This window comes from Dermacentor albipictus, unplaced genomic scaffold (genome assembly GCF_038994185.2).
Source record: "Dermacentor albipictus isolate Rhodes 1998 colony unplaced genomic scaffold, USDA_Dalb.pri_finalv2 scaffold_45, whole genome shotgun sequence".
Taxonomy (NCBI): domain Eukaryota; kingdom Metazoa; phylum Arthropoda; class Arachnida; order Ixodida; family Ixodidae; genus Dermacentor; species Dermacentor albipictus.
In genome coordinates this window covers 16,478-88,566 of record NW_027225599.1, presented here as the reverse complement: position 1 = coordinate 88,566, position 72,089 = coordinate 16,478, and positions in this window count along the sequence as shown.

Sequence of the window (72,089 nt, the reverse complement as noted above, 5' to 3'; positions counted from 1 at the left end):
TCGGGTTCAGCCCGCGCAAACTCTTAGACAGGAAGAAATCGCCGGTCACTTCCAAAAGAGAATTGAACGCATTAAGAAGCATTGACAATATGCAGACGTTGGACTCTTTTTTTTTGCAGTGCCTTCTTTCGGTGCGTATTATGCATAATACTGTGTATAAGTAATTAGGATATCTCATCGGCAATGCCTCCATCGGCTGATAGACGACGGCGTTTAGGAGCTTCTTCTCTTGCACAACGCCTACGCCATTGTTGTTGTTGTTGTTGTTGTTGTTGTTGTTGTTGTTGTTGTTGTTGTTGTTGTTGTTGTTGTTGTTGTTGTTGTTGTTGTTGTTGTTGTTGTTGTTGTTGTTGCTGTTGTTGTTGTTGTTGTTGTTGTTGTTGTTGTTGTTGTTGTTGTTGTTGTTGTTGTTGTTGTTGTTGTTGTAACATACTGCAGGCCCCAGTAAGGGCCCGAGCAGGAGGTGCGTACATAGCACACAAAAACATGGATAGATAATTACAAAGGCAAATGTAAAATAATAGTGAACAATAATGCAATTCATCAAGATGTAAAGAACAGCTTGAAGAAAGCAAACAAAACTTCAGAGAAAGAGTAACAATACATATACTCAGCAATATTAAAGCAATAATATTATTATTATTTGACATACCTCACAGTTGATTCCATGGGTTTTGTAAATGTATAGATAACCATGATGTAGGATGAACTTCCTTTTTCGCACGCCTTTTCATTTCTGCTCCCACATCTGTTTTACTGCATCTCATTCTGTTGCCCCTTTCGCTTCCCCCACTGTAGGGTAGCAGACTGGAGGCTCGTCTGGTTGACTTCCCTGCCTTTCCTCTCTTTGCTCTCTCTGTCTCCCATTGTTTCGTCTACTGCATTTGTCTTCTCTGTGCATTTTCTTGCTTTTTAAGTGCACCAGGGCGAAGCCTCCGTAGTGGTTCCTGCACAGGATAAACATTTGATTGATTGATTGATTGATTGATTGATTGATTGATTGATTGATTGATTGATTGATTGATTGATTGATTGATTGATTGATTGTTTGTTTGTTTGTTTGTTTGTTTGTTTGTTTGATTGATTGATTGATTGATTGATTGATTGATTGATTGATTGATTGATTGATTGATTGATTGATTGATTGATTGATTGATTGATTGATTGATTGATTGATTGATTGATTGATTGATTGATTGATTGCGATAACGCCTTTTCCTGTTTGCCGAGACTCGGCTCGGAGGGAGAAATAATAACGGTTTTGTTTATTCCAGAAGTATTACAGAACAGTACGACATACCCGCCGAGGTGGTTTAGTGCATGTGTCGTCGAGTGACTATACCTGAGGTAGCGAGTTCGATTCCCGACCACATGTCAATGGTTGCAGTATGCAAAACCCACGGATACCATGCTTTCTGTGCACGTTAAGTCAACCTGTGTGGTTTCTTAACATGCACCGAAAGTCAGAGAACTTAACGACAGAGAACGTACCGTCACATATAGCTGTGCATAGTCCGAGATAGCGGTGTATACATAGCATAGTCCACTGTGTCCCGTCGGGACTTTATGCCGCCAAATATGTCAATCCTTTACTGCATCGTAACTTAAGAGGAGGCTTTAGTGCGGGGCTCCTATTCGAATGCATGGCACAGGAGAAATCGCTTTTCTCAGCAACCACTGCACCGAATTTGATTAGGTTTGCTGCATTTAAAAAATGTTAGAATCTAGTGACTGGAATAAACATAAAGCCATCATAGCCCCAAAGAGCCATTTCATAATATAAAATACTTATTCAGTAATTTTGCCCATCAATTTATTTTACAAGAAGTGTTGAAAATTGCAAAAATTAAAAAAATCTAATAGATACTTCACCACCAAGTTTGCAACTCTAGCTCAGCAGTAACAAATGAAATCGTAATTTTGTAAACTCCAGCTAATAGTAAACTTAAGTGGGGGAGGGGAGGCGCAAAACTATTTTATAACTTACTGCCCTGAAGTGCGCCTTTGGAGCCGCCATATTGTCGCAGTGGATTTGGCGACGTGCTGCTAAGTCCTAGGTCGCGGGTTCGCATCCCCGCAGCAGTAGCGGTCGCATTTCGACGAGCATGAAATGAAAACAAAAAACAAAAAAAACGCCCGCGTTTCGTGAATTAGATGCACGTTAAACAACCCCGGGTGGTCACTATTCATCCAGAGTCCCCCGCTACGGCGCGCCTCGTAATCATATCTTGTTTCTGACGCGTAAAACACCGGAAATTAATTTTGAGGCATACTCCTAAATTGTAAAAAAAAGCTTCTAGAATGCTCTTGTAAAAAAATGGCTGTGGCTTAGCTAAGGTTAAGCCCAGGATGCGAAGCATACTAGCCTTTATTTTCTTTGTTGAACCACTGTTTAGCCTGGTGAACTGCCGTTGCTTGGCTATATTTGGTTCGGCTAGACGAAGAAACAACTCATGCAGGCGAGCGCACGAGCTGAGACCCGGCTATGTAGCTACGCGGCCGCAAGCGAGCGCACGAGTTGAGCCTCCGCTTTTGCAGCTGTTATGACGTCATATGGTAGCTACGCGGCCGCGCGCGGCGCAGCAAGGAAGAGCGTGGTTGTGCGGCTAGTATGCTTCGCATAAAAACTACATTCTAACGATTTCACTTACGCACTGAATTGATATATCAGATTTGTCCGCTTTAGGCAATCTAACAGACGCCGCTCACAGAACGGCGAAGTGTGTTTTTGTGACAAAATTGCGGATGTGTAAACTTCGTTCTTTTTTTTCACCGAAACTTACCAATTTTCGGTAATTTTATTTCTAAAATAAAAGTTACTTGCCGTCCCGGGCCGGCGAAAGTGGATGTCCAACGAAGCTGTTCAAAACCACCACTGCCACGTGTATTTCAATTTTAATTTCTAATTTGGAGTTTCACGCCAGCTAAAGCTTCGTTCCAAACATTCGCCCTTGGAGCCTCCTTAACAATCGTTTCCGATCCCCAGCCCGCACACGAAGGCGACGCTCCGTGCATCATTCGCCCAGCACAGCCCCTCGAACGTTTTTTTTTTTTTTCTTCTCTGTAAAAAAGGCGACATGCCGTAGCAGCCCGTAAGACGAACAACGCAGCAAAGCCGACGGGCTTAAGCCGGTATCGCACAGGCTCGAACGGCCGAACGACACCCTTTCATTGTGACGGAGCATCTTGACCGACTGCGATAAAAAAAACAAGACGAAAAAAGACAACTACGCTTTTATACGGCGCCCTATGGTTTGGCCGACAGTGTAGGACGACCACGAGTAGTTAGGGCATCACGAACGGCGTTCTCGGCCGCTCGCGTTCGGGTATACAGTAGCTGTCGCGAGATCTCGCGTGACTATAGCGTCGGCCGAGTCGGCATCAGCGGGAGACAGCCTGCCCCCTGGCGCACTGAAAGGCTCGCAATTTACGCACAGTACAGGTCAAAATGGTTATCGCCCGTAGGTTTCGATGCATTGGATGCTAGTAGCGAGACCTTTCGCTGAAGTTGTTGTGTACCCCAATGAGAATATTTGAGAATACCGCTCCGCGACGCGAAATTGGGTTTATTCCGTCTCGTGTGAACGTGGTCCGCGGTTGCGGCTGTCGCTCTAAAGAAAATGCGAGCCAGAAGGGTAAAAATACGTCAACACTGATCGCAAATGGCAGTGCGTGTGAAATCCTGTTGACGTAGGACGGTGCTCAAGGAGGAAACGGTATCGACAGAAGACGACAGCAGACGACACGTGCTTGAAGGCGGTACGCAGCTGGATTCTGTGGGAGAACATATGTGTGCGCGGAGACCGCGATTACAGCCAAAGCCGGAGCCGAGAGAAAGAAGTCGATCCAAGAGGTAAGTGACAGCAAATTTCTCGACACTGTGAAGATAAAAGCCGCACTGCTGAGGGGAATGAGGTTGCCAGTAAAGCGGTGCAGAAGTTTAGATGTGTTCTGAAGGAATGCAAAGCAGACGGTGCGCTGTTCAATTTTATACAAGAGACTCGTAGATTGAGAAACAAGCTTTAAGAATGGAACATTGGTCAATTAAACGTTTTATAGGGAGCATCGTAGTTAGAGGAATTTCAGAATAAAGTTACGTTGCGTTCACTAATTCAAGAATTTCACGGCGAAACAATGTAACGTGATACAAATGCAGCAATTATAAGAAAACAAAGACGACGTTATATGCTAAAATAGTAAGATGTCTTTGTGTTGATTGCTATCTGCTAGGGTTCATGAGTCGTACTTTAAAGAAATATTTTGGTTGTGGCCAGCATTGTCCACCTTGTTCTTATCATTTCTTTCTTTATTGGTGTTTTAGAGCTGATAATCTCCACCGAAAACAGACTTTCTTGAATGAGTAATATTGATACGCGCTACAGAATGCGCTGGATGATAAGCAGACGCACACCGAAAGCGGAAACAGACGACGTTCGAAGCGAGAAAATATACTATCGTTAGCGTACAACAGCGAAAGAAAATATCGGGCGTTTAGATCAGCAGATTACAAAAAAAAACAAGGGCAATGGAATCCACACAGACAAAAACACGAAACGACAAATTACAAGCTGGAAAGAGGAAGGCGATCATACGAAGAGGTTTAAACGTAGAGGCAGGAGGGTAGGTGAGGGGGGGGGGGGAGGAAGAACATTGGTCTGCGTTCGCTACCGGCTATAGCCTATCCAGGGAATAATCAATCTCTTCTAACGACCACCGCCGGCTCCAAAAGACCATGAGCACGCGATTCGGGTAATAGCAAGGTTCTGTGATGATGAAAGGCCAGCGGAGATTGCAGCGGTAGAGTTGCGTTAGGCTTATGCACAGTCCGTCTCTTCCCGAAAACCGCGCAGCACTTGGAAAGCTATATATAGACTCCCTCCAGTCATTTAGTAAAGTCGGAACACCCACACCACGCGTGGTGTCTCGTTCACAATGTGTTGTCTATTACAATAGAGAGAATCATGAACCTGTCACGACACCCAATACAACGACACCCAAGACGGTACATGACTCGGGAAGCGCTATTGAGCAGCCATGCCCACGTGAAAGCATGATGCTTGAAAGGCAGTAGTATACGCATACCTTCCACGGCACTGCACGGTATTCGATGGCAGATACTGAGCGTCTTTTGTGCTGAAGTTACCGGCGGTCGCTCGCTGGCAAGAAGTGATCGAGTCTGCTCCGGGGAATCTCGACCTCGAAGAGGAAATGAACCGGAGCGACGTTACATTACGCATGCGTGATGAATGTGAACGGAGCCCCCTACGATCACGACACAAGTCCTGGGCGGTTGGCTCTCTGCCCTACGAGATAACCACGCTTGCCTCAAGTCAGTGTATGTTACTTATCACTTGTCCACGACTGGGCGTTTGCCGATGCGCTAATGGAAAACTTTCTACGACACAGCGTTCATATCATCAACACATTGTCCGCCAGGTATACAGTACTGTGTAGTCGCCTCGTGATGCAAACCTGCCAGGAAGTTGCGTATCGACGCCGTAAAAGAGACTATCGGCAGAGTTACTTTCTGTAGCGCTATCGATAGTATTACGATATTGCGATATGAACTTATTGATGGTGTGATAAAAACTATCACTGTTATTAGTATTGATAAGCGCAGTGATTAAATCGAACGTGCATACGGTTCACAGTGTGCTAGGAAGGAAGGAAGGAAAAAGTGGAGAAGGAAAGGTAGGGAGGTTAACCAGTTTGGCTTAACCGGTTTGCTACCCTACACATGGGAGAGGGATGGGGGAGATTGAAGATGGGGAAGGGGGAGAGGGAGAGAGAGCACATAGCACAGCACACACACATCGTCCGTTGGAGTCCATCAATCTGGCATGGTACGCGACATCACTCTCACAGCCGCTTGTCCAATCCCGTCTCTTTCAAACACCGAAGTAGTCCCTTTGTCGCCTTCACCTGCGATATCTTCTGTCGGCGGCATGTGAAAATCGTGTCGAGGGACAATGGTCTGCTGTCAAGGCGCGCTAGAACAGATGCCAGGGACTGTCGCTGAACATTATATTCAGGACAGTCGCACAGAACATACAGCATTATGAACTGTGCCTTCTGCCCTCAGACACATGTGTACATTCGGCCTCGAAAGCTTACAGGACAATAGACTTGCGAGGACGTTCTCGGCAAGTCTCGCCAAAGGAGCTTTGAAATCTGTTTCAGCGTGTAATGTAATGCCTGCCGAATATCGCTTGCGATCTACGTAGTGGCACATCAGATATAACAAGCCATGCCTCAATGAAGCGAAAATTGACATTCACCTTGGAATTCGTGAGCCCTAAGCTTTTGTGGTCGGCTATAGTACGTATCCAAAAGCCTGCAACACTGCATGGAAATTTTCCTGATACAACCGTTACGATGAAATTGAATGTGCCTCCAAACCATTCGCTGTACTTAAGCATTAGGCGCATTGCCTGCCCTCCTTACAAGCAAGTGTACACTGTCAGAGGCACAAGGCACAGGCTTCGCTAACGATGCTGCAAATGCGTAAAACGGACTTACCAATAGGCAGCCTGTGGTCACGCATTGGAACCAGATTGCAACGTTCGTTGGGCCGGTTTTCCTCGTGGTGGAGGCACGGTATGTTCTTCCACAACTCTGAACCACGTGTTCGCAATTGTGAGCACTTCAGGGCCCGACGATGATGCATGCCGAGGTTCCCGCGTTTCCATGGCGATGCCGATGCCGGCGCGTGTCCAAGGCTGCCTAGTGCACCGTCATGCAGCGCGCACCGGATCGCAGGTTGACTGACTTGTGCTGACGCAGCGTAAACCGTGCCGCGTGCGTAGGTTACGTAAGGTGTGTCTTTTACGGCCTCTTCGAGTACTCGTTTAGGAGTGCTCTGGACTGCTCTTGCGAGCAGCTTCGTGTTCAACTGGTCACTCTCTTTCCACAACGAGTGCTCTCGGGCGCTCCGAGCCCCGTCGCCCGGGCAGTCGTCGAGCGTTCGGCGAGATACAGAGCATTTCCGCCGCGTCATCAGAACACAGAGTCACCGTTGCTGGTGACAGCCAGGCCTACGTAACCAACGGCACTGTGTGTTGGTGCCTCAGCAAAAGCTCGTCCTATCACCGTCTTTTCTGTTCTTTTTTTTTTACGGCAATAGTGTTTCTGACTTTATTACCTAGAGGGAAATCTGACGCCGCCATCCATGGGAGTTTTCTGAGGGGCGCTGTGCCGTCCTGGGAATGAAGGTATATGGGTGTGCGAGGCTTGTGTTGGCTGGTGTTGTAGGAGCCTTCGTCTAAGACGTGGATGTGGCGCTACACGGATAATGCCTTCTTACGATAAAATATTCATAAAAAAGAGTTTTCGCTCACCCGTATTGCATCTTTCAGTGAATTTTACTCGCATGCAGCGCATAATAAAGCGAAGAAAAGCAAGAACAGACGACAAACTGTTTCAAAGCGAGCGCAAATCTGGTCGTCTGTTCTCCAACTTTAAGCGGCCCGCTGATTATTTTTACGTTTCATATAATTTTACACGCAATCACAAGTCCTCATAATCAAACAAAACATGTTTTTATAGCGCAGCTCTTTGGCGTCCGTTCCTGGGTTTCGCGTCGTCGTCGGCGTTGTCGTCGGCCTCGTAACCAGCTCCGCCCCCCTTTCATCCCCCCAGCGCTAGCAGCGATCGACTGATACCGCTGGATGCCGCTGACGCCGCTAGAGAGTCAAGATAACGTGACTGCATAGAACACCGTCGCCGCCATGCAGAAAGAGGAGGAAAGGGTCCCCCCCCCCCCTGTTCTTGTGTGGCGGATAGGGTGCTCTTCAGTTGCCGACCCGCCGGTTATTTCACGTAGGCCCCGGCACGTCGACGAATACGTGACCACCTTCCCACGGCTAGACCTGGTTCTTAGCGCTGCGGAAGCTAGGGTATCATATTGTTTGTGTCGGCATCGGCGGCGTTGTCCCTGAAACCAACTCCGCAGCTGGGGTTGACTCACTATCGGCGTCAGCGGCATCAGTCAGTCGCTGCTATCTCTTCCCTCCTCCCTTTATCGTGTTGTCCGCTTGCTGCGCGCGCTTCTGCCCCCATCGTTTGCCGCTGGGTGTACGCGCCGCCCCCCTCCCCCCTCTTCCTGCGAGTCTCTGGTTGTCAAAGCGCCGGCTCGAACTTAATTCCTTTCTTCGCTCCTCCTCCAATGCAACCCCTGTGCGGTGGCAATCAGAGAGCCAGATCGGTGGCGGCGGATCTGTATATGTGCACCGCCCGAGCCGAAATTGCCGCTGCCGTTCGCCCTGTGCGGTGGCAATCAGAGAGCCAGATCGGTGGCGGCGGATCTGTATATGTGCACCGCCCGAGCCGAAATTGCCGCTAAAGGAATACGTGTGAAAAATAAAAAAAAAATTCTGTGATAGCGTATACATGTGTTGCTCGATTTCTTTGCCTCAATCTATCGAAAAGTTGAAACAGCTTATTTGCTGCGCTCAAATTTCGCATTAGGAAGTAACGTAATCGTCGGTAATTTTTTGTGTAATGATAAACTGAAAACCAATTTTTACGTGCTGTTTGAGTATAAAACGAATCCCTGTGACAGACTGAATGTTGATAGCCAGGCGCGCCTTCATGGCATCCTGGCTCTCCGAAGAACGATGCCGATCCAAAGTCACAATTTACCATCATTCTCGTGCATACCACAGCGCAGCAGCGCCAGATTTCCCTCTGGGTAATATAGCCAGAAAGCTTATGGCCGGCAGCTTCCGCGAGGCCAAATGGGACGTTTGCTGTAGTCACGTGGTTTCGCCTCTGCTATTTCCTGCTCCGAGAGCGAGGTGCATGTTGGGCTTGCGCGCTCGTTCGTCGACTTCTTGAGTTCGAGGAAACGCCAGATCTACCGGACTCGGTTTTGGAGGACGGATTCGACCAGTCGAACATAACCATTAAAGTGAACGTCAAAGGAGAAACGGTCGTCGGCATAGTGTGAGGATTCCAATGTAACTATTTTTTTCTTGCCGTGCTGCTTCGGCCAGTTCTTGTGGCGCTTCCGCATTCGTTGTCTCCGGGATAGGCCCATCATGAGTGCCGGATGATAAGGAATATAATCTAGCAATACAAATGTACGTTTTTTGCCGGGCCCAAAAAGATATACTGTAAACAGTAGCCGTGGAGCGGTCGTAGTCCAATAAGATCTTGCGAACTAAGTTGTCAGGGTAACGTAATCTGCCGATGTCTTTTTTTTATTTCCTGGAAAACTGAAATTGGTAAATTCCTGCGATCTTGCTTCATAGATAGATTTCACTCACATCTACGTAAGGTCCACCAAAGAAAATTATTTCAGCTTTTTTCTTTATTTTCCTAAATGAAAAACCCTTGAATATTATAAGGAACATATAGTTATCTGAGGAACATACAACCAAACATTAAGTTTGATTTCCTTGCACCGTACTGCTGAATTATTGTACTTCACAACTGCCACGCTCTCGAAGGCGAGCAACTGTATTGAAAATAAATAAATAAATAAATCTGCAATTTTGCAGTTTTCTTGAACGTATTCGTATACCATGCAAACTATAGAATTTTACACAATGACCAATAGCGACTTCTTGTAGTAGCTTCCTCCGAATATGACCTTTGGCAGACGATCGATTTCTTTGAACAAGCCTCGCTTTTCTCCTGGGGAGAGGATGGTTGCAAATCTTAAAAGCCGTTATTCAAGAGCAATTCCAACTATTTCTGTATACGCTTGCCTCTTACTCTTAGTGTTTGTTTGTGTGTTTGACTGTTACTAGTATATGTATGTATGTATGTATGTATGTATGTATGTATGTATGTATGTATGTATGTATGTATGTATGTATGTATGTATGTATGTATGTATGTATGTATGTATGTATGTATGTATGTATGTATGTATGTATGTATGTATGTATGTATGTATGTATGTATGTATGTATGTATGTATGTATGTATGTATGCATGTATGTATGTATGCATGTATGTATGTATGCATGTATGTATGTATGTATGTATGTATGTATGTATGTATGTATGTATGTATGTATGTATGTATGTATGTTTCTTCGTTTACCTGTTGTTTGTTCGTTAGATCATTTATATGAACGTTCGTCTCTTTGTTTATCTGACACATGTCCATCTGCAAACCAAAAAGCAAGGTCGTCGAGCCCAACACTTTTAACAGAAGTTACGTCTGCACATCAATCAAATAAAACCCGAGCCAAACGCTGAAACAAATAAATCTGTGCCTTCGTTTACTACAATCCCAGGGTTCAGGAACCCAGCCAATCAAGTTAGAAAAACTTGGCAGAAAGAAAAAAAAACAAGAAAAAAATCAATCGGCCGAGACGTTATTCCACGGAAGCCGCGACCGAAAATTGAATTCCGGACTTGTCTCAGCCGTCGCTTCGCGGCCGGCTGCTTCTTCTCTGGTCGAAAGTTCGTTCCGACTTTGACAAGCCCTTAAATTTCTGAACGTTTCTGTTCTTCCTGTTTAGCTTATTTCGCATATTTACTCTTCATTGTGGGTTGTTTTTTTTTTTCAATCTTCTTCGCGCCCTCGTACGAGTTGCGCAGGTCGTCACGGATTCTCTTGAAGGCAGGCCGGGCTCCCGTTTCTCATTTCTGGGAAAGCCTCCGTCGTTCAAACGTCGACTTGTCCTTCTCCGAAAACCCTGGCTGTCAATCTCTCGCTTCGACGTTGAACCGGCTTCCTTTCGTCTTATTAGCTGAAAACGCCGTCTTACCCAGATTACCACGTTTTCCTCCCATCCATGTCCGATTCGTTTTTTCCATTTCTAGCAAAAAAATAAGAATTTGCGCAGTCTGTAGGATAGAGTGGGTACATAAAGATATAAAATGTCTACCTTTGCAGTCTACTGCAAGTTCTCATTAGCTGAGAATGGCGTCTTACGGAGATCCCAACATCTTCCACCGTCCGTGCTCATTTCGTTGTTCCCATTTCTTGTAGAAAAGAGTTTGTATACACTTTGTCGAATACAGCATGTACGCAGCGCATAAGAGAAGGATTTGTGCAGTTTACTTGAGGCATTTGTCAGCTTAGGGGGCGTCTTACCGATATTATGGCATTTTTTCATAAACTGTCTCCATTTGCAAGTTCCTATATTATGCTAAAAAATGTTTGAACATTCTATAAAATATAATATGTAAATCATCAGTAGAACAAGACTAGAGTCCATAGAAAGGTACAGCCTAGTTCAACTGTCCTTAATACTGTCCTCATGTCCTTAATAATTAGCTTAGAGTGGCCTAGTATCGAGATTACCTTGTTTCGCCCCATCCATGTCCATTTCGCAGTTCCCGCTCTTGGCAACAAAAGAAGTTCTACAGTCTATACATGAAGCCTACTGAAAAAGAACTTGCAACGTATAGGCGTACAGTCTACTTGAAGTGGACTGCTTTCGTACATTACAGATTCGTACTTTTGGTTCTGTGAAGGGTCAAGCCTTCTTTTAGGCGCAATATCCTGTGTTTATCGAGAGGAAGTGAACAAGGGAACATTTAACCATGGAGCATATTTTGACAAGTGAAGCTATCCTTGTCAGTGAAATTACCTAATTAATTGCTAAAGGCGGGCTGACTTTCATATTTTATTCTATATTTTAATTAAAAAAGGCAGTCAAGTTACCCTATGCATTCCTTGCTTTAACTGCCTGATGGACTTCAGGTGGTGATTGAAATGAATTGAATTCTGAGGTTCTACGTGCCAAACCACGATTTGATTATGAAGCACGTCGTAGTGGGGCACTCCGGATTAATTTTGATCACCAAGGGATCTTTAACCACATGGTCATTTCCAACACAAAAAAAATCGAGGCACTCGGAATTTTTTATCTGCTTCGTGAGTTGTCTATAGAGGACTTGTAGCATTTTTACCATTTACCACTTTTGCATATAGCATCTACATAAACTTCTTAATATAAGGGTTTCTGATGTCAAGTTACCCTTACAGCAGCCGTCAAGTGTGACATTTCTCTTTACATTTCTTACGCTAAAATGTGTACAAATTTCGAGGGCCTTCTCTGCAATGAACCCATGGACCGTGGTTGCTCAGTGGCTATGGTGTTAGGCTGCTGAGCACGAGGTCGCGGGATCGAATCCCGTCCACGGCGGCCGCATTTCGATGGGGGCGAAATGCGAAACCACCCGTGTACTTAGATTTAGGTGCGCGTTAAAGAACCCCAGGTGGTCGAAATTTCCGGAATCCCCCACTACGGCGTGCCTCATAATCAGAAAGTGGTTTTGGCACGTTATACCCTATAATTTAATTTTTTTCTCCGCAACGAGAGAGCGAGCGGCGAGAAAGGAACGAAGAAAGGTAAGCGACGAAAGGTACGCGATTTCAAAAGCAAGATTTTTGTCAATAACTCGAACGCTCAATTCGATTCTCGAGCAAATAATTTCCGCCTGTGCGAGTAACTCAATTAAAGAAGCATTACGCCATTCTTTTACGGACACTCTTTTTTAAGTTCTATGAACCATTAAAATTATTCCGACCTAGAATTTGCATAGACTCTCTCAAACGTTCGGCGAGGGCGGGCTCGAACATTTGCAAAAATTGGCATAAGAATTATGTTCCCCTTCGCATTACCTTTGTTGCACTCAACGCAACTTCTTTTTGAAATGCAATTGCATCTCAAGCACATCCCTCGCGGTGAGAGAGGGGGCAACTGGGTCAAGAAAGATGGAAAGAAGGAAAGTGGGAGAGTGGCAGGCGCGTTCGTAAATTTTAATTAGGCCTGCAAACGCCGCGGCGCCCCGGCACCGCATGCAGCCTTGCATCGCTCGCTCTTCACCGCTCCTTCTCCGTGCTAACCGAGCCGGTGCTGCGAGCGCTAACAATCATCCGGGCATTTTGAACGAGAAGTTAGACTCGCAAATGCATTCCGACTGCAGCAAACCCCACCCCCCTTGCCTTCCTTTTCGTTGTCGCCAAAACAACGTGGTGTGAGTACAAGCGGTCGGTATGCGCGCGCACGCAGTCTTTCTCCAAGAGATGGAGATTCGCTGGGATAGGAAGGGAGAGTGAGCGGCATTTACCGTGAGTGTATTGGGTGGGTGAGTGGGTGAGTGGGTGACTGAGAAAGGAGAGTGAGTGCATTCCAGCAATTAGTTAATCACGACGAGGTGAACGACGGGGCAAGCGCTTTCTCAATGCTGTTTACGTTTCGTTTCCTTGCCCGAGGAATTAGTCGAGCACTTTCCTATAGTTTCGATTTCGTTCCCGCCGAAGTTAATTTGATTTAAGTACTCAGCCGTCTGGGCTGCGGTGCAAGTTTGGGGGTGGGGGAGGGGCGATGCGGATGACACGAAGTGCTGAGCGTCCTTCTGCGATTGGGAAGTCAAAGAGGTTGTGGCCGAGTTTTGGGAGAGACGAGTGTGATATGACTGATCAATATTGATCGTGGCCCTTATTGTTCAGGAGTGGCGCTCAGGTGTACGATGTGTCGAGAACTCGCATGAGAATTCAATAACAAAACCTATAGAAGTGCACATGCGTTCTTTTTTCTGCTATTCATAGATTGCCTATAAATATCATGTAGTCTTTGTGCACGGCTGTATAATTTTTGTCGACTTCCCTTGGAAAAATAATGCGTAATGCACGATTGCTTCGTAAGAGGCTAAATCGGCAACAACAAGTCAATGGAAACATGATTCAATCCCTATAACGACTTTTGAGAGAGTGTATAATAACAATACTCAACTTTGTTCAAACAGCCCATTAGGACGTCCATGGACCATTACATAAGATAAGGAAATAGCCTCATTGGCTGCTTCTGTCTAAGTCGGTTCAACAGAAGTTGAAGGTTTAGGAAGAAAGGAAGGTGAAAGCATGAACAAGGTGTGTGGTCAACGAGACGAAAGCAAAAACTTATTCAGGCGTTTAGAACACTGTCAAAGGTGGAGGCACACAGAAAGCGACACGTTGTGCTTTTTTGTCTTGCTTTTGTGTCCGTGGATACATAACGCTTCTCGCCTGAATCTCAATATCCAACTGACAGATGCTTTCTCGTTCAAGCAAAACAACACCAAAGAACAGAGTGTGGCAGCAGTAACAAATAAAAAAGGCCAGCAGATCGTACTGCCTAAAAAACAATATCTTTTTTTAAATCTTCTCGTCACTAACCGAGTGAAAAAGTAAAGGCACTACAAACGGGAAGCTAAGTCAGTTTCTTGTGGGAGAGTAAGTGCGCGGTGAACATAGTCGCGAAGCAGAAGCATAAAAAAATTAAAACACTGCACAGCGCATGAAACTTCTCGGCCCCCAGAGTTTGACTGGCTGGACAAATAACGAAGACTTCTCTGAAAGCTCCTCGACTTCGAGCACCCTGCCGAACTCTTGAGCAGCGGCAAACAAATCTCTCCGTCGCGTTTGTCTTTCAGTCGATGTCTTTCACTTTGCTGCGCCGTCATCGGGGAACCTCGGCGGATTCTCGGTGGGTCGCGAACTTCCTGAATACTTAACGAGCGGTTTCTCTTACTTACAAAGAAGGCGTACTTTCAACGAAAACAGAAAAACGCAAAGCTTCAACTGATACCGGAGATTGATTGATTGATTGATTGATTGATTGATTGATTGATTGATTGATTGATTGATTGATTGATTGATTGATTGATTGATTGATTGATTGATTGATCCTTTGTTATTTTATCGCATATAGATGGGATGGAAGGCGAAGGGAAAAGCCATTCAAGGATGGCTTGAGGGACTCCTTCACCCCCATACTGGCAAAGACAACAGCAGAAGCACCCAGCAGAGGATGAAAAAAGAAGTGAATGAAGGTGTAGGTTTATAATATTCTTTTTAGGGATGTCCGAATAACGAAGTTCCGGATTTTAATTGATTACACATGCTCTAGAAGAACCAATTTCGAATATCGAGTGGAATGGCGAATGTGTTCTCACTTCTGATCATTAAAAAATCCGCCTCCATTCCGCGCTGTGAAAGTGGATGTACAGCGAAGCTGCTTCCGACGTCGGACCAGCACCCCCACCACGAGAGACTTACTTCACGAGCGCACACACGTGCGCGGCAGTGCAGCATAATCATCAATCTTCTAGGCCCTCCGTCAAGCGCAAGTGCTTCATTCAACTAATTGAATTTTTTCAAACTAAATTGCATAGAAAAATTGTCAAGTACGTCTTACACACAAGCTTCAGACGTGATAGCTTAGGACTGTAATTCCAGTGTAAGAGAAAACACAATTCTATTGCGAGGAAACTAAAGAACAAAGCCCTTCTTTTAGCGGTCGTTAAAGGTCTGAGTGGCCGTGGAGGCAAGGTGGCGGCGCTGTTTTTGCATGCGCACGAGCTCACGAAAAAAATTCTGTAGGTCCCACGCACGGTGGCAATATCCTTGAACGTAGCTGGTGGTGGTGGTGGTGGTACGAGAAAACCACCACCACCACCACCATCATAACCATCATCATCATCATAACTGTCAACTACCATCATCAGCAATGGCTCGAGCATCCTCGTTTTCTACCACAGCGGCCTCATTTGCGCCCCTCAGAGCTATCACTTGGACGCGCTCGTGCCCCTGCTCGCGCGTTCGCCGGCATCTTCTACAGTTGGCTCCGTAGCGGTACCTGCCAATGTGAGAACATAGCAGGCGATGCTGTGGGAGCTTTTGCACTCAGTATCCGTGCGAAACGATCCAGGGAAGGGTTTTTATGCGAAGCATATTACTAGAGCTCAACCCAGCTCCTCAGGCGCGGCGGTGTCGCCTTCAATACCACGTGACACTGTGACGTCACGACAGAGGAGAAACGGGGCTCCAACTCGCGCCGTCGCTCGCGGCATCGCTTTCAATACCACGTGACACTGTGACGTCACGACAGAGGAGAAACGGGGCTCCAACTCGCGCCGTCGCTCGCGGCGTCGCGGCGGTATATAAGCAGCTGCGCTTGCCTCTGCTAGACACTCACGAGGTGAGATGCCTCCTGGAGACAGAGCTGCTCGTTGGAATGAGAAGCGAAGGTTGCGGCGTGCTACAGAGACTGTTTCTAGGTGGCTTTGCTACGGCGCAGCGACTACGCGCCCCGCATCGGACGCGGTGAGCGTCGGGCAACGCAGCGTTCGGCGTGACAATGAAATGTGCGCCTGAGCAAGCGCCGCACGCCTGAGCCGACGCCGACGACACCGGCTTTTCTGCGACACGAGCTCCTTAACGCTGTCGCGTTAAAATAAAGGCTAGTATGCTTCGCATCCTGGACTTAACCTTAGCTAAGCCACAGCCATTTTTTTTTTTTTAGAGCGCAGCTCCTAGATGCACGTTCCTGTGTTGAGCGTCGGCGTGCCTCGGCGTCCCTTGAACGACCTCAGCGAAAGATGCAAGAGCGAATGCGAAGCGAAGCGGGAAATGAAAGGCGGTGATAGTGAAGAGAGCGCGAGGATGAAAACGGAGGACGAGGCTGCAGTGAAAGCATGAGACGGAAAGCGGAGGAGGAGAGTATGGCGAAAGGATGAGCGATGAAAAGCGTCGTTCCGCGCCGGAGAGGCTCTGCGGCGACGGGCTCTGCGACGTGCAAGAACGGCTCTGCGTCAGAGTAGCGCGCCGTCGTCTGTTCACCGATGGTATGCGTCGAGCGTATCGACCGAGGGCATATATGGAAACAAAGCGCTGCATGAACGGAGGTCTGTTTGCGGCTGCTGCTGCAAATGGCGCCCATGCGTCGCCCAGGCGCTGGTATGTCGTGATCTCCAGATTATCGAGGCAGTCGCGCCATACTTCGCTCCGTTGGCGATGTGCCGCACGAGACTGATTGTCCCCGCAAGGCAGTATATCATGAAACAAAAACACTTAAATTTCGCCTTAGGGAGTATCGTAATCGTCGGCGAATTTCTTCGGTTTTCAGAATGCGCGTTCTCGCAAAATACTACGTTCAATATCGCGTTTGTGCTCCTTAAGGTCTTTGCGTGGAAGATGTTGAGATAAAGGGTTTTCGTTGGAATCGAAGTGGTTCACGAAGACCGTTCAGATTTTCTCGTTAACGCGACAATGACGAAGCATTTGTCGGAAGCGTACAAAGATTGCCGTAGTGAGTGCAGTGGTCATGAGCGATGTCATGTAGGCTTGCGCGTGTAATATTCGGCTTCAATTGTAGGAACAGTGCGAAACATCTGCCCACACGCCACATTAACAACGCAAATTGTCCAGTGCAGCATCCTCGATCTCCCCGCGGACGCCGGATACATTTCAGATCATCGCCCTTTCGCTGTCATATTGAACCTCGAAGGAAGGCCAGGTGAACGCACGGACATGTGGAGACTAGACATTGCTTCTTTGCGTGACCAAGCGACTCTAACCGAACTAAAAGCGTCAGTAGCTACACCAGTTTGCGATTATGATTGCAATATCGAAGCGTGGGATACTTTAAAGGAAAGGTGGAGGTCAGTATGCATAGCAGCTAGCAGGAAAAGGAAAAGAAAAGAGACCGAACAGCTTTGTGAGTGCCTGAGAAGGATAAGAATAGTATGAGACGGTAATCCCCAAACACAGTTAATGCGCGAATACCTAGATCATCAGCGTGAACGCTACCACAGACGTATGAGCTGGTACTCTCGCACCTCTGCAAAGGCGTGGATGACCAACAGGCCAATTTCCGACCCTGAGGTACTGCGGCTGGCTCGTGCGTCCAGCAGGAGGCAGAATGACAGCTCTTTCATTGAAAGGGTTATAATAGAAGATGGCACAGAGAGCGGTGCGAGGCGAGATATCGAAATAATTTTTTGGAACTGGTTCTCAGACGCATTTTCATCGGAAAAGATTTATAGTGCAGAGCTATTGAGTGAAGAAATTTCAATCTTTTGCGCTAACCTACCTCAAGTAGAAGATACAGAAGGTCAGAATTTATTGTCCCCAACAAATCTGAAAGAAGTTTTTCATGTTATTCGGTCTATGAACAGCGGATCAACACCCGGTCCAGATGGCTTACCACTCGAATTTTACCGTTCTTACTGGGAGGAAGTAGGCACTGCCTTAGTGTCGCTCATTAACGGCATTCATGCACGGGAAGGCATTCCTAAATCGTTTAATCGGGGCCGCGTAATGCTCTTGCCAAAGCCAGACTCCAACCTTGCAGAACCCTCATCCTGGAGGCCTATAACGCTGCTCAACACAGACTATAAAATATTGACAACCCTTCTTGTAAATCGCATGAAGATATTATTGCCGAAAATAGTCAGTGTACATCAAACATGTTCCGTGCCGGGTCGGAGTATATTTTCGTCTCTCAACTTAACACGTGATATCATACAATACACAACAGCGCGTGAAGCTTCAGGGGTATTAGTAAGCTTGGACCAAGCCAAAGCGTTCGACCGCTTAGAACACCAGTACTTATTTGAGGTTTTACGATGCTATAACTTCCCTGAAGAGTTTGTAGACATCCTGCGGATGTTGTATTCGCGAGCAACAGCTGAGCTACTGCTTAACAGCATTTTAACACCTAGATTTGATGTGACAAGGGGAGTGCGGCAGGGTTGTCCTTTGTCACCCATATTGTTTGTGCTTGCGATTGACCCGTTGTTAAGGCGGTTTAGCGAGAGCCCGCTCATAAGAGGTCTTCCTATGCCGGGATCCGGGTGCGTAAAAGTATCGGCGTATGCGGATGACATCACTTTGTTTTTACGGGATGGGGACAGTCTTGTAGAGGTATTTCGTATTTATAATCATATGCTTCAATGTCAGGGGGCAAAATAAATATGAGAAAATGTGAAGCATTAAATTTAGGTCGCGTCGAAATAACGCTACCAGGGGACATTAAACAGACCGAGCATATGCAAATACTAGGTATCGAATTTTGTACAAGTGGTGTTTCATCTCACACGTGGCGAGACATTGTCAGCTCCATTAAAGAACAGTCAGTAGCAGTGACTGCGTCACCACTGCCGCTGGCAGAAAGGGCTTTCTTCATTAAGAACGTATTGTGCAGTAAACTGTGGTTTGCTGCAAGGGTAGCTCTCCCGCCGTCACCAACAGTACGAGTAGTAAACTCACTTATTTTCTCATGGTTCTGGTTAAACAAGCCGCAATACGTAGCGCAGCAATTTTTGCGTCTGCTAAAATCCAGCGGAGGATGGAGCTTGCCGTGCATAGTTACATTCGGTAGGCTGTTGTGCACTAAGAGTACATGTGATCTACTTGATGATGATGAGTACCCTGGTAGGCCACTGCTCCTTTATTGGCTGGGCCATTACCGTCGAACGCTTATGCCGCAGAGTACAGGCAATTTGCTTCCGACGGCAGTAACGCCAGCACCGCAGTATGCGGCGGCTGCGCGCTTGCAAAGCCAGCTTGTACAACTAAGAATTACAAAGTGGCGTGCGACACCAGCTTCCAGGCTTTGTGAAATGTTGCGTGAGACAGCTGTACCTCCACGGACAGCTACTACACAAACATGGACAGCTGTGCTTTCACCTGATTTGCCCTCTCAAGTGAAGGATTTTCATTGGCAATATCAGTGGGTCATTCTACCTACAAGAGACAGGCTTGAACGCTGGCATATGGTAGCGAATGATAAATGCATATATTGCGCACAAACAGAGACCAACGCGCATGTAGTAAAGGACTGCGTTGTAGCACGCACCTTCTGGAAGCTAGTTGCAAGAATGTTCGGAATATCCATCGTGCGGCCACCACAGCGCCGAGATCGGTTTGCGAGTCTCGTCTACTACAGCGCTAGCTACATTTTGTGGTGCTTCCGTAACATAGCAGAACGATCTCGGCAGTCAAATAGAGCAATGTACCCCAGAATGCGGAAACTACGGGTGATAATATGGGGTCATCTTGAAGAACAGTTGTTCAAACTCGGCTTCACCGAGTTTCTTCGCCGCTGGTCTACGCGGTACATAACTGTCTCCCGAGGCAAAGTCTTTCTACAGCCAGAATAATGCTCAATTCTGTTGCCCGAGTTCAGACTGTGTCTGTATGTGCCCCGAGTACCTTTCACAAATTCGAGGCCGACAATAATGCTTTTGCGTGGATGCGGTAATGAGTTTTGTTGTTGTTGTTGTTGTTGTTGTGTGCGGCAAAGCCAGTGTCAAGCAGACACCATTTATTATTTCATTTGTTAATCTGTTTTGTTTACATCAAGTATGATGTATTACATGTGATGTGCCTCATATTGTACTTTTCGTTTTTACCACAGTTGTAAGCGTGCCTGCGGGTGAATAAATTTCCTCGTCAGCCACAGACAAACCGTACGTAGGCTTCTATGTAGAAGGGATGCCTCTAGAACGGAATGGTCTGTATAACGAAGGAATAACTATGTCCCGGTTCCTTTATGAGCTGCGCGCTGTGCGACTTTTACAACAAAGTCACCTGTATAAAGAAGCTTTTCGTGGTCCCCAAGCACTTCGCTTACAAAGGGGTTCGACTGCATTACACTTCTTGGACACGACTACCACGTGCGTACACGCCCCACATTAGCACGAGCTAGAGCCCTTGTGTTTGTGCAAGCTTCCATTCGGCCACTGGAATGAATGACTTTCTTGCTTGCCTCTGTCGTCGACACAGGCTCGCGTCAAACGTAATTGTTTGTTTTACACAAGACCGTTGGTCGATATGGTAGAAACTCAAATACGAGAAGACCACCACTAAAACGCGGCCTCCTCATTAAGGCGACAGAAAAGTGAAATTCTACGCTGGAATGATGAGCGGCAGCGGGAGCCAGCTGTGGAAGGAGACGACAACGGTGAACACGCCTACGAGCTAGTTCGCGGAACTTCAGTTTGGCATATCTTATTTTGTTATAGCGCAAGCTTGACACGGACAACAGAAGGCACATCTGACACACACAGAGCTATGTGTGTCAGATGTGCCTTCTGTTGTCCGTGTCAAGCTTGCGCTATAACAAAATAAGATATGCCCTACCAACAAGCCCCTATTGCTATCTACAGTTTGGCCTAGTTGGTGCTTACTGCATGTCATATCGACCGCGTATCATATTCATATTGCCCCCCGCGTCGTTTTTGTGCTCTCTTCCGCTGTCCCCGCCTTTATTTGCCGTCGGTATAATATCTACTTCGCGGGTTGTTCGCGTACGACGGTCATGTCCTGGCCATGTACAGCTACGCTGTAAAAGGCAAGGAGCTTAACCAAGGTCGCGCTAGGTTGGATGACCTACACGTAGGGTAGCCAAAGATGGAGAAAAAATAAGAACGAGGGAGAGTCATCGTGCGTACATCCACAGTAGGGTGCTTACTCACGCATAGTGTGCGCGTAGACCATGCAGTATAATTCGAGACGCGGATGAGAGCTTTTGGTAGCCCTATGTATGGCTACTCTAATGCACGTAGGGTAGCCAAAGGTGGAAAGAAAGATAAGAAGGGAGAAGGAAAGTCAGTGTGCGCGTATCCGTAAATAAATGCTCACCCCGAGTAGTCAGATATGCTCGTATAGGCGAATTGCCTTCAAGGATCGCATTGGCGCTTTTCTGGCCTTCGGGCATACTAGAGAGAGAGAGAGAGAGAGTTCAATGATATGAAATGGAGAGGTCGGCTTGAGGGATACTGCTCTAGCCAGCTACTCGGCGTTGGGGGAAAGGGGAGAGGGAAAGAAAGAGGGAAGAAAGAGACGCATGATGGGTGACGATGACGATAACGGGAGGTTGTAAACCATACGCCAAGTGATTTGGCACGCTCAAAGCCTACAGTCCAGTCCCGTACTTTTTAAACAGTTCAGTAACGCCTGGATGGCCTAGAAACTCGATTGAGCGTCTGGCCAAGAGCCTAAAATAACGTCCACCGACAACGGTGGGCGATCGAGACGCATAAGGTCATTGTTCAACTTCTGACGCTCTTTCACGTACTCAATTTCGTTGGCCAAGGTCCCAGGATGTTTGCTTCCGAGAACGGCCTGTCGTCTAGGCGGTTTCTTGAAAGTCAGTGGGGCAGAAAAAGAAGAGCGCTTAGCTACACGATATGATACGTGTGCTGCCGCTTAGAACTGGAGGTGCGGCTCAATTGGGGAGCTTAATCGTAATTGAGTACACGCAACTGAAGGGTGGTCGTGCCTGGAGCACAGTCACAATGGGAGCGACCGAACGCAGAGGGGGTAGTAAGTCACGTGACCTCGAAAGTGCAGAATGTAATGAACTGCAGCGCTGGACACGTGACTTCGAATCGTACGGAAACGTTGCGCGATTGCCTAAATAATAAAAGGCTTTGCCCAAATTTGAAAGAAGAACAAATAGTGTCGTAGGACGAGTAAGTGAGGCGCGAACTCGTTGAACGACGGGAAACTACTGATCGAAAGTTAGCCACTCCTTGCATTTGCTCAGCTGTTCTGCATGCTCAGCAAGCGCGCTTCCCATGCAGCCACCAGCGTTATTAGAAACAAACCTCACTTGCTTCTGGCTTTCCTCCTCTACAGACTCCGATAAGCATTGGTATCGGTCACATACTCTAGGCGAAAAGAATATACGACATTTCCGAATACTAAATTCTTGAATCGGATGCGAACGATACATCGAAGACTATTTATTTGTTTCGTATTCGAAACTTTGCATATTCTCTCACCCCTATATTTTTCTCCTTCCATTAAATTACCTAATTTGCGGTAATATAGCGTCCAAGGAAGCAAGGAAAGAAGACGAGAGGTGAAAGGCAGAGAGGTTAACCAGATTAAGTGTCCGGGGGGCTATCGCCCTAAATCAACCATTGCCATTAGAGATCAACCAATGCCATTGGAGATGGTGCTTTGGGAAGCTGCGGATTCATTTCTACCACCCGGGGTTCTTTAAAGGGGCGCTAAAAAGAAACACGAAGTCAAGCGAAAGTCATGTATTAGGGCTAGATAATCTCTAAGGCGTCAATATGATCGCGCACAAGGCCTCAGTAATCGAGAAATAGATGCAAGTGCAGTATGCGATTAGAGACTCCCCCGGGACATTCGAGTACTTGTCCGATGACGAGGGCACTCCTTATATAAATTCTGGAACTAGTACTCGACCACTCCTTATAAAAAACGTTATCGTATTGCATTATAAGACGAAAGAAAATGCTTCTTGTCCAGTTCTACTTCATATTTAGAAAAAAATAACTCATTGGCATGACCCTTGACAACGACGCAGGTGGTCGAAAGGTTTCGTTTTCTCTCGACTCTGCGCCACCCGCCCTCGCTTTCGCGTTTCAGTAGTTTGGTTATCGCGTAATGCTGCGCTGGTTTTGTTGGTTCACGAAGCTCGCGCAAACTGCAAGTAGCAGAGAACCTGATGTCCTGGGATGCCCGAACGTTCCGCACCGCTTGACCAAAAAGCAGTTGCCGCGGCGAATCCGCCGCTCTGTCTTGGCTCGGTTTCTCTATGGCTGCGCGTTTGGGTTTTGTGCAAACAATCATACCGCCGTCTGTCGGGCTCCGACTTACTCACCGACGGCACCAAAGGGAGCGGATGTCGTATGCAACGTCACCACTACCCGGTTGGGTGGCGGGAAATTTGACGTGCGATAAAGGTATTCGGACCCTTCTGATGCAATTTTCTCGTAAACTGTCTTTTCTTGGCACGGAACAAGCGTTGCGACGCTTCTGGAATGGTATTTAAACAGTCTGCGTTGATTTAGTATTTGCCTTTAGTGTCCCTTTAACGTGAACCCAAAGCAAACAGGCAGTATTATTTGCAAATTCAGCCCCATATATATGTGGACGCCGCGGCCGGGGCGTCCGCTGCGTCCACATCTGACGCTAGACGTTGACGCATTGGTTATATGACGCTCCGCTGCTCAGCAGCGGAGCGTCATATAGCCAATGCGCCAACCGCCGCTGGTGTGTAGCATGTCCTCAACTTGACGAGGGCTTTACTAAAGCAGCACAATAGGATCTCTAATTTTTTTTCTCTGACATTTACCCTTCCTCCACGTCCCCTCCCCCAAGAGAAAAGAAAAGAAAACGTGTATGTGAGCGTCTCAGACATTTCACCCCTCCCTTGGCATTTCGTTGAGATCGGCTGCACTTTCTGAGAGCTGCTTGGACGGCCATTCGCTGCTTCCCATATGGCCCTGCTTTCGCTAAGCCACGACGTCGCCACAGCACGTTAGTGTGACGGTACGAAAGGGCTGCGATTCGTTGAAAAGCAAGCGGCATGGCTCGAACAACGGAACCGTGTTGTACTGCAATACGCACTTTTTTGCCTTGTTTTAGGGATCGTGCACTCGAACAGTGCGTGGGCCGTAAATTCACGTTTTCCACAATATTATACGCGCCACAAGTTGACGAAACGCATGCCTGCGTCTTGCTAGTTTGTTCTCCTGATTCGTTTACTTTGTTCCTAGCCGTTTTCTTCTCATCTTCGCGACACTTCAACCACACCGTCTGAAGTCGCTAGCCTTCCTGATACCACGGCTGACAGCTTCAGCTATTCATCAAACTCGCTCTCTTTCTCTCCGCTTCCCTCTCTCTCTCTCTCTCTCTCTCTCTCTCTCTCTCTCTTTCTCTCTCTCTCGATACACCACTCTCTGTAATGCGTAGACGCTTGAAGAGACATTCGAACAAAGTACAAAGGAGCTGCGCACAACGCCTGCGAGATGCCACATTGCGAGGGAAGTGAGACTGCTTCCGAATAGGTTGCATTAATACCAAATCGTTTGTACAAAGCACGTCGTAAGAGAAAAGCTTAGACCGTTAGGCCATTGATTGGGGAAGGGGGGAGGGGGCCGTTTCTTTTGACAACCTAGCCTTCTTCAAACAAGGTGCTCCGCTTTCAATAAGGCAGCTTTTTTGTATAGCGCGAGATTATATAAGCAAGATTGAAGAAACCGGGTGTGAAGGAGGGGGGGGGGAGGGGGAGAGAAAGGTTACGGGCCTCCTTTTCATGAGCCGCGCCATGGGGCACTCGTGGAGCGCTGGGAAGTCGGTTAATTGGCTTAATTACGTATAGCAAAGCCAGAAAGACTCGGCCGCTCACGACTGCGCCGGTTCTCTCGAAGCATTATGACCTCATTCAGATTATTGGCCCCAGGAAAAGGCGAGACGCAGAGTAAACGGACGTGGTGGTGGCAGTTAATTGCTCAAGCGCTTTGGAAAGCGAATACCTATCGCAGATGCAGATGAAATGACGACAGATGTAGTTTATCGCTCGAGGAGCACCTCGCGTTAACGTCAGCGTTACGAGTAACGGACAAGCGAAGCTAACGCGATCGGCGTCTCGCAGGTTCGTAACAGTGGCCCTTTAGGCGCCTCAAACGCATCAGTTCGGGCTTTGGCGAGAACGGGGCGTAGAGGCCTCCGGAGAAACTTCCATTACAGCATTCGTCTATATCTGAGCACTGTACGTTCGCAAACGACGTCCTGTGGCAATGGAGGCAAATGTTGCGGGGGTGGTGGACACCCACTTTTTCGTATTTGCCCCAGCGTCGTGCGCATATGCGTGAGGGAGGAGGAAAGAGAAAAGCATAACGCAGGGAGCTTAACCAGAATAACGTCCCGTCGGCTACCCTACACCGGGGTAATGGGAAAGGGGAAAACAAAAAGGGCAGGGAGAGAGAGGAGGCAAGGAAAGAAGGAAGGTGCATGCGTGAGTTGCGAGAAAGACATTCGGGGACTTCCGTTTCTCGGAATGCGCCCTTCCCCAGGTGAATGCGCTCTGCTGTGTTTTCCCCTAGCTGAGCTACACTTCTCGACAGCGCTTGAATATATTTCTAAGTCTGTTCCCCATCCGTGCTGTGGCATCGATTCAATGCTCAGCTGAAATTCATTATGGCAAACGTAAGGGAGGAACGGCTTCGAAGTTTTTTCTTGTAGCGCAAAAAAACACGAGGACGCAGAAAAGAAAAACAGACACACGTAGGCGCTTACGTCCAACAACTTATTTATTCCGGGACGGACGCCACTTTTATACCCTCACATTTGCTCGCTTCTAAGCACATGACTACTGACAAGACTACATGATGGTATGATAGTGCAACTCACTTGCACACTAGGCAAAAACGTAGCAAAAAGCGTCCGGCGTCTCATATGCTGTCTCTGGCTCCGCGTCCATCTCCACCTTAAACGCGTCACACCCCTGCTGGTCCGTTTCTTCGGGTGCAAGCGGTGTGCTCTCTTCGTCCATTCTTCCTTGTCTCTGCTTCCTTCCTGCTGTGTCGTCCTGTGTCGACGTGGATGGCGTTGCCACAGTTTTTTCGCGACGCTTGCTACCTGTTCAACCGGTGTCTTCAAGGACGCTGTTAGATTTGGAAGAAACCAGAATCTATAGAACGCGTTTTTCTAGACTGTAGAATGTAAAGAACTATTAAAAAGAATTATCGTTAACACCACATGGCCCTCGTTACTTAGCCACAGGGCAAGACAGCATACCTTATGGCATGTTCTTTCTTCTCGCCCTTCACGGCATCTGGAGAAGCCGCCTGGCTGTAAGGAAATGCGATATAAATGTGAGGACAGTAAACTCTAACTTTGCTGAAGATGTGAACAAACTACGTGAAGTGTTTCAGAAATTAGCGTATGAAGATGAACTGTAGTTATTGATGAATCCTCTTGCCAAAGTGAAAGCTTTGTCATCTCAACCGTAAGTTCAAACAGCAGCGGTGGGAAAGTGAGTATTGATGTATTTGCCGAATGTCTGGAAATAAAGAACAACAAAAAACACGACAGTGGCTGAATCGGTTATCGGGGTGGTCTCGCGACCCGGACGTCGGTGGTTCGAATCCACAGCCCGACAAGCAATCCTAATCTTCGCGTGGCCTCAGTTTTTTCGTACGGCAAACACAAGCCTCGATTCAAAATTGATTTGTCGTACTAGCAAATAGAACTACGATTAATGTAGCGTATTGGATGCCACGTACTCCTATTGGAGCCAAACATCTAGTACAGCTCCATAGCTGTCATTATATGCATTCCGCCTAGCTTTGCAGGTGCTGCGCCTAAAATGTCGTTTATATAATCACAAGACCTTGCGCAACCTTAATATGTGTAAACTGATATGGAGAAAACTTGTAGGTGGCGCATGTCCTTTATTTAAATTTTTTGAACGAAGTCACTGTAAATGTTTATTTTTAAATGTTGCAAGTTGTAATTTAGAAGTGTGCATTTGTCTTAGAGGTGGTTGTTTTTTTATTAGGCTTAATTGCTTCATGTCTTCATATGTTTTTTTTTCTTTTTCGACCTCGCCCCCCATTTCTTTGAGACCAGCACTTTCCTTACTATACGCACCGGCATATTCTCATCCTCCCCCTCCTTTGAGAGTGGGAGAGAGTGAACTACGCCTTCTCCAACGCATTGCTATGGCTGTTGCTGCGATGACGAAGGCGAGTACCCTTACCAAACGTAGGCTTCGGCGACATTCTTTCACTGTACAACTATTAATCAGAAGAAACAGACCAGAAGGACGAAATATTAAAAAGAAATGACTCGCCATCCTGGCTCTGCACAAGGGGATGTCCACGGAAGCTGTTGAAAACCACCACTACAACGGCTGAGGGGGAGGGGGGTAGGCATGTTTTATTACTTAAGAATAATGGTAGTAATGGTACTATATGGCAGTAATGCGAGTAATGGTATTTCTGACAGCACGCCGCCACCTCCCGTGGTGCTGCTGCAACACTGAAATCAGTTGCTAGGCTAGTCATATTATACCTTTTGGTCGTATCTTGCCGCACAACAATAACCGTCATCTCTCTTTTCCGCATTTCCTTTGTTTAACGCTGCGAGCCCGGTGCTTCCGAGTCACGAACGGCGTGTGCGTTAACGTCATGACAGAGCATTATCGACAGGAAAATAGTGAGCGCAGCGTTTTCAAGAAAGGAAATGCAAGCGAGACAGATGATTATTGTTGTTGTGCGGCAAGATGCGACCCAAAAGGTGTACATTTGTCTAAAAGTGTACACGAAAGGCTGCGGACGTCACTCCCCACGTCGCAAGCTGCCGTCGCCACGTACGCCTGCGCAACGGTAATTTTTACCGGGAAATGTATGCAGGCAACGCTACGTACTTCGCATTGTAAAGCCTTATCATCAACGATGTGGTTCGGATGCTTGTTCTGGGATTGTTATTTATTTATTTATTTATTTATTTATTTATTTATTTATTTATTTATTTATTTATTTATTTATTTATTTACTTATTTGCAAATATAGCAGACGAAAAAATGGCTCTGACTTAGCTAAGGTTAAGCCTAGGATGCGAAGCATACTAGCCTTTATTTTAACGCGACAGCGTTAAGGAGCTGCTGTCGCAGAAAAGCCGGTGTCGTCGGCGTCGGCTCAGGCGTGCAGCGCTTGCTCAGGCGCACATTTCATTGTCGCGCCGAACGCTGCGTTGCTCGACGCTCACCGCGTCCGATGCGGGGCGCGTAGTCGCTGCGCCGTAGCAAAGCCACCTAGAAACAGTTTCTGTAGCACGCCGCAACCTTCGCTTCTCATTCCAACGAGCAGCTCTGTCTCCAGGAGGCATCTCACCTCGTGAGTGTCTAGCAGAGGCAAGCGCAGCTGCTTATATACCGCCGCGACGCCGCGAGCGACGGCGCGAGTTAGAGCCCCGTTTCTCCTCTGTCGTGACGTCACGGTGTCACGTGGTCAGCCTTGAAGGCGACGCCGCGAGCGACGGCGCGAGTTGAAGCCCCGTTTCTCCTCTGTCGTGACGTCACGGTTTCACGCGGTATTGAAGGCGACACCGCCGCGCCTGAGGAGCTGGGTTGAGCTCTAGTAATATGCTTCGCATAAAATGGCTACTGCCGGAGCGCGAGAATACAATATATGGCAAATACGAAGCACGATACAAAAGAAGCATACGTCAGAGCATGTTTCAAGGGAGTAATCAATAGCATCCCCAAATTCTTTCTGAGGGTAAACAACGCATGGAACCAGACAGATCATTCCAGAGTTCAATAGTCCTAGAAAAGAAGCAGTATTTAATAGTATTAGTGCTACAGTAAAAGAACGATAAGCTTCACTGACTGCTGTTTCTCGTGATTAGGGGCAAGTGTCAGATATATGGTAAGGGAGGCATAATGTGGAGAATAATACGGAGAGTGTAGAAATTTCAGTGAATTAATGTGAAGTCGGTGGGAAAGAGGGGCTTATGCTAGGCTTGTATCTTGTAGGCGTGATTCCATAAGGGCGTATAAACTGTTCGCTTCGCTTTGCTGCTTGCTCGCAGCCTCTGTCTTAAGCGGATATGAGCGATTGCATTCTTTTCTTTGCATACGAGGGTATTATCAATTGCAGAAGATGATAATATCTGCTATAGGGCGCTTACACGCAAAAATGCCGACCACCGAGACGCTAATAGGTCCGCTGTAGAAAGGCGCAAAACCATGGGTTACTAAACTGTAACCAGCATTTTGGTCTATCTTTTGTGCGGTACATACGCCCTTGACTTACGATTATTTAGATTTAGAAGCAGTACATATGAAACAGCAACCTCGGCACACATCCTTCGTAGGTATATATTCACTTTATTAACGATATTTTTTACCTTTATCTGCAGCACACAAGTCGATGTCACCTTGCAAAATGCAGATGTAGACAAGGTTAATTATTAGATAACAGTGGCTGTGGTCTCGTAGATTTTGCATGCTTAAGTGAATTATCTGACTAAGCTTGTCTGAAGTAAGTAGGCGCCTTATGGCTGTCGCAATAAGGTTGCTGAGGTACAAGCTCTATTTCTTCATTTGCATGCATATTTTGCCTTGTTGCGCCAAACCGGTTTACAAGAGTTTTAAAACATTTTTGCTCACTAAAATTATTTCATGTAAAACATGAACGTAAGAGTCGTAAAAGTCAGGGGAATTGGCAGATATGCCGGCAATACTTAATGTGTACACTCATGCTATATCGCGGAGTGGATGACAACTTTCCCTTTAATTCAGGTTATCAAAGACTGCACAAGCTCAAGTCATGGGGGGGGGGGGGGGCTGAGTAAACAAAAGAGAGAGATATGAAACGAGTCTTGTTCGCACCTTCACATGAACCAGGCAAGGTTCAGCGTATCCTAGGTCATCGGGTACTCAAGTATGTCGCCTCTAGGTACTGTACAAAGATCGAGTGGCATACTGAGCTGATGAGCTGTGAGGCCAGGCTCCCAGGACATTTGCTTCTGTACATGGCCTATCGTGCTGTCTATTCAATGAACGCCGGAGAATCTGACTTTGTCTGTCGAAGCGAAAACAGTGGCAGAAAACTGCTTTTCCGTCGTCCTCCAAAAGCGATGCATCGCTAACGCCTTGCCTTTTTTTTCCTTCTTTGACGTGTACACTTCCGTAGTCCTTCTTGTCTTACGGGCTTGCAGTGCCTGCAACTGTTGCGTTGTGAGATCTGCCTACACAGCTGCGCCTGCGAAGAAAAAAAAGAAGAGGCTGTCTGTTTCCGTGCACCTAGAACCAAGTGAGAGCTTCATAGCTTATGTGAAACACGTTTGGCGCAAGTTCACCAGCGCTTGTTTCCGAAGCCTCATCGCAGCTCGGAGCCGGCGACACGCTGTTGGACTCTCTTTCCGGGCTCAATCCGAGTTCTCGTAGTGGCTCGTCTGTCACAGAGAACTGGCAGCCTGCCGTCCTCACTGCGGCGGCGGCGGTCTTTCGAGTGGTGAAGGCGCGTTTCATCAGCTGCGATATTTTTTTCGTCTCTGCTGAGGCCGCGATACAGTGTAGGCACCCGCTCGGGATTTGCGTCGCCAAACAGCTTGGATGCTTTGCCTGGAAATCGAGAGGCATGCCCAAAAAGCAAACGCGTTGCGAATGTCGTCAGGCGTGTCCCCCGTGTCGCGTGCAATGTGGCCACGTTGTAAGATTTCCTGGTTGTCAAAATTATACCGGAGTCGCGACTACGGCATGCCTCATGATCAACTCGTGGTTTTGGCACGTAGCACCCCAAACTTTAGTTCGGATTACTGCTGACTTGATGTGTCTACGCGCTTGCCTGAGCAGGACGCACACTCGAGCCATGGCCGTCACGAGCGACCGTGGTAAAGCCAAGGATGTCCGAAACAGAAAGTTCTTTAAAACCTCCTTGCGATATCCTGTAACGTTATCTAATATTTCACTCAGTGCTGACCGTGTGCCGACGTCGACCTCATCTCGCTCACAATCGAGGGACAGCCCCGCCGACGCCAGAGGCGGACCTCCTCACCACACCAGCGTTGCGAAGTAGCCTTGTAGCAGCCAGGACTCTGCGCTGTTCCTTTTGCAGAGCAGCACCATTTGGAGCAACCGTCCGACGAGTTCAAGCGTGTTGCTACGCTCGCTACCCCAGGCGACGCTTCGGGAGGAACTGCCATTCTTCTTTCGCCCTTCTCGAGTGAAAAGCAGCAGCAAGCTAGTGTGCCACAGCTTGGGTCAAGCCGTCCTGTTCACCGAGTGCCCCACAAACGGTAAACTTCGATGCGAAAGCGTCAAATCACCCACTGAGCGAGAAAGCCGGCGTCTGTAGCAGCCAAACATTTGGCTACTACCGACGTATCTGCCTGACGTGGTTGCGACGCCACGTCACGAACGTGCCTCGAAGACGCAGCTGCAGCAGCGCGGCCACACCATGTGGCGGCGAGCCGCTGCGGCAGTCACGTGACGGCATGGAAATCTCGCCTCCTCTCTTGCAGTCTGCGTGTAAGCGCGAGAAGCCGCATCCGTTTTTCTTCATCTGCTGGAAGATTGGCGCTGCGTTAATGTTCTTGCTCCTTCGTCGCTAACGCCAGTCATGTATTATGAAAATGACGACGCCGATGGCCCGTACTGTGGTGTTAAAATGCTTTGTAGAGGTCGAAATGTACGTGCTAAAGTTTGCTTGTCCTGGAACACAGCCGTGTCAATCGCTCTAGCAAAATTTGCGAGTTTATGTTGAATACTTCATCAGCGTTTCTCCCTGGAACTACATAAAGGAGGTTTTCTAAACGTGTTCACCGGCAACAAGAGCCTTTTATTTCATTACGCCTCCAACGCTTTCCAAAATGAGATAAAACATCACATTGTATGTCGTTTTGCGATAGCGCGTTGGTGATGATTCAGTCCTGTTCTGCTTTGCGTGCATTGAAACTTTGAAAGGACACCAGAGATACCAGGTGTGAGCAGAATGTTGTTGCTAATTGTACGTTTAAACAAAAGAACATTCAAGAACTTTCGAGTACATCAATCTGGTCACCTTCAAAATACTCCTTATTGGAGAATATGCACTGGTTGGAGCTCCTCCACCATTGGTGGAGCCACCATCGGCAGTTCAATTCGGATAAGCGCTTCAGCAGCGAAGTCCCGTGATTTTGAATTCTCCTTCCAAAAGCCCTGAAATGTTGCACTTGAGGCATTAGTTTGCGCTTTGGGAACAAACAAGCAATACTCGCGTCATCAAGAATTAAGGGGGCTCCAGCACAGTGATGGAACTGTGTGCAAAAAAAAAATTTCGCCGTCAATCCCCTCCTGCGACGGTGGTTCGTCTCCGAAGCTGTAGATATGTTGTACCTAATCTAGGGAAACTTCGCAAACACTGATTCCATGATGTGCTCCCTACGCACTTTACTCTTCAAAGTGGTATATGGCACAATCACACGCTTCAATTAAGTTTACAAAACCTTTACTTTATTTATTACTTTGAAGTTACTCCTATAACTGCTTTGTGATCGCTATTATATGCACAGGTGGTTCCCGTTCTTATTTGAGGAATGTTTTTGGCCAAAGGTAAATCGATTCATGAGTCTTGTGCAACAGTTGGTTGAATCGGATCGTTTAAGTAACCACTCTCAGATCTCTCAGAGACTTCAGGAGTTTCACGCAGAAAACTGCCTTAACAGTCTGACCAGCAGGTGCAGGTTCGTGGTACACAGTTCCATGGCAGCCAGAAAACATGGTCAACGTGCTTTCCTTTTTGCTTTGTTCTCCCGCGCCTCTTCTTCTTGCCTTTGCTCATTATTTCCCCATTCCTGACTCTGTAACTTGAGCTCGATGTCGTTTTCCTAAATTTATATTTCGTCAGTGGTGATGACCCTTTGCAGGAATATTTTGCTACCTTCTGAAGTTTTCCAGTCAATACAAATAGTCTTTTCGTCGCAACTTCTGCGCAGGAATCAGCAGTTCCGGCACCCCATCTTGGTGAAAGTCTGTCCCATTACAAAATGTCAGCAAACCATCTTATGAAAAGACCACTTTCACAAACCAAGTGCCTCTGACATATTTCTAACGATCAATCATTGAGTCGGCACTGAACATAAGTGAACGCATGCACGCGATGAATGTTTTATCTTCGCGTGAAGTGCAACCGGGCGTCCTAACCTTGTATCATCCGTGGAATCTTCACGGTATTCCCAAGAACGCTGCACCCACTTAACACACTTCCTTCCTTTGTCTCATGTGTTTCCATATGTATTTTACAATATTCTACAAACTTCTGCGTGCTTACTGTCCAGCTTCGCATAAAATTTGACGTTGATCTCTTGTTCCGTCTCTTCGTCGATGTTTGTTTCGACGAACTGGAAAATTGGTTTACAGGAAGTGCTCGCATAAAATTCTGCCTTGTCATGCAGCACTCCGGCTCGTAACCAGAAGTTAAGGGGACTTTTGAATCGAGAAAGCGCTGCTACTACAACCTCTGTCACTTGCTAACCCATTGCATGAATTCTTACGACAAACCTATGCACATACGTGCAAGTGCTACAATGGTTTAAGAAGGCGTATCGGCAGAACAAAAATGCATCCAGTTCGGTCGACGTGATTCACGACACTTTACTACTACCTCCAATGACGGTAAGTGAAGCCGATTTTTCACTTCTCATGCGTTCCTGTTGTCTCAAGCAACCCGCATTCTTGGGCTGCTTTTCTCAGCCACATTTTTCTGCATAAGTTTCAGAAGATGTGAACGCCTTACTAATAAAGAAAACACTTGAAATATTCGAGGCAAAGAGTAGGTATTTTATCTAAACACACTGAGCGGTCACAATTTTTTTATCGGAGAGCTTGAATTCGCAGTCCAAAAATTACATTTAGGACTTATGACGGCGAGTCTTCAAGGTGCTTGTTAGCTGAATATATAGAACATTCAGCGACAATTACAATACTCTGTAATGCAATGTCTAAGCGCAGCTATATAACACATTTTCATTTCGCGATATAGTGAGGAATCGCACCGATCAGCGCACCGATTGACAGAGCCGCGACACGAATCGCTATACGTTTATACTGTTGCAGACCGATTAAACATTCAACATGGAACGCACCAAGAATTGACACTTCGGACTCTATACCCGACTCGCCGGAGTTAGTGTCTCGAGGTGATTGAAACCATCATTGTCGCCCAGAACAGTACGAACACGTAAGAACGCTTCCGAAAAGAAAAAAATAACTTTCTCGACTCCCAGGCGCTTTCTTGGAGATCAGGCCTGATCGCGTGAGGGCTAGAGAAGCGTTAAACAGTTTTTGCTTGGTTTCTCAACCGCCAGGCAGCATCTTGTTTCGCCGGCGAGGCAATTTGCATGCCATTGCGCGTTCTCATTCGTAAAAAATGAGAAGATTGGTTTTTTTCATAGCATTAGAGTAACATTAATCATTTAAATGCATTTCGATTACCACAGCATGCATATTCGTTGAACAGTTACCATTCCCTTTCAGTGCGTTTCCCCTTGGCATCTTCTTCTGCGCGGTCTCTTCTCGTCAGCAGTGATCACTTGTTTTCCCTAGCTTTTGGTCATGCGTGGCCTGCGTGCGTGCGATAAACATCTCCGCGGAGTTCACGCCTTTTTTGCCGCCATCGATAATGGATCAGAGAAGCAGAGCAAGACGGCGTCTGTAGCGCCGGGGTCCGGGATCACCCTTGTAGTGGGTGCCTCGAAAAGCCTGATGGTTTCCGGTTCGCAGCCGAAGCGCGAAGTAAGCCCTTGCCCAGATGTTGAGCATCCAGGAGCTTCCGGGAAGGCCTCGGCTCCGAGCTGAGAGTTTGCTGCTTTACAGATCTAACTCTCCCCCCCCTTGTGACGTTCCTCGAACAAAGGATGCAGCGCTACTGAAGCTATTAAGAGAAGCTGCTTTCGCCGTTGAGAATGGCTCACAATTTGCTGGCCCATCTGACGAGAGTGTTGCCGAATTAACACATTTTTTGTGTGCAGGGACGACCTCCAACGTTGTTGTTCTGTTCAGAGCTCCCGCGGCGTTCTCCAAGAACAATCCACGGACGCCACACAGACGTTTGTAACGAACTGTCTAGCTGTACAAGATAACGGTGTTCACGATCATGTCGGCGTAAACCTCTTGTGTGAATCCGCATATGTATATTGAAATTTGCAAGGGCCTCATTTGGAAAGCTTTTCAGGTTTAAAAGGTGTTTCGCATAGGCCATACGCGCTGGCTAATAATATGTCCGATATGTATGCGGTTGGCTCACATCTGCTCTGACGTACAACTTTAGCGTAGGAATAATATTATGACAAATACACGACAGGGGCCATTTATGTGTTTGTAGGAGAGTCATCGTTCTACTCGCCTGCTCAACATGGGATCACAACAAAACAATGAAGGCAGTCTTGTGCGCAAAGCGATTGTTCGCCTCTCGACTCCGATTCCGATTTCCGCCCGAAGAGGATGTGGTTTACCTGGCAGAGAAATTTGTGGCGGTGTTTCCTAGCGTGTTCCTTTACTTGCGACAATACTTTCTACATATTGGCCTTCCAATTGCCTTAGCTGAATAGTAATTCATTTGCTCACGCTCCGATTGCGAAATTGGAACGTCTCAGTGCGCGGAGAATATACAAGTTGGTGTAGGAATTTGTGATTAAATCAGAGCCCACGCTTGATGGCGGCAAAAAAGGCGTGAACTCCGCGGAGATGTTTATCGCACGTACGCAGGCCACACATGGCTAAAAGCAAGGGAAACAAGTGATCACTGCTGACGAGAAGAGACCGCGCAGAAGAAGATGTAAAGCGGAAACGCATTGAAAGGGAATTGTAACTGTTCAACGAATGTGCACACTGTGGTAATCGAAATGCATTTAAATGATTAATGTTACTCTAATGCTATCAAAAAAAACTAATCTTCTCATTTTTTACGAATGAGAACACGCAATGGCACGCAAATTGCCTCGCCGGCGAAACAAGATGCTGCCTGGTGGTTGAGAAATCAAGCAAAACCTGTTTAACGCTTCTCTCGCCTTCACGCGATCAGGCCTGATCTCCAAGAAAGCGCCTAGGAGTCGAGAAAGTTTTTTTTTTTTTCGGAAGCGTTCTTACGCGTTCGTACTGTTGTGAGCGACAATCATCGTTTCAGTCACCTCGAGACACTAACTCCGGTGAGTCAGGTATAGAGTCCGAAGTGTCAATTCTTGGTGCGTTCTATGGTAATGTTTAATCGATCTGCAACACTATATACGTACAGCAATTCGTGTCGCGGCTCTGTCAATCCGTGCGCTGATCGGTGCGATTCCTCACTATATCGCGAAATGAAAATGCGCTATATAGCTGCGCTTAGACATTGCATTACATAGTATTCTAATTGTCACTGAATTTCCTATATATTCAGCTAACAAGCACCTTGAGGTCTCGCCGTCATAAGTCCTAAATGACATTTTTAAACTGCGAATTCAAGCTCTCCGATAAAAAAATTGTGACCGCTCAGTGTCTTTAGATAAAATACTTACTCCTTGCCTCAAATTCTTCAAGTGTTTTCTTTATTACTAAGGCTTTGCCATCTTTTGAAATTTATGCAGAAAAATGTGGCTGAGAAAAGCAGTCCAAGGATGGGGTTTGCTTGAGACAACAGGAACGCATGAGAAGTGAGAAATCGGCTCCACTTACCCTCTGTGGTTGCAATGCTAGAGGGTCGGGAATCATGTCGCCCGAACTGGACACATTTCTTTTTCGGCCGATACGCCTTCTTAAACCATTGCAGCGCTTAAACATATGGGCATAGGTCTGTCGTATAAATTCATGCAATGGGTTGGAAAGTGACAGAGGTTGTAGTAGCAGCGCTTTCTCGATTCGAAAGTCCCCTTGACTTCTAGTTACGAGCCGGAGTGCTGCATGACAAGGCAGAATTTTATGCGAGCACTTCGGGCAAAACAATTTTCCAGTTCGTCGAAACAAACATGGACGAAGAGCAATGCAAGTTGGTGTAGGAATTTTTGGATAAATCAGAGCCCACGCTTTCAGAATTATAGCCAACGTGCGGCCTATATACGTGTTGACGTTTCGCAATAATGTTTTTTCCCACGAGGCTTCTGCTGCGGATTGCGCAACTGCTCGATTTCTTTCTTTTTTTTGCCACACCTTATTTCTGTGCGACTCCAATCCTCAATGTCTTGACATTCGTATACATCCACCTGGCTTGTCCTGATTGGCCAGCGGACAGCTGCCGACCTATCACAACATCGTTCCAGAGTAGAAACAAACGGGTCGGGGTAGTTGTCTGTCGCTCAGCTTCCCCACACGGTGCACGGATTTAGTAAACTGGCACGTGACGGCCCACAACGACAAGCTCCACTTACAAGCGCCTGTCCTGTCTTCTTACATGTGATTGTCTAAAAAGCGCAACCAATGTTCCCAATTACAATGAACCAACTTGCCCAACAACGCATCCTGCTAAACAACGACAAGAGGCGAAGACACCATCAACACGTTCTGTCTGTACACCCCGGCCGCAGACATCAGAAGACTCTCGCGCGCTAATCACCTCTCCCGCATATCGCACGGGTCGATCTAACGTCGTCGCCGCATCCGCGCCGTTTTGCGAGATTGCACTGCCGTGGTCTATTGCTTGCTCCCAGGCCGTGGTAGATCGAGGAAACAGATGTAGCAAGCGAACGACGGCCCTCTTTATCGTACTCTGCAGCTGCCGTTACAGCGAAATTTTCTAGAGCGGAACAACGCATTTATTGTAGCTGGAGTTTCTCTGTAACTGGAGTCGCTCTTAGCGCTTTGTACTGCCAGCCAACTTTCTTTGAAGACTGTACCAAAACGTTTTATCAGCCCATCGTCGGATGTGGTGTAACGCATTTTGTTCGCTTGTTGATAGACAGGATGTACCGATTTCTTCCTGTTCCGTGTCCGATGCTTCATGTAAATATTTTTCCTTTATCCTTTCTTTCCTTTTCCTTTTACCCTCACTCTGCTTTACTGCTCACCGCGGTTAAGGTGTCAGCAGACTTCTCCACACAGTTATTATGATCAGCAGCATTATTTCCTTTCTTCATTTATCTAATTATTTAAATAAAGAACCGATTACTACTACAATGTTCCCGTGGAACATTACCTTGATCTAGACAAGTTGGTTTATCTTGCAGACTGTGTTGCAACTCCCTGAAGAAGACCGTCTACGGAGGCGGCCGCAAAGTTCAGCACCAGTCCCCTCTTGCCTGTTCCTACTCGTCTTTGTATTCATAGCTGTCATACTTGTGCGCCATGCGAGCGCCTTCAGAAGGCATCATACCTAGAGAAAGCTAGTGTTGTTGAGGTTGCTGTTGTAGTTGTTGATGTCGTCGTCGTTTTCGTCGTTGTTGTCGTAGTCGTTGTCGTCGTTGTCGTCATTGATTACTATTTCTAAATGGATTCTAAATAGATTAAAGCACGGCAGAAGACCAGCGGCCCGTATACAATGTCCAGGAAGTTGCGGGCACACTCAATGGTTTTTTTTATTATTATTATTGATATGATATAAGGAGATGTTGGCGCGCAATTTAAGGCGCCGGCTACTCCTTATCTCTTGGGTGGTTCCGTCATACATCGTTCAGGGTTCCCGGTTACATATCAAATAATCTTTTCACACGAGCACCAGGACTTATAAAGCAACGTTTCCACAGGAAGACTATGGCAAATGTCTCCACACCTATGTAGTCGAAAGTCTCAAAAGTACAAACGATACTGTCGCCTAATAACACATTTTCTAGTCAGCGGGTCAGCGGGTATATACAATATACATGGCAAATGTCTCCACACTTATGTAGTCCAAAGTCTCTAGCAAACCGGACGTTTTAAGCCTGGTTAACCTCCCTGCCTTCCTTTCATTTGCATCTCTCTCTCTCTCTCTCAAAAGTACAAACGATACTGTCGCCTAATAACACATTGTCTAGTCAGCGGGTGGTATATACATCGTGTAAATTTATCAGCACATACAGTCACAACAGAGCAGTCAACATAACATAATTCCCAAACAGATGGATATATAAAGTGACATTGAAATGAACAGAACAATGAAAGCACTAATAACGCCCAACGATACCGCTGTCTTCAAAAAAAATCTCTAGTGCTTTCATCGTCCATGTCCAGGTTGGGCCTCTGGGTCCGCTATACCTCTCGCGAGGCTGGGAAAGATAGCATTCGGAGACGACAGAGCCACGTTCTAGCAACAGGATTAGATTAGGCTTCGCTTGCACGCGACGAAACACACACCATTGTCGACGCGCGGGTTCGCGAAACTTGCGGGTTGCGTAAACTTTCTGTGACAGTGAAAACGCGAACCGGTTGCCCGTCCTCCACGCGCGCGCGACCTGTCAGGCACTGGCCCCTTCACTAGAGAGAGTGAGAGGTTGGGCTCAAATCAAACCGAATCAAATAAACTATTGTTTTCCACAAACGTATGTCGCTGTGCTTGTGGCTGCCGTCCAGCAGGCCCGCGCAGCAGTCACCAGGTACTTCCCGTCGGTCCCCACGTGGGAGATGCCCGCTGTGCGCTCGCGCGCCACCTGCAGGACCTTTAATAAAGTTTATCCAGTCCAAGTCTGGATGTATGCCCGAGTTCAAACCTGCAATCAGCAGCTTGACGAAACCCCAGGAGCCATGGTGCATGGCAAAATCTGGAGCCGCTGCTCTCGCTTCGATAATCAGCGTGAGACTCTCCAGTGTGCCATGAATAGACTGGGTGACAGGCCATTTACGGAAGCGAAGATCTTGGGAGCCTGGCCTCACAGTTCATTGGCCCAGAAAGCAGTTCGAGCGCTTTTTCGCTACCTGAGGGCAACAGACTTGAGTGCCCGACTATAGACATCCTACACCTAAGTTCTCTCTCTCTCCCTCTTTCACTCCCCATTCCCCTCCCCACGTGTAGGGTAGCAAACTGGACTCAGTCTGGTTAACCTCCCTGCCTTTCCGTCTTCCCTTCTCTCTCTCTCTCTCTCTCTCTCTCTCTCTCTGGAGCCGTGTTATACGTGGGTTGGAAGACGAAAAGTCACTGAGCGAACACGTCATACATCCTATATCATCAAGGAGAGCCAGCCATCCCTCTGCTTCTCGATTTCCAAACAACGAGCTACAAGCTCTGACGACATCAATCTTGGCGAATTCACGTTCTATGGTACTGCCTACACCCCGTCGTCACTCTTCTCAGGCCTTCTTTTTTCCCTCGTACCCACCGCCGCGGATCTTAGAGGCTATGGCGTTGCGCTGCTGGACTCCAGGTACGGGGTTCGATCCCGACAGCCGCATTTCCATGGAGCCGAAATGCCGAAACGCTAGCGTGCTTATATTTAGCCACGCATTAAAGAACCCCAACTGGTTTTAAACATTAACGCGTAGTGGCCCCGCTACGGCGGCCCTCGTAATTAAATCATGGTTTTGGCTCTGTAAAGTCCTTGAGTTTAATTTTTCTTTTTCTTAGATGAGATAAGAGGTTTTACCTGAATATACCTGTCACATTCCTGACGACAATAACAAGCTCTCTTTAATGTATGCACTTTTTGCTTCCGTTGCTGAAGGTTTATTTTTTCCGTGAGGACGATGCCGTGAAATAATCCAGACTGACTAGATAGAGTCTAACTTTGCTGTAAAAGAGCGCTTCCCCATCTTTTTCTAAATCGTTTGACAGACAGTCCACTTGTAAAAGTCAAATTTCTTTTTCACGGCTAGGAACCCTGCTGATCTGGCCTTTTTAGTTACTACTGCTGCATTCCTTCTTTTATAAAAACAACAAACATTGGGATACTGAGCACAAGGTCGTGGCATCGAATCCCGGCCACGGCGGCCGCATTTCGATGGGGGCAGTACGCAAAAACGCCCGTGGTATTTAAATTTATGCGTAAGTTAAAGAACCCCAGGTGGTCGAGATTTTCTGAGTCCTCCACTACGGCGTGCCTCATAATCAGAAAGTGGTTTTGGCACGTAAAACCCCATAATTTAATTAAACATTGTGATGAGTGTTACTCATTGCTAAAAAAATTCGTTTTATAACCATTTATACCGCAGTATATTGTCTGTGTATCCTGGACACCACCTACACGTGTAACACTATTCATAAACTCCCATGTCCCCATGTCGCCCCGGAGCAACACTATTTTTTGCTGGTTCATTACGCATAAACAAAATGTCACGGACGTGCATGACTACCACGCGTAGCGCCGCTTGTGTAGCCTGAGGCAAACTAAACTAAATATTCATTTAGAAAAGCAGCTGTTTTCGTTGTGACAGTACGACTTTACTTATTATTTAGTGTTCGCCCGTGAGTTGGTGTGACGAAACCTCTCTGAGTCCTTTGTTCCACTAGACCAATGAGCAGGTAGTATTGCCGCCTGTCTCCCTTTGCAAGGTAGAGAATACTCGGGCCTGTCATCAAGTGGCTTTAGGTCTATCAATTCACAGCAATTGACGAGGAGAAATAGCTAATTTGTGAACGGTTGCTTCTGGGCAACGCTAGGCATGAAAGTCTCACGAAGCCGGAAAAAAGGAGAGCTTCACGAATGGATCATCCATGTCAAAAGTGGCGCAGGCTACTTTGCTTGACAAACGAAAAGGCGGTGATCGCAAGGCTCCTGAACTGAACTTTTTTTTTATTCAGATACCCTAAAGGCCCTTGTGGGCATTACATAGGGGGGGGGGGGGGGGGGGGGGGTTAACAACAGGATATTTCAAACACAATTAGGGGGGCAAGGCAATATAGAACAACGTAGTAAAGATCACCGAATACAACAAGAAAATATAAAAAGAAAAAAAAGGAGAGAATTGCATACATTGATGAAAAAAAAACCAACAACAACAACAACACTCCGTACAAAGCATGTAGATACAGTTGCAATGCGTCAAAGGCATAAATTTTTGCTTTTACGCAACATGCGTAAAACTGCGCTTCAAATTACTTACAAATGAGTCATGATCACGTATAGAAACAATTTCTTTTGGCAGCTTATTCCAGTGATGAATAGCTAGAAAGAGCGGTGATTGTCGCAGGAGATTCGTGCGCGCAAACATGGGACGCACTTTAAAGGGATGGTCGAGGCGGGCGAAAATCTTTTGTGGGGGTTTGATATGGGATACTGTAAAGGATGACGGGGTATGATACAATGTGTGGAAGTGGGAAAGAAGTGCTAACAGTCGTCGTGTTTCTAGAGACGGTAATTGGAGGGACTCTTTGATAGCCGTGATGCTGGATGTTCTAGAGTATGTTTTAGTGATGAAGCGTGCTGCTTTATTTTGTAAAGATTCCAGCTTGTTTATTAGGTAAGTCTGATTTGGATTCCATATTATGTTATGAAGTTCATGTGCTGACAAATATATATATATATATATATATATATATATATATATATATATATATATATATATATATATGCATGCATGTATGTATGTATGTATGTATGTATGTATGTATGTATGTATGTATGTATGTAATATGTATTATGTATGTAGAGAGAGAGAGAGAGAGGGCTCTTTATTAGAAGAACAGAGAATTTTGCCGGCGCGTATATAACCGGTGGCATGCTACTCTGTATAGGGATGGGGAATGGGATTAAAAGATTCCAGAAGAGAGTGGGAGAAAAAAAAGGATAAAAATAAATATGAAATGTCCGAGTGGACCTGATACTAATTTTTACACGTGACATGGCGGGTTAATTTAGGCTTTTGTATAGGAAGGATGCAATTTTTAAAGTTTTCCTATTTGACCAATTTCTGTCAGGTATTTGAACAATAAATCAAAAAGCCGTCGCTGTTTTGAAGGGCCGGGCATTGGACCTAAGATTCTCGGTAATGTTAACGGTTCGTGGCGAATCATGTCCATTTGGTGCACAAAAAATTGTCTCTCGTCGCGGTACGTGGGGCATTTTAGTAATATGTGCTCAATTGTCTCTAAGTTGCGACAGTTATCACAGTATGGGTATGGGTATGTTCGCAGGAGACACTTCGGATACACCTCCGCCACGTCATTCATACGAAGACTCACTTTTTAAAAGATATTTCCAGAACCCGTGCTACATCTAGCTTTGGGCAGGCAGTCGGAAGCATATATATTTCGATTCCTGCTCAGGCGTCACAAATTATGCCGCGAAACATTTCACCATGGACATTATGTATGTATGTATGTATGTATGTATGTATGTATGTATGTATGTATGTATGTATGTATGTATGTATGTATGTATGTATGTATGTATGTATGTATGTATGTATGTATGTATGTATGTATGTATGTATGTATGTATGTATGTATGTATGTATGTATGTATGTATGTATGTATGTATGTATGTATGTATGTATGTATGTATGTATGTATGTATGTATGTATGTATGTATGTATGTATGTATGTATGTATGTATGTATGTATGTATGTATGTATGTATGTATGTATGTATGTATGTATGTATGTATGTATGTATGTATGTGACGGGATTTTTTGTGGGATATATGTAAGCAATATTGTGTTTGTTTCTTTGATAAGTTCGCATGCGCACAGTGTTACAACACCGCGATGATTCCTGCTTTTCTAACCTGGATGGATGGATGGATGTTAGGAGCGTCCCCTTTAGAAGGGGGTGGTGGGTTGCGCCACCAAGCTCTTGCTATAGTACTGCCTAATGTCCTACGTAGGTTAAACAATGAAAAAAGAAAATAAACACTATGATGGAACTACCACGCCCAAATTTTCTGATCCCCTATTGCGAATTGTGCTTTTGTACGTCTCCGCCTTTTGTCGTTCCCCTACTTTTCTTCCACCAATCCTCCAATCGCCTCTTACTTTTCTTCTTGTCGACGCGCCATCTGGCGTCATGTCAGACATACGTCTTACAGGCGGTTCCAGAAGCGTTCCGTTGATTGGACTCAAAGCTGCCTCGTTTATTACAACGTAGACTGTCTACAATGCTGACGCATATCAGGACACACCCAGAGACGCGGTTAATGTTTTTATTTGTTTTGTTTTGTTTTAGATACGTGCTCGCATCCATAGAGGCTTGCTACGCTAGAAACGTTCGTAACGGCAAGTGCTAGACAATCATCACGTCCGTCATATAATTATCAGAACAGGCTGGCCCATCGCTCTCGTCACTTGCGAACGAAAGCTTAAAATTTAAATTTATTGTCGTAAGTCTAAAACATACGTTTTAAGGAAGGTATTGTCTTAATGACAAAGCTTTGTGAATTCGGCCCCGCCATCCAATGGCTTTCTAAACCTCATCTATATCCCTCGCTCGTGTTGAAAGACGTGCGTCCAGCTGTCGGGAGTCATGGCGAGAGGCTTGTGTTATCTGTGTGAACACACAACACGGCGTTCTTCAAGCTCCTGTCAAGCGCTTTCCTTATTTTCTCCTCCACACCATTCGTCAACCTCAAACTTATCCGCACCAGCGTGGGAGGAAGTTCCCTTCCGCATTCGGGTGTTCTATTTTCAGACCGAGACACGCCGTAGTAGTACCACTCTCATCAGTAGTTTCAGCCTATATGTTTCGCCACTGAAGGACCAGTCGCGGGTTCCCGGTCGAGGAGTACGGCTCATTGGCTGCTCAACGAGCTGGAGCGATTCTTCGCACCTTGCCATTACGCGGGCAACTTCGCTTTTCCCTATTGAAATACGCGCAAAACGCAGAAACGGTTTTCGACAACTGCAGAACCGATTTGAATGACATTTGTTGCATTCTGCAGAAAAGAATGAAGTGAGATAAAACGAATGACTCGCGAAGCAGAATTTTTTTTTAATCTAAATTAAATTATGGGGTTTTACGCGCCAAACCCACTTTCTGAATATGAGGCACGCCGTAGTGGGGGACTCAGGAAATTCGGACCACCTGGGGTTCTTTAAAGTGCACCTAAATCTAAATACACCGGGGTCTTCGCAATTCGCCCCCATCGAAATGCGGCCGCCATGGCCGGGCCTCGATCCCGCCTACTCGTGATTAGCAGCCCAACACCATAGCCACTAAGCATAGTGTACCTCCGTGTGGTGTACACTATGCTTATTAAAGGAAAATGGTGCGGAAATTGGCTGCGCATCTGCTTTCTTCGCTGAAAATCACGGCTAAAGCATGTAAGCCTCCTAGAGCTGCGTCAGTGCGCAGTATAGCCGTCAGTATAGTGGCCTCACAGCCCTGTAACGGTAGTGTGCAGTTTCGTCATTTCCTGCAGAAGGCGGTTTCTACGTCAACCGCTTGACGAATTCGTGTTATACAGCGCATTACTGCATTTCACAGCAAGATAAATTCAACACACGTGTTTTACATGGGTATTGCAAAATTATGCGCACTCTTTTTATTCGATTGTCTTGTCGATGAAAATGTAACAATCTTGACTGGGCATGCAAGATATATATATATATATATATAGTTCCCGGGAGATTTCTATCGTCGCGGACAAAACACAGAAAAGGCCACCAGAGCAGCGCTTAAGTAATTGATCCTATCTCACACGGTTAATTACTACAATGCTAGCCTAAATACAACATCTCCGTATTCGAAATCGCTTATGCAGGAAAGCGGAGATCAGCGCCGGACAACGTGAGTCATACAACACCGCGATGAGTCCAGACATGAAGTGCATGTTGGACTGTAATAATTCCCAAGCCCATGTTTCCCATACTTAAACACATCATCACTCAGAGTCGAACACACCCACGTGCAAATGTTCCTCACGGTGCAGACCTAAACAGTTCTGCCGGTGAGCACGCGTCTATGTTTTTTTTTTTGTTTCGTAACGAAACACTAAATAACGACATTTTACCTGTATATATGTATTTTTCTTTTGTGAGTATCCACTGTAAAGCGCAGATACATGTTAATATAAAACCTCGAGCTAATGAACCACTTCATTATAAAGGTGCAGAACCTAAGTTGAAAAAGAAAACCTTAATTGTTAAATACATGCTCGCTAACATCGGTAAGGGCATCCGGATAACACCTCGAATGCGCGTAAAAGTTACATTGAGTGTTTGCCGACGTCAAATGTAGCGTAAGCCTTCTTTATTTAAAAATGATTGCACAAAGAAACAATCAAAGCACATGGCACAGCGAGTCGGCTGCGTGGTAATGTTCAAGTGCTTGGCGTCGCTACGGGCTTCTTTTTTTTTTCGAGTACTTCACACGTCAACTGCATCCACTCAGTCACCAGAGTGACACAAATATGCAACAATCAATTATTCATTCATGCATTCAATTAGCGTAAAAAGACCCATTCGGGCGGCAGTAGGGGAGACATACTATACCCGTAGTATACCAATCTCGCTTATCTCACTGTTCCTTGTGTGCCCATTCGAACCACTAAAATCAAGCAACATTCTTATTATTGTCCCCAAAGCACTTGCACGTTGTCGTTTACGACTAACAGTGCCAACAGTGCACTCACTTGTTGACAGCGACGGCGAGGCTGACAGCGCTATTCGAGGGTCTTCGATGCAGGAACCAAAATTCCCCAAATAGCTGTTTCTTTTCTTTCCTTTTACGTCCGTCGAGGTCATCGATATTTTCCCATTCGTCAAAGCATATGCGTCAACTGACAGATGACGGACGAAGCCAAGCGCTAGGCAAACAGTTTAGCCTGCCCCTCCTTCACCCCGCCCCTTTTGTTTCGATTGAAGTAACTACTTTTTTACACTCTCTCCCATGACCGAGGTGGTGCGTCTTGGAGTTCACGGCCGTGCCACTCTGCTTGCGCAGTAGTGTGATCCACTCCATCCACGGTAGGAAGGGAAGAGGGAGGAAGCGCGGGGTGGGGGAAGGGAGAGTTTGCGAAGTTGCGGCGTCCTTTGAAAGATACCGCACACCACGCCAAAGGAGCACTCCTTGGCTGACTCGGCTTGTTTCACCACACCGTTTATTTTTTGTTCGCTCTTCCGACCATCCCAGAAGCCGCTGAAAACCTAGACTCCTCCTTTATTGCATCTGCGTTTGCGCTTTTAAACTTAACGTCGTACTTCCGAGGCTTGCGCTGCTTCTTCGTTACTTCCAGTCGGGTGACCGTTACCCGACTGGCCATTTCATCGTCTACGGGGAAACCTCCGGCCGGTGGAAAGGGTGACGGCAGGGGAGGGGAGAGGAGGTTTGGCGAGTGGCGTCTTGTTGGCCTTTAGTTTGCTGCGTATATAAGTTCATCTTTCTTTACTGAACCTCTTTTATTGCCTGTAGTTGGTTCCTTTTAGTGGCGACGGCTCTGTCACACGAGAAACGGTGCAGTAGGGTGGAGGCATGGAACACGGCGCTTCAGCAGCAAGAAAGGCTCAGTTCCCATATAGGCCGCCGTAAAATTCTACCTTTTTGTAAAGCGAATGCTTAAACCTAGCGGTATAGACAGGATTGGCAAGCGGCTAAACCTCTTGAAACCTCGTTTCTATTCCAGTGGATATTGACGGTTATCCGAGTAAAATTGAGCCATAACTGTTGCTAAATGTGTTTACAGGCTGAAAAGGAGTTTTCTTCACCCGAAGTAAACTTGAAAGGCGATCACGTTGCCACCGTGCATGTCAATAGTACAATGCGTAGGCATACGTGTTATTTGGCAAGAGAACGATAGAGAATAAACGCGCCTCTAATGAACATCTTGTTCGTGGTTCTGGCACGTAAAACTCAATAATTAAAAAGAATCTTGAGGTGCCACACCGCATTGTCCTCCTGTTTCGAGCGTCCGGAGGCAGAAGAGAGAGACACACAAGAAGGAAAGGGCCGCGAGGTTAGGCGAGATCGCATCCGGTTGGCTACCCTGCACGTAGGAGGGAGTGAAGGAAAGATAAAACGAAGTATGAGATTCGAAATAGGGTAGATAACGTGAGAAGTGGTGGAGGCTAGTGTTTTAGACATATCTTCCAGTACCCTGCGCCGAATACGAAGTCGAGAGAGGTCCGAAAGATTGTCTGGCAATCGTCAAGCGATTTTCTCCGGCTGGATTCGTGCCGTGTACGGGATATCGGGCGTACATAGCGGCAGCAACCGCGTCTTACGCGACACGTTTCCTGAGCGGCTCCGAGTTTTCGGCCGTAATTGCGGGTGCCCCGAGCTCGCTCGTGCGCCCTCCCGACATCGTGGTCGCGTGAAAACCTCGTCTTCGAGTATGTGGCAAGCAGTGCGTGGAACGTCGGATCCCTTCCCACGAAGCTTATTGCAACTCGGCAGGTTAAATACGAATTACTACGGTAGCCGAAGCGGCGTTATGGGTCTGCTTGCACTGCTTGGTATTAGAGACGTCGGCCGGCCTTATAAGAAGGCTTTGGCTACGGGGACATGTTTGTTTTTCGGTTCCCCCTTCCCCTGCTCTGCAAAAAAGTGAGGGACAGAGAGAAGGAGAAAAGAAACAGGGACCGTCTTAACCAAAGAGGGTGTCGCGTCTAAATACACACGCCGTCCCCCCGCTTGTTGGGCAAGCGAAGCGTTGAGGCGCGAATGTTTAGACAAGACGCGTACAAGAAGCCCAGGACCGGCGGCTCGCTCGAAAACCGGAGGTTCGCGTGGGTGGTCCCCGGTGGGGTTGATCAGTTCCGCCGTATTTATATTTATCTCACTGCACACTTCCTCCTCTCGCCAGTTACACCACGCCGCTCTCGCCCCCTCCTCCGCCACAATCTTTTTTTAAGTTCTCCCAACGACCCAGTGACCCCAAACGCCCGACTTTCGTAGGGAACCCAATAAGCCGAAGCATCGCAGCCCCTGTGTGGAAAGCGTCGGTCGGCGACGTATGCACGAGGGATTTGCAAACGCGTAGTCCGCTGAGTGTTTACGCCAGTCTTCCTTCGTTTGCTCGTTCTTTCTTTGAACCCCGGCCGCTGTAGCTTAGCGCCTGTGGCGTTGCTCTGCTGAGCCCGAGGTCGCGGGTGCGTTCCCGGCCGCGGCGGCCGTATTTCAGTGGAGGCTAAAAGCAAACACACTCGTCTGCTTAGATTGAGGTGCACGTTGAAGAACCCGGGTGGTCAACTACGACGCTCATAATAATCTCATCATGGTGTTGGCACGTGAAACCCCCTTATTTTCCGCCCCCCAGTTGGAGTGAGACACCTAAGTGAAATGTTACGTTAATCTCAACGACCATGATCGTTACACGTCTGGTCGGTCAGTCAGCCTTACTGCGAGCGTGCCTTTCGTAAGCCAGGTAAGACCCAATAACCTAGGTTGCATCGCGAGGGTACCATCGAATTCTCGTACAACTGCTCTACTTCTTTTCCTCTGTGTCTCCGCGTTCCAAAAGCATAGTTCCCAACAAGCGTCGACATTTAAAGTTGTTCGCCTTCGCCATAACGTCACTGCAATTAGCTACTGTACTTGGCTGGAACACACCTTCAAGAATTCTCTTCTTTTTCTTTTGCACAGTGGTGCATTTTCCACTGCACGCTCTACCTTGCAATGCCCACCGTATGGTATTGTCGCCGTTTACTGAATGCTGGAACTTTGTCGCGACAAGTGCCATCGTACCCAACGAACAGCTTGTTGGTGTTGGTTTGTTGCTTGCTCTTCAAATTGTTGATTTTGGTGCTGTTGACATGCCTTTTCAAATCCAGGCTAGGAGAAAAAAAATACGTCGTCTTGTTCTCTTGATCCTGTCTTGATCCTGCTCGCACTCTGAAGCAAGTCTGTCCTCACCACGACCAGTGCGGCTAGAAAGAGAGAGAGAGAGAAACAACTTTATTTGCCACTGTAGGGTAGGAAGTTAGGGCAGGTAGGCCTAGCGTGGCTCCCAGGTGGGGGCGACGTCTTGGGCCCACGAGACGAGTGCGAGCTGCGTTTTCTCGTCTGCTCTTGTCAGCAGCTGGTCCCAACCCTCCTCGGAGGGAGCTGGCAGTAATGATTGTGAGGGAGGGTTACCCTCGCATCCCCAGAGAATGTGTGCCCAAGTGGCGAACACTCCATATTCGCACTTAGTACACAGACGGGGTCGTAATCCCCTCCAGTGATTAGATAAAGCCTAGAGTGACTGAGGATTGAATCCGTCTGCAGTGCGGCTCGATGCCGACAGAGGCGCCACATTCGCGTCGCTCCATGGCGAGCGTCGCCCCTATGGCGAGCGTCGCCCCAACGGCGAGCGTCGCCTCGATGCTCATAGAATAGTAGTCGATGCCCTGCAGGAGGAGGTTGTCCACACACCTCGGGAAAATATGGCTCCATGCGCACCGCGTCGTAAGACGAGGACTGTATAACGTAGTGCATGATATATCAAAATTCTTACTAAAGCGAAAGAACTTTACCGCATAGCCCACAGTACAACGTTACTGATGTCCCGGAACGAGGTTGCAGTTGTGGACAGCTGAGTCGACCCTTCAGTTTTAAAAAAGAAAGCGTTACCGCTAAAACCAAAGACGCCTGGTGAACCAACAGCTGAAAAAGAGAAGCCAGAAGAGGACAAGGAAGAACTGTGGAATGCCATGCTGTCGTGCCTAGGACTAGATGGCCAGCGAAAGTTCGTGGACCGGGTTAGGGTGGCGGCGAGAGCCCACGAATTCCTGGAATGAGGAAGACGCGCGCCTGAGGGTTTGAATTTTGACCACCTGGGGTGTGCCGTGCATTAGGTGCACGTTAAACAACCCCAGCTGGTCAAAGCTATTGCGGTCCTCTCCTCCTCCCCCCCCCCTCCCGTTCTCCACTGAGCGGCGTGTGTGTGTGTGTAAAAACTTTTATTGTACAGAGGTCCGGAGGCTCGACTTCTCAAGCCAAGGCGGGCCGCTCCCACGTTGGCACTGTCAGGCCAAGCCTTTCAGCGACATCATGGGCCCTCTGGACTGCCCTTAGTTGGTCCTGAAACAATGGGCTTTGAATCCTTTTCTCCCACTGTGTCCATTCTTCAACGAGGTTGGGGAGAGTCGCGGGACACCCCGCCAGCATATGTCTGATTCCAATGATGCCATTACAATCATTGCATTCCATCTTAATCTCCCTCTCTGGATATATTTTATTAATGGTGTACGGTGTGGGATATGTACCCGTTTGCAATAAGCGCAGTGAGACTGCCTGAGCCCTGTTCAGTTTTGAATGTGGCAATGGGAATTGTCGGCGTCCTAAATAGTAATGTTTGGTAACATCATTGTATGTTAGTAAATGATCTCTGGGTTCCCTCGCTTGATGGTGAACGGCTCGGTTGTGACTGTCACGGTTAGCAAGTCCTCGTGCCAAGTCATGAGCAACCTCATTGAGGTTTACCCGAGTCTCGTCCACTTTCCCCATATGCGCAGGAAACCATCGGATTTCAGTTGTCATAATCACAATGTTTTCAAAAAGTTTAGCTGCAACTCCAGCTACGTAGCCTTTGTCAAAACACTTTACAGCGGTTTTCGAATCACTGTAAATGAAGGCCCACTTATTACTCCTGATGGCTAGAGCAATTGCCGCTTGTTCCGCCACCGTGGGGTCCTTGGTAAAAATTGTGAGAGCGTCTTGCACCTTCCCTTGATAATTTGATACAGTGGCCGTATAGGCTTCTTTACCGTTCACCCAGGCGGCATCAACTATAGCTGCCAGTTGGTTCTGCTGCTCTATTTCCTTCAAGAGTGCTTTAGCTCTTGCCTTTCTCCTTTCGACATTATATTCTGGATGCATGTTTCTGGGGAGAGGGTTGGTTCTGATCTTGCTCCTAACTTCAGTCATTAATTCTACTTCAGCCTCTATTGGACTCCTCGATGTATTCAGTTCTGCACCTATTGCCTGTAATATGTTCCTGCCAGCTCGTGACTTTGTCAATCTTTCGTGTTGCGCTAGCTGTTGGGCCTCCGCAATTTCTTGCATTGTATTGTGCACCCCTAGACTCATGAGTTTGTCGGTTGCAGCGTTACTGGGTATACCTAGGGCTACTTTAACGAGCTTCCTGAGCATCACATTAAGTTTGTTAAGTTCTGCCTGCTTCCATTTGAATAATCCAGCCACATAAGTGAAGTGACAGAGAGCAAAGGCATGTATTATCCTCAAAGCGCTGTCTTCTCCCAGGCCTCTGTGTCTATTGGTAATTCTCCTTAGTAACCTAATGACATCATCTGTTTTATTCGAGATATGTTGTATTGTTCTGTAGTTAGTATTGTTTCCGTCTATGTGATACCCAAGAACCTTGATTTTTTCAACTAGCCTGATTGCGGATCCTTCATGAGTATATAAGCACACTTTAGGCTCATCTTCCGGAATGTAACCTCTTGGTTTACGACCCTTTCTGCAATGTTTAATGACTAAGAGTTCTGATTTGGCTGCCGAGCATTTCAACCCCATGGCTTTCAGTGTGTTCTCTACAACGTATAAACTTTCCTGTAATCTGTTCTCTGTCTGTCCTATATTGCCCTTGGCACTCCATATGGTTATGTCGTCGGCATATATCACATAACGTATACCCTCAATTTTCTCCAGATTTCTTGCAACCTTGGACATTGCTAAATTGAATAGCATGGGTGAGAGCACAGCCCCTTGTGGAGTGCCCCTATTTCCCAAATTCTTAGCTTCTGATTTAAGCTCACCCAGCACGAGTTGTGCAGTTCTATTTCTAAGAAAGTCCTTAATCATGTTAAAAAGTCTCTTACCCAAACCCATCTCCGAGAGAACGTCAAGTATTGCCTTATGCTTTATACGATCAAAAGCTTTTTCCACATCCAATCCCAAAAGAGCTTTCGTATGCGCTGGGCTAGCCTGTATAAGTTGATGTTTGATCAGCAGCATAGCATCCTGAGTTGACAGCCCTGGACGAAAGCCGATCAAGTTGTATGGGAGGATCTCGTTCTGCTCAACGTATTTCGTGAGTCGATTTAGGATGACATGTTCCATAGCTTTGCCTAGACATGACGTTAAGGAAATAGGACGGAGGTTGTCTAGAGTGAGTTGTTTGCCTGGCTTTGGTATGAGGATAGTATTGGCCACCCGCCATTCCTCTGAGTATACCCCTTTTCTCCAACATTCATTGAAGTGTTCAGTTAGATAATAGATTGATGCATCATCTAGATTTCTTAACATCTTGTTAGTTATTCCGTCAGGTCCAGCCGCCGATCTACCATTAAGACTGTGAAGAGCGGCCCTCACTTCACTCTCAGTGAAGTCCCGGTCAAGTTCTTCACATATGCCTCCCGTATACTCGGGGCTCTCCTCTCCTTCGTTTGGTTGTTTAAGTGGGAGATATTTGGCTGCGAGACTATCCATGATATCCCTCTCTGTTTTATCTTGGCTTTCCTGATGAACCAACTTAGCTATAGCTGTTCTCTTGCTTGTCCTTCTTTCATTCTCGTTGAGCAAGTGCTTGAGGAGGTTCCAGCTACCTCCATGTTTGAGTCTACCATCAGCCGAATCACAGATCTCATCCCACTGTTGCTTCACGAGGGTCTTCGAATGATCATCAATTTCTCTGTTTAATTGCGCTATTTTTTTTCTTAGCCTTCTGTTAAGTCTCTGCGTTTTCCATCTCTGTAATATAGCCTGTTTGGCCTCAATCAGATGCGCCAGCCTGCTGTCCATAGCTTCAATATTTTCCTCTGTCCTGATTTCTTTAGTGGCCTCCTTGACGTCCTCTCTGAGCTGGATGACCCATGTCTGAAGGGGCTCCTGCTCGGCATGTGGAGGCCCCACTGTCCCTCTGTTCGCCCTAATTTTTCTGAAGTGATCCCAATCAGTGAATTTGAAGATTCTTGTTTCCTGCCTCGGTATGCGTATGGTTATGTGTATAATGTAATGATCGCTTCCGAGATCCAAGTTTGAATTTTCCCAATTGGCTCCTCCTGAATTGTTCACAAAAATAAGATCTGGCGTGGAGTCCCTGCTTGTGGAAGTGCCACAACGGGTGGGATACGCAGGATCAGTAATCAAGCATAATCCCAGATCCATGGCAAGACTCCATAGCTCCTCTCCCTTCTTTGTGTTCCAAGCGTATCCCCATGTATGATAGGGAGCATTAAAGTCGCCTCCAATAATGAGAGGGGAGTTTTTGGCAACCGAAAGCACCTTGTTGAAGAGTGCTCTAAACCTTTGTCTCATGTCGTTAGGACTGCTGTAAATATTCAAGCAGAAAATGCTTTGCGTCTTACCTATGTTTCTTTTAAGTATACTCTCAACTAGAATAAATTCAAACCTGGAATGTCTAAGGTGAATCTCATGCTCAATGTACGGCAACTTTTTGTCAATGAGGGTCGCCAACCCCCTCCCCATTCTTTTGTCTCTACATATAACTTTGTACCCAGTGAGCATAATTTCGTCCGCTAAGGTTTCCTGCAGCATAATTACCTTTGGCCTGGCCTGAGATGACCTGATCACCTGTTGCAGTGCTGCTTTTTTGTGTTGGAACCCACGACAATTCCATTGCCACACGTTAAATCCATGATTACTGTCCATTGTTATTAAGTGAGGATGCCTTTCTATTACCTGCTATTTTCCTCTTTGTGATGGCCCCGGACAATCCAGGAATGGACTTTATACTATCCGCCTCCGATGGCAGATACTCATCGTCGTCATCCCCTCGCGCCTCCATTTTCCTAAGTCTTTTCTCTGCCGTTAGCCTCCATTTCCACAATTTGTCCACTTTAAAGTTGGTCGTTTCCACTGTCTCTCTTAACGCTTTAATTGCCTCTTTTATTTCACTGAGGGCTGAGAAGACTGAATCACCCTCGGAACTCACCGCTCTCTTTTTAGGGGCAGGGGAGCTGGATTCCCCTGGATCGTTGCTTTTGCTCACAGGTCTATCTATCTCTACACTAGCAGGGCTTGACTGCTCTTTTTTACGAAGCTCTACTACCTGCCTGGTCAATTCTTCATTAGCTTTTCTTAAAGAGGCTACTTCTTTAATTAATTGCTCTATTCTGGCATCATTGTCATCACCCACAGCCGCCGAGGCGCCCCCAGCAACCCTCGCCATACCTTTGACTTTGTCAGCCCAGGTGGTTCCTGGCGTCGCCTTCTCGCCAGGGATTGAGTCTCTTTGCACGAAGTGCACCTGCGCGTCCCTTGACTTGGAGCGCCTTCTCTCCCTGGATAGCGAACGATGCCTGGATCTGGTGCGACTCCTGGAGCGCGAGTGCTCCCTGTCCTCGGGGCGATGGTTGGGCGCCAGCTGATGCGCCTCCGAGTGCGCTCTTGTTGACGACCGAGTCCTGTTGCGCTCTCTTCGACGGAGTCGTACGACGTAAGGGACTTGAAATCTTTTCTTACAAAATTTGTCGCCGGTAGGGTGATCGCCGTCACAAAATTTACACCTAGGTACACACACATGTTCATCTCCTGGGTTGCGAGTTCCACAACCTCTGCACTGAACAAAGTCAGGTGTTGGACACACATCAGAGCGGTGCCCGACCCTTCCGCAGGTGAAGCAGACGTCGAATTGCTTCCTGTAAAGGTAGCACCTCACTAGTGTGGATCCATACCTGACAAAATTGGGCACTTTGAGTCCATCGAAAAGTACTATGACCGATTCCGACGTCTTGATGCGCTTAGCAGCCAGCGCAAGCGGGTTCAAGTCATGCACGATATTTCTTGTTATCATAGCTTGGGAGTCTCTGATGTCCACTCTTCGGATGACGCCTTTGCATGTGGCATGTGGTGCCGCTTCGTATGCATTTACCTCGTATTCCGCTGCCATGATCTTGAAAGACTTGATTCTGACGTACTTCGCAGCATGTTCGGGCTTAGGTGTGCTGACTACGATGATATTTTGAGTGAAGTTTGGGCAGACAACATCTTCACGGGCCTCGTCTTCCGTTAGGCCGGACGCCTCAATGACTGCAGAACCAATCATGGTGGTGCTCACCTTGTTCAAATTGAGCCCTCCTCGAGGCCGTATAATGATCTTGCTGTGCTCCTCAGGCAGTTGAGGCATTCTCGAAGCTCTGATAACCCGATTCTTAATCATTCCACCAACGGCGGTTTTCTTGGCGCCATGATCTCGCTCACTGCGTGGCAATGTGCTCTCCTCATCCACAGCCTTTGTGCTAGCTCGTGATCTTCGGCCAGCCACGACTTGCCAGCTGAAGTCTTCCTGAGCATTCTTTCTTTCATTTCCAGAAAAATCTTCATCTTCCATGCTTGAATCCGCCATGCCTGCGGGCAGGTGGGCTTACTAGGCCCAACAAGGGCCCTACTCCTCACTAAGCTTAGCTATGCTAAGCTCAAGTCGGCGTCTAGGAGCAGAAAAGGTTCTGTAAAATTGTGAAAATAGGAGCCCCACCTCGAATCTTGGTGTCAGTCGATTCGCCGTCGCTTCGTGGATCCAGTGGTATGCTTCTTTTCGTTGTACTCTCACAATTGGCGAGCGGAGCATGGAAAAAGAAACGGAGCCGATGCTTTCACGTCTGCACTGCTCGGCGCTTCTTCTTCTTCTCACTGAGCGGCGTGCCTCATAATCATATCGTGGTTTTGTCACGTAAAATCCCAGAATTAGATATTTAGTTGCGGTCGCGCAGTGCGCATGCCAAAGACAAGGAAGATGGTGAAACAAGCGGAGATAGAGAGAGAGAGAGAGAGAGAGAGAGAGAGAGAGAAAAGAGAGGTGTGGCTTGCGTAGTGGTCGGTGAGCCTCGATATTCAGGCACCAATGCGCGGGCGGCCGTAAGGATCAGATACTCGTCAATCGATTGCCACCCTTGACGGTGCAGGGACCAGATTCAACCGGTGCGCGATCATTGATGCTCGTTCACGTGAGCCATGCAGCATCGTGCAACGTTTATTTTTGTCGTCTCGAATTTCGCGAGCATGCGCCATCTCACATAGGCCGTATATCTGGCGGAACATGTCTCTTGCTGACCGCCTTTCAATTGCCATGCAGACGTTGCTGGACATCGAAAGGACCTACCGTCACAGAAGAAGGCCGTGCAAGCGCTATTGCGCTTTTTGCGATCTACCGGCCTGAGTGAACGACTTTAACTGGAACGCCTTTTGTGTGTGTGCCTGCATGTGTGCGTGTTTTTTTTCCTTTCTTTTTAGCGTTTTCCTCTCTGTCATCTTTCCTTTTGTGTGTGTGCCTCCATGTGTGCGTGTTTTTTTTTCCTTTCTTTTTAGCGTTTTCCTCTCTGTCATCTTTCTAACCCCTATCCCCCATCCCCAGTGTAGGGTAGCAAACCGGAGACTCATATCTGGTCAACCTCCCTGCCTTTCCTCTTCATTCTCTCTACAGCTCGGTCAATTGTTCTTTCCCTCCCTTTCTCTTGCTTCTGTTTTTGTTATCTATTTATTTAGACGATCGATTGCTATGACTACTGTAGGTTGAAAGCGTATAGCCGCACTGAGTTGGGCTATACTAACGGACAGCTTTCTGTGGAGGTGAAAAGGTCGCTGCAAGGATGGATGAAAAAGAAAAGGAAAACGCAAAAAAGGGGGGAACGATCGCGTAATTTGCTAACCATACAAATGCACGCTGAGCCTTTCTATGCGCAGCATTTTCTTGTTTTCTTTCTTTTTCGTTTATATAAAGGAACCACCGAAGTTACGCCGCAAACAAAACACTGCTGGTTCCTTTTCCTTTTTTTTTGGTTTACGCGCGATTCAATGAACCGAGAACTGACCTGTCCTCTTTTCTGTCTTCGTTTATATATTTTTTTTTGCTCTTCACATTCATGAAAACAGTGCCGCGTCTTCTTGTTTTTTTTTCTTATTTCTGTCAAGGGTTTGCTGCTGCGGGAAGGTATCTGACAATTTCTTTGTTGACGTGCTGAAACGGAGATGGATGTTTGCGATTTGGTTCAGCTCTGGGCAACGGCTTGGAGGCAGTGGAATCGATTCAAGAGCGGAACCAAACGGGTTGCGTGTACAACATATGCGTGACCCGGCCTTACCCATCCCTCGCATTTCCAGCCCACTTGTTCTACGTGGTTGGTGGCGCCCGCATTTTGTAAATGCGCTATAATCGTCTCTCTCTCTCCGTCGAGTTCGTTTTGTTTCACTGCCATCCATCTTTTCTTTCTTAAAGGTTACTGTCTCCACCTTTACTTCTCTTTCTTTCTTCTTTGTTAGTTGGCTAAGAAAAAAAATTTGTTGATCAGAATTTCAGAAACTATCGAAGGTTGCTTGTCAAAGCAAGCCAACAATTTATGCGGAATTGAGAAATGAAATTTTAAAAAATCATTATGGGGTATTACATCCCAAAACCACTTTCTGATTATGAGACACGCCGTAGTGGAGAACTCCTGAAATTTCGACCAGCTGGGGTTCTTTGACTTGCACCTGAATCTACGTAAACGGGTGTTCTCGCATTTCACCTCCATCGAAATGCGGCCGCCGTGGCCGGGATTCGATCCCGTGACCTCGTGCTCAGCAGCCCAACACACTATAGCCACTGGGCAACCACGGCGGGTCAGAAATGAAATGGATGCACCAGAAGTAATTCTGAAACTGCTGCTGACTTTGACGGTGGTGCTTGATTCCGGCACTAGTTATGCTGTCGACGTATTTTCGTAGACGGCTCGACACCCGCCGCCGTAGCCCGGTCGCCATGGCGTTGCGTTGCTGAGCTCGAGGTTGTGGGTTCGATCCCCGCCGCGGCGGCCGCAGTCCGATGCGGGTGGAATGCAAAAACGCTCGTGTGCCATGCATTGTTTTAAAGAAACCCAGGGGGTAAAACAAAAAATATTCGCTTTCATTGTTATCCTTTTCATATTTTATTTTATCTCACGTTACAAGTTAAACCTGTGGCAGCATCAGAACTTCAGTTTGGCCTAGTTGGTGTTTTCTATATGACCGCCCGTGTAGTTTTTGTGTTCTCTCCTGCTGCCCCCGTCTTTATTTGCGGTCAATATGATATGTTGTGGTAGGATGCCAAGCCTCTAGTTCGGGTAACCTCTCTACCTGTCATTAAAATTTATCTCACCACCGCGCAGATATTTCTGACATGCTGGTTGACGTACGTGATTTCCTCGCGATACATTCTTGGGACGCTCAAGTTGCGTGCACGCTGGGTGGGCTTTGCGTTGGGTGTGACGTCACACGACAGTGCGCGTTCAAGAGGCTACTGCCCTAGGCTAGGAGCTTGGCACGACGCAGCACCAACATTCGGAGCAGCTTAGCTTATGAGACCGAAAATACAAAATATAGTACCTTATTGTGCACTGCTGTAGGTGCCAACGTCTGCAACCACACGTTCCGCGGTTCAAGGCCTGGCGATTGCCCACTTTGCGAAAGATGACACACACACGCACACACACGCACGCACGCACACGCACACGTACGCACACACTCAGTCACTCTCACTCTCTCACTCTCTCTCTCTCACACGTGCTCTTCAATAACGTGTTCCATTTAACAGTGGACCCTCTATACCTCAAAGCTTGGTTCCAGAATCACCTCCCTTGACATGAAAGTTATGTATTGCGTGAACAGAGTATAACTGCAGGCGAAAATGAAATGACGAAGGAAGAAAGGATAGTAGGCAGACAACCCCTCGTGGCGTACATACCGATACAATGCTACGAGAGAATTTTGTTCGTTCATATTACCTTTAGAGTTGCTGTGCTTTATTTGCAAATGTACATAAAAAGGTTGACGCTCTATCCAATGCAACAAAGCGTTGCGGCAGTACACATCTTTTGCAATTGGTGTAACTGAGCTGCTTAGACTTTGGTTTGGTTCCAACTGTGTGCCATGTCACGCGTTTTGTCAGATTGCTTGCAGTTGACAGTTCTTGCCTTCGAATAAGAGCTCAACAATTCAGCACGTGGTGAGACCGCGGTGGGACTCCCCGGCTTCGGTGGCAGAGGTAATTGGCGCCATCTATGAGGAGGGCGAAAAAGAAAATCCGTTTCCCTTGCATGGCCTCGTAGATCGTCGCGCGCAAGCACACCGATCAAGGTGGCCGAGCCCTTCCCCCCAACTCCTCGCCCTCCCTCGTAACTCCCTCACCTTCGACGGTCTCCGCGCGCACGCCGTGCGGCCCCGCCGACCCGGCGCCATGTTAGCCCGCTGCATGACGTTTCATGTTTAGTTATCTGCTGTTATCGGGAAGCGTGCGCTGCTGTGCGTTGACCGGTGCGGGTAGTTTCGTCAGTTTCGTGGTACTGGTTAGTGTGTGCTTGTGATCCGCGATGTTTCACCCATTTCACGACTCGTACCACTCGTGCATCGTGCAGTGGTACAAAAATACCTCAAAAACAAGCCGTGCAAGGTTGTTCCGGGTGCCTAAAGACAACAGGTGAGCGCGCAGACCCAAGGACATCAAAAGGCGCATGTACACGAACACAGTCCTGTCCACGTGTGCGCTCCATAAGCCTCCGGACATCGTTGCATCTTGATTGTGCTACACTTCCCTCTTGCCGGTAGAGAAAGCTGACAAATAAATGTTGCTCCTCGCTGTCACCTAGTCTATGACTTGCGTTTTTCTGTGCCAAGTCTCATTCTGCAACTTCAGTAAATTCCCCAGCTTTCCATTCCGCCCTCAGTGCTTTATCTCTGTGTCACGTTCTACAAACGTACTAATGGCTGAAAAATTACTGTTCGTGTTGGTGTACTATCTCAGTAACCCCCGATGGGAAAACCGCGCGAACAACCTTCCTGTGTAGGCATGATTCGCTTTTTTTTTCCTTCTGGGAAGCATGCGCATTGCAAGTGTCCTACATGCAGATTTTTGCAGTTCGTGTTTATTATACAAAAGAGCGCCCAGTAGATACGACTTAGTGCCTTAAGTGACGTAATTTTGGCTTATTTACCTGGTCTTTCATTGAGGAATAGGCCATTCTGCGAATGTTTTCTATGTGCTGCTACAAAAGCCGGCTACCTTCTGTTCCCCCTTGCCACCGTTACACAAGTTGTGGCCAAGTGCAAAATAATGTGATAATGTGTATTTCAGTTTTTAGTACAACGTTATTTTTGTTTTGCCATGTCTTTTTCATTTCATTCAGTAGTAATGAACATGTCACGCATTTCATATACTTTCGTGCAGGCTTATAGGTAAGCTCTTTTTTATATGGCTGTCAATCAAACAATGTTAGCATTCTATTCTATTGTTTTTAAGTATTTTGCGTACCATTGTTTTTGCCATTACCAGTGAGTTTTCGCTTTCTGTAGTTGTCATGACTACGTCATACACGTCATCCAGTTTTGTGCAGTATCTTAGTGCATATATCAGAAGCTCGGCTACATTTCGGTCTGGAAGGCGTTATATAAAAATCTAGTTTTTTTTATATTTGTGTGTACATGAAACGGCCTTCGCATTTTCTGGCGCTTTTCTTTTGTTATTTCACAATCTTTGAACTTTTGGGCTTAGTACTCTTGTATCTGTCATGCACCTTTCACATTTGCTCATTTTTTGAGCGTGTTTCACTGAAGGGGACCTTGGCGCTAGCGTCGAAAGAGCGTCTGCTCGAAAACAGCCAATGGCAGCCACGCGGAGATTCACCCCTGTGGCGAACCGTCGAATAAGTGCTAAAAGATCGGCAAAGTGATGTCTTTACATATTTGCTAACTTTAGCTTTATTAGACGGTTTTAGTACCGCATACGTTCCGTACGTAACGGCGTTGCGTGCGCAAGAGCGCTACGTTCTGCAAAGTGTGCATGTGCAGAACGTAGCACGAACGGTGCGTGATGCGTACGCGGCTGCTGCGTACGCACGCATCCGATTCTTGTGTGCGTACGTGGGGAGCCTTGCGTGCTGCCCTCGTGCTTCTCGTTGGTTCGGCAGTGCACGAGACAAAAGAGTTTCGCAAAATGGCGGCGTCGAAGTACTCGGTTTTTTATTTTTCTGGATATGATTGCATCCATTGGATATGATTGCATTGGATCGTGTATTGCATCCGTATTTAAGGTAGAGTCTCTTAAAGGCCTGAATATAGTTCGACGTCGCGTGAACGAGCACACACGTAACATCAAGTTGGCGAGACCAACAGCGTCTATAGTTCGACCGATGATTCGATGCACTGGCGGACGCGGCCAACGCGTTCCGACGCGCTCGGCGTCTAACAACGTTCACCTGCTTACGTACGTAGGAATTGCGCAGTACTAAAATCCTTTACCTGACAGGTGTTCTTGCGTTCCGCAAAGCGCTTGCGTGCTGCATACGTATCGTCATGGCGCAGTACTAAAACTGTCTATTATCTGCGCATGAATTCGTGCATCTACGCACACTATCGTTATCATTTGTCTACATTTTTAACTAAGCATTTTTAAGAACACAAGTCAGCGGACGCTCGTCACGCTTGCCGCCATGCGATGCATCGTGAAGAGGACGCAAGGGAGAGACAGACAAGCCATCGTAAACTCGCACGAAGAAGTGTATTTAGAAAAGCGCAACTGAAAAGGTAGCTGAGCTACACAGCAACACTATAGGATCAAACATAACTCAAGGCTAAGAGAAAAAGTCTTAGTGCTAAAGTCACTAAACCTACGAAAGCATTTAAAATGACTCTGGAACTAAGGATTCATCAATTCTTTGTACTTGCGGTGTTTCGGTATTCCTACTAAGCGCGAAAGCGCTGTCTCTGAACCTTTACATGGTGGATTTTGCATCGTGAACTCTATCGGGAGATTCGAACCTGGTTACTTCCCTTAAAGGCTGTAAAGTTTTATACGCTTTAAAGGCTGCGGGAAGCAACAGGAATAAGCGGAAATAGTAGCGCAATAACTTACTCTGACCCAGGGTCTCTTTCTAAAGTTTCGTTTTCTTCGCGACTTCTTTGTACAATAACGAAAGCAATAACACTGCGCTCCTGCGTTTGATGTCTACTTCTCGTCCTCGTCTTACCGAGCGTTAAAAAACTCCATCCATGTCCACACCAACATGTCCAAACATCCACGTTAATGCATACTTTACGCTCTAGGAACTCTGAATTCAACAGTGTCTTCTTTGAGGTCATATGATCCATAAGAGAATATGTCCCAGTTTGATTTCTATCGAGCATGGTTATGGTAACTTTTTTTTTCTTGACAGTAAACACGACGCAGATGCAGAAAGCAAAAAAAAATGTGGCGTCGTGAATGCATTGCTTTCAACGGCGCTTCACACGGCGTCTATTCTCTTTTTTTTCTTTTTTTCGCCATGTCGTTGAACTCGAAATCAATAAGCGGCAGCGGTGGCAGGAAAGGGTTCGTCGGCGACGACCGGAAGCACTGACGAGCAAGAAAGACGCCGGTTTGTTATACGAGAGACAAAAAAAAAAGTAAGCAAGAAATAAAAAAAAACATGATGCAACGATAATGCTATTCAGATAAACGGCAAAGCAAAAGTGCGCGAATCGAATCAATCAAAACGACCTCCTTTAGCTGTGTAGCGCGTACGTCCGCGAAGCCAACAGTCATCAGACACAGTTCTGCTTAGACGACAAAGACGGTGCGGGATGATAAGGAACAGCGCCTATACAAAGGAAGGATACGAATACTACGTACATTTGCTAGATACGGATGTTGGAAAGAGAGAAGACGGAATAAGTATTCGGAAAAGAGATGTGTGTATCGGAAATGAAAAGGCTGCAGGCTGACGGGGGAAGGATGGGGAGGGGGGGAGCAGTGTACAGGATGGCGCAATACTTTAGATGTCCTCAATCGATCCGCGTGCCCGCGTGTTCAGGCCTTTCTGCGGTCGATCCTTTCGCGGTCTACCACTATGGCAACATCTGGCTGCCTTATTCGTCTATCTTGTTGCCTATGGCTGTGTATTCTTTGTCACTATTTTCTACTTCGGCATATCTGTTGCTTCGTCGCTATTGATCATCTTTCACTCAAAGTTTTTGCGGTATTGCATGCAGCTTATTGCTTGTAGAGCGTTCTGCGGTGTTCTTGCTCAGCTCCGAGTTCCGGTCGCTGCTACGTGAATGTTTCTGGGAAACTATCACCCCTTACCTTATTTTGTATGTATAACCTATATTTCACCACTGCGTCAAAACTTCGACCTTCTGAAGGTTTAGTTCTCGCGATTCTCTCCTAATTTCTGATACTTCCAATGGGAAGCTTAATCTCGAAAGTAAGTTAGGTGTAACTAACAACTCATCCTGCCATATCAGACCTCGCCATTCTGGCCAAAAGAGAGACTGATAAATAGTCGCAATAATTCCTGAAAAAAAAAACTCCATTGGTCTCATTGCAATTTAATGCGAGTGATCTAGCAGGGAACAACAGGTCGCTTTTGCACGCGCTCATAGCCAAGTTGGCTGCATAGCAACGGTTATGTCCAAATGCTGATTGCATTATGCTGCTTTGCGTCTTCTTCCTTCAGCAAGATTGGCTCTGCCTTTCTGAAGCTGCTTGTTAGCGACAACTGGAATTTCCCGGCTGAATTTTATTTTAAAGAATGTCCTCAATGGTTTCTCTTTTACTGCCTGCCACGTCGAGAACGAAGGACACTGTCCAAGGTGATATGCAGGCTTAAAACCATTCAACAAGCGAGGTGCTGCGCCACATGTCTCCAGTGGCGTAGCGACAGGGGGGGCCGGGGGGCCGTGGGCCCCGGGTGCAAGGGGCCAGTGAGGGAGGGGGGGTGTCATATACGTCTGAAGACACCCCTCTTTCCGCCGGCTACATCCAGCGGGGTGGGATGACAGAAGACCTAAGGGCCCCGGGTGCCACGGGACCTAGCTACGCCACTGCATGTCTCTTCTTTAAATTTCAGCCCCTTCTAGTAATACCCGGTGGAATGGGTCCAATCTGACTTGGAATAAGCACCAGTATGGGTATTGCAGTTAGGAGAAACCACCAATTTAATTTACGGCAGGCGAAAGGCCCGGTGGCAGAGAGAGAAATAAGCACCGCTGACCGTGTTCGGCGGGAGACTGCCTGGATGACAGGTTACCTAGGAAAAGGAATGCGCGTCACAGTTGAAAACGTACTTAATCGGCAGCACAATTCCTCAGAAACTGAGTCTAATACGGCAGAATGGGTTGCCTCATGCAAATTAGCTACACTACCACTCCACTATGGTTGGTGATAACCTAAGAATGGGAAGGTTGTATCTATGTTGTCCAACAGAAACGCAATTTCAATAGATGCGCTAGCAAATCAGGTTCGCGTATTTCACTCACGGTTTGCGTGTTTGCGGTTTTGCGTGTTTAAAAACGACAGCATTATCTGCACAGGTTTTGTCTGCACAGACTTTGTCTGCAGAGGTTTTATCTGCACATGTTTTATCTGTACTGTGTCACCGGTTTTCGGATGAAAGCTGAATAAGCCGACAAATTTTATGAGTGATCTTGACATCAGCACTCAGAAAAACGGTAACGTTTGAGCTTGAAATAACGAGTGTTTATTTTTCTAATAATCCAGAAATTCACATTAACTGAGCACATTCACTGAGCTGTGAGCGGACTCAAGCTGCAGCTCGGCTCTGTTCCAAAGGTGACGGGCAGAAGCAATGCGTTCTCCTGGGGTGCACCTTGTACTGAACTCTTATTAGACTGTCACCGACTTTATTCCTGGTTCCCAGAACGTGGTGGCGTGGCACCACCGTCGGCGCAGCTCCGTTGGGCGCCGGCGTGCCACCAAAGCACTCACGTACACACACGTCCGCACCGCGTTTAACCCGACGACGCTGAGCGTTACCGTAATTAGAGCCCCTGATGGATGACGACGTGCGACTCGTGAATGAACGCCGGTGGGTAAAACGGGGTGGGACGGTCTAGGCCCACGCCACTGGCGATCAGAAGTTAGGAGAGTCCCAGCTACTGCGCGGAAAAAGAAAAGAGTTTGGAGGAGCCCGGTGTCGGAGGAAGATGGTGGCGACTGGACCGAGGCGTTGGGGCACGCAGCACAAGTCCGCGCTAGAATGGGGGAACGCCTGACGGGAAAGGAATTCGTTTTTCCCATTGGCGGAGGTGGTCGCTCGACCCCACGGCTGTCCGAGGAGCCCGATATAGGCATCTCTGGGCTCTTCTGTCTCTCCCCCCCCCGCCCTTTTTTTTTTTTTGATCAGGCGTCAGAGAGTCAGAAAGTCCGCCGTTGAGAACAAAAGCTTCGATAAACAAGACGGCGTAAAAAAAGAACGTGCGTCGACGCTTTTGTTCTGCAGATCAATCTATAGACCAACTCCACCGAGTTCCGGTTCTTTTGAAGAAGGTTCATCGGCATGGGCCAGGCGTACGGCAGTATGCGGATGAAAATGAAACCGAAATATATTTTCGAGAGCAGATGGTGCAGAGCCGCTGTCTTCAGTTTCGGTTTTGCAGGTTTTAATTACACGGGAGCCTCACGTTGTTGAGGAGTTCCTCTTGTGCAACTTCAGCTGCGGTATGGCGGCTCAAAAATGGGGGAAGATGACTCATGGTCTAGCTCTAGGATTTAAGCTTCATAGAGGAAAAAGTAAATGGGTATCACGGACACTGCCGCATTGGAGTGTTTCGCAACACGTTTAAGCCACAACACGTGAAATGTGCTGTGCATGCTGCAGGGGCGTGTAATGGGCCTTAGGGTGCGAAAATGACGTAACCAAATACATATGTCACATTGATTAAAGAATTTGAAAGCTTACATTCTTAACCTATGATACAGCTAGCCGGTTTGCTACGGAGTAATCTTACAATCATGGTGGCTCCATTTTTGTAGTAGGGCCGGCGTGGTCAGTGGTGGTGGGCTGGAATCGGCACCCCTCTGTATTGCTGCCCGAGTCCCTTCACGCCATTTCTGGAACCAAGCAAGCATGAAATTTATGCAAAAAGAACATTCCTAATTTGTACCCTTTATAACTGCTCACGAAAATGCGTTTGAGATTGATGCCTTATATCCACTATGGCTCAGTGAGCTATATCAAAAGAAACCACTCCCCCCTTTGATCGACAAACGCACACTCCCGATCAATGTCTCTATGAACGCCGACCGAGAGGCTATATTTAGCTGCGATTGCGTTTTGTGTGGCGCCGCAATGGTGTCATCTGTGCACGCGACGCAAGCGTGATCGAGTATCGGCCTGTGTCTTCAACCCCAACGATACTATGGTAAGACGCGGGGGTGCAATACGGTTGCAAAAACATAAGCGAGAATGGTATAGCGCGTTTTCGTTACATGTGGTTTTTAACGAGCGACCCGCTGTGACCAGTTCTGTAGACGTTTCACCTCCCACACCCTACCACCGCCGTCAAAACATAAATGCCTTGATGCCCTATGCAGCTGTAATCGCAGTAGCCGAATATCGAGTGTTGCCTTTAAGAGTTAATGATAGTGCGCTTTGTACTCGCTTATTCTAAAGCGTCTTTCACGAGCGCAGCTGAGGCACAGGTGACAGGCACAGCAGCCATGTCGTTCTCGTCTTCCGCAAAATGTCGTCAGCGTCAGCAGCTGACGTTTTTTGAACGCTGCGTAAATGCAAAAAGAAATTAATGTGGTGTGACACACACCCTTTTATACGCATGTTTAAGACATGATTACGTACGCGGGGCAGCATACCAAACGTCATTTTTGTTACGCTGCACGCCCAAAGTGGCAGGATGCATTCGAGGTCACGTGACTGTTAGGTCTTCAAGAAAAATAAACTGTTGCTTCGTAACGAATGTCTCGAGGGGGCGCTTCCAACCTAGAATTGACTGCTGCATATAGCATGAGAATAAATTATTCCGGTGTCTTACTCTCGATGACGTTTTTCCCGGTTTATTGGGCAGCCGTTAGAGAACCAACAAAACATGAAATTTGACTTCAGGACCTCTAAAGCATGCATGTTGATGGTTGTAGCAGTGTAGCAGCAGGATGCTTTAATACCTAAAGGACTTTGATAGCAGGTAAAAAAGGAATGCCTCACGGGGGTGCCGACGAGGCGTAGAACTTTCCTTTAAGGTTCGCCAATGCGTTGAGGAGGGATCAATGTTCCAAAAGAATTCGTTCACGGGCTTGTCGGCACACCTCGTTCATGAAAAAAAATTTTTTTTTTACTTATATACTTCGAACTATGAAAGTCAGCGTCCACGTACCTCGTTCTGTGCTTCCTTATGTCATGTCTATGCGCGCTGCATAAACCCTGTTGTCGAGAGGAAAGAGCACTTGTGGGGAGAGTAGCGAGAGAGAGATGTCCGCGTTGTGGTTCATCAAACGCCTCTATAGGGTTTCCATTATGGACTGATTTCGCACAAAAAGAGAGATTCTGGCGGGCCTGTGTTTGCTGTAGAATGGTACACAGCTTAGAACGACAGAAAGCTGAGCTAGTTGGTAAGGATTCATTATGCAAAATAGAAGTGAGGTGTGCACACAGGACACAAGAGTAGAGAAGTGTTCTTGTTCGTGTTGTCCCCTTCTCTACTCTTGTGTCCTGTCTGCACGCCTCACTTCTATTTTGCATAATGGTACACAGCTGCGACTATAAAAGAAATTTTCCAATTCGGGATGGTTTAAGGACCCCCCCTTAAGGAGAGGCATCTCGCACAGGCTCCGCTTTCCGAAATCCGGCCATTTCATGGAAGTCGCAGTCTTCCAAAGAAGCTCCCGCCATCAGTCTAGTATAATAGCGACGTATGTCAATAGGTAAAGAAAAAAAAGGTGGCGGAAGCTCCTTGCGGCTTTTATCCTAGAGTGGCCAGCATGCGATCGGGGGAGCTCCCTATCCGCGAAGATCGTAATGCCGCCATATTTTTTTCTTTCTACTTTGATAGTGCTGGCAAAGGCGAAATGCGAATCAGGGTATGGCTAACAACAAAAATCGAAAAAAAGAAAGAATAACACCGCAATGAAGTACGATACACGTATATCCCTGGATCATGAAAAGCACAAATGCCCCTGAGGGGGGGGGGGGGGACTAGCGATGGGAGATCTCAAAACAAACGAGCTGTTGGTTGGGCTAAGCCGCAAAGCAGCTTTTCTGGGCCACTTGAACGCTGCCACAGAAAAGGAGCATCAAACCGAGACGGGTTTGTGCTTGCGTAATTTTTGTGTTTCTTGTCCATATGTTCTACAGTTATGCTATCGCTTGCAAGCTCGACTGAAAAACCTCTTACAAGACAAAAGACTATATATATATATATATATATATATATATATATATATATATATATATATATATATATATATAGAAGCCGCGATGTGGCAAAGAAAGGGTGGAGCGCAAAACCGAATTTGGCGGGTAGAGCTTTGTGGATGTGTGGCCGGATTTCGGCAGGAAGTCCCACCATATCGTATAGCCGAATTCCGTATGTCTCAGCGCCGTAAGAGGTTACGAGATCTATCCGTCGAAATGGCCACCACGTGACTCTGACGTCAATGACTGTACGAGGGTCACGTCATAGCGGCCTAGATGGCGTCAACTTGCCTTTGAGTTTTAATGCTCAAAGTGGGGAAAGAAAAAAGGCCTCTGTTTAGGGGCCGATCTCTCGGCGAGGGTACTTGTCTGCGTCAGAGCACTGTGCCAAGTTAAACCCCTGTGCTGAGCCCTTCATCCCGTTTAGGGTCATATAAGCCGGCTTGTCCGTAACTATGTTAGGCGATTTCTTAATTTGATTGCTTTATTCGAAGAATGTTTTCTATGTTTGGTGTGGCATTTCTATGTGTCCCAGAAGGGGCTTTTTGTTCTTTTCGATATTTCGTCGGGAACTTGGGATACATGCCTACTTAAAAGTATTCCGCATAACTCCCGTGTCCGATAACGTCATTTGACATATGAAAAAACTGGTTTTTATATGGGATCCCACATATTTCATATCGGATTATTGGACACCATAAGGATACAGATAAGGATAAGATAATGGATACGTTAAGGCGCTAATAGATTTTTTGATATAGGGATATTTGCAATGTCTTCGCTGTTCTATCTCTGTCGCGTCTTAAAAGGGCGCATGCTCTGCCAATCCCCTTCAGGGTTTTCGGGTTTGCCCTCACTAACACTGTACTTTTTTGTAAATAGTGATGATGGAAATGAACTGGTAATTGTACTTGCATTAAGATAGTGGCCGGCCGATGGCAGCAAAACCATGGTGGGTTTGTAAGCTATACCACCTGCTGCTTGGTCTTCTAACAAGCACGATGTGCTTAAATTGACCAGCAAACGAAATCTGTCAAAAGATGTATTTGAAATAAAGTCTGATTTGATTTGATTTGATTTGGTTGGGCAGAGCAAGCTTCGCTCTGACGCACCACTCAGGCAATGATAGAGAAAAAGAAGGCAAGCAAGACGGACATACTAGTACGCAAATCGAAACACGAACACAAGTCACAAGTACACGAATATTGTCACCACATGGGTATTTGCACCGGCAGCGGTTCGTTGCTTTACATTCACCTAATCACAAAATTTCCCGGCTGGGGGAAGTTTCTCTTCTGAAGCTTCGGGGTTTAAAAATATGGGCCCTGGCACCTGCTGTGACCTTGCACCTGGGGCTCTTCTGCAGGTGCCAACTTCTGCAACGTGTCCCAAGCGCCCGGCACATGCGCCCACACTGTGAAATAATTTACACCCCTGAAAGTGAACAAGGTTGTAAATCGGTCTATAAGTTCCTTTTTTACACAGTGACCTGACAGGTCCAAGTCGCCAGGGTGAGCCTTGCAGTATAGCATCAAGGCCCAAGAGCGGAGAGCCGGGCTTTCGACGTAGAAGATGGCACGCCGTCTCTCGTCGCCTCAGATGGCTTCTCGTCGAAGAAGCACAGTTAAGCCTCCACTGTAACAATATCTGTCGGAGCGAGGCGAGAAGCTGCGTTTGCTCGCTTCACTTCATCTTCGGCGTCCTTGATTGCCGGCAACTACCTCCAACTATCTCTAGCTATCTCCGACCATCTCACGCGCAGTAGCGTGGCAGCCCCAGCAGACTCTGTAGCTTCCGAAACAGTGCATGGTATCTAGCGAGAAAGAGACAGCCTCTCCACGCCAAGCTGTAGGCAACATCTTGACTCACAATAGAGCCCAACTCACGCTTTCTCGTCGCACAGCCCACCAACTCTTTTTCTACTCTCAAAAGTTCTTTACTCGTCCTTTCATTCAAAGCAACAGCAGCAGTAGCAGCAGCGTCTCGCTTCCTTCGTAAAACCGGCCGTGCTGAGCCGCTTCAGAACATTTCGATAGGCCTTTCTTGCTGCGTCTTCTCACAGCTAGAAGCTGCTTCCTTTTCCGTGGCTTCCGGGGGGAAAGGCATTGCGAGCCACCACCTGTCGTTCTCGCCTCTCTCTCGCTCTCTCGCTCTCCCCCTGTCTCTTTCTCTCTCGCTTTTTTCTTCTTTTTTTTTCATACGAGACGACGCGCAGAGCTGCGCTCCATCCTCCTGCAGTGGTGCTTCTGAGATTAATCGAGAGCGCCTTACGCCCAGCGTATAGCTTTTAACCTTGCCAACGAGACCGCCACATTATTATAGCTGCGGCCACGTTACACCACGAGCTGTGCGGCCGCTTCAGCTAAAACGGTCAGCGTGCGCTCTCTCTACCGTTTCGCGCGTGTCACCAGAGCCTAGCGAAGCGGCTGTTTCTTTATTATAGCCCCAGGCATCCTAAACTCGTTCCCGTTGTCTTGTTTGCTGTTCGGAACACTTCAACCAATTTTGCGTACAAGTTGCATACATAAATGTTGACGCGGCGTGGCAATATTTTGTATTGTTATTCCTATGTCGAGAACGAAAGAAAGAAAGAAAGAAAGAAAGAAAGATAAAAAGGAAGAAAGAAAGAGATGAAAAAAGAAAGAAAGAAAGAAGCAAATAAAAAAAGCAAATAACCAAAGATGCAAATAATAAAAGAAAGAAAGAAAGAAGCATACAACGAAAGAAAGAACACTGACGGTTCGGGAATCCGGAGCTCCACATCGAGACGACAGGGGGTCTCAGTTAGTTCTGCCAACTCCGGATACTGTGTAGCTTTCCGAGTTTGCAACGCATGCGGCTGTGATCCAAGGACCACTGTCATCGAGTATATTTTTGAGTCCAGGCGATGTAGCGCTGTGCGGAGAGACACCTCAAACTCGACCTGTCGCGTTAACATGTGCCCCGCATTCCAATGGAATATTTAATTGGGGATTCCATGCGCTGTTGGAAATGTATGAGAAAAAGTTTTCATTAGTGTTTGCGAAGAACGCTATTTTATTTCATCAAACAACTATTTACGAGTATAGACCCCACGACTATGCTTGAAAGAAGTTCTCACCTGTAAGCAACCCGTTTAACGTATAAACTAAAGGAGCTCAAACATGCAGATTGAACGCATGGCGATGAAATAATGACGAGGAAGTAATGATGACGACTGGATGACGTCGATGGAATAACAGCACCAGAACAAGCACGATGGCT